Raw genomic sequence first — 72,089 nt, forward strand, 5'->3', positions numbered from 1 at the left:
TATATTTGTTCTGTTGTAATAATGTTCATTTATGTAATTATAAATGTTCATTTATATATATACTTGTGTTTATGGAATTATATGTTGTACATGTGACTTTTTTTAATGATTATCACTATTTTGTAGTTTCAGAAATAATGTTCAGTTATATGACGATAGATGATCATTTATGTTTTACATTTGGTAATTCAACTGTAATTGACCAAATGCATCATTATAATTGAACATTATTGCTAATGTAATTTATTACATGTTACATTATTGCAGTGGGAAAAAAGGATATTATTATTTTTGAAGAAGCAAGTAAGTCTGAGTTAGTGGGGAACGAAACAATTTAAAACTGCTGATGAAGTTTATGAAATGTGTTCAAATTCCAATTATATGGTCAAGCAAATAATCAAGTTGCTACTAGTGTTCAAAAGATCGAGTGCTCAACTTCCTCCCATTATCTTCCAAAAATGTAAAAATTCCTATAAATGCTCAAATGGCTCTAATATTTATAAGAATATCTTTAACCTTTTGTTATTAGGATCTTGCTAACGAGCGCCCCGGGGCGTTAGATAAGGTTAAATTATATTGGTTGAAATAGTATTAAGTTAGGAATTCATGACAAAATCATGCGTCGTTCGGTGCAATTAATGTTAATTTTACTCTAATATTTGCACTTTAATTCTCTTATCTAACGCCCCGGGGGCGCTCATTAGCTTTTGCCTTGTTATTAAGTACTATTCTTCTTATTGAATATTAATTTTTTTTTAAAATCTTCTATAAGTGAATATTTTAGTATTTGTAATTGAGCATTTAGTTTTTAAAAATGATCATTAAGTTTTTGTAAAGAATCATTTAGCTTTTGTGAATGATCAAAATTGATTAACATAATACTTTACATAAAATCCGCAATTTTCATATAAAATTGTAAGAATTATTCTATAAACAAATAATATCTACTCCGTATTAAACTTTAAACGTATAAAATTAAATAGTTAATCACATAGAGTAATTCTGTTAACAATTAATATCTACGAAGTATAAGTTTTATCAACCAGCTATGGACGTATATCTATCCATAAGTGAACATATTATATTATGCCTTTGCAAATCTTCTTGATGTTATTCTATTATTCTTAGACTCATGGTTTTTCTTCAGTAGCATTAGTTGAGAAGTGTATTGCAATTTGCATCCCCAACCTTGTGATTTAGCCTACATGTTAATGAAAATGAATTGTTATTAAAATAAACAGTACATTAAGTGTTATATAATTGAACATTATGTGCTACAAAATTGAACACTAAATACTATAACTTGTTTATTAAATTTTACTTAAAATGTTAGCTTTAAAGGCACAAACATTATGTGCTACAAAATTGAACACTAAATATTATTTTGCCAAATCGTTTATTTTTATCACATTGGTGTATCGTTTAAAAATACTTTTAGTAAAAAAATGATCACTTGTGTAATAGTAAATGTTCATTTATGTTTAATGTATGTTTCTGTAGTAAACTATAGGTTTATTGTAGTCGTATACGAAAATATATGTTGTACATGTAAATTTGAATGATTTTCATTCTTTTAAAGATGCTCATGTAAATTTTAACTAGTGAACATATTTTAATATTTATTCCCTCAAAAAAAATAGTTTAACATTTGTTATTCTGTTTTGTTGTAATAATGTCCAATTATGCAATTATAAATGTTCATTTATATATACACTTGTATTTATGGAATTATAAGTTGTACATGCAACTTTTAATGATTATCACTGTTTTGTAGTTTCATTAATAATGTTCAGTTATGTAACTATAGATGATCATATATATTTTTACATATGGTAATTTTACTGTAATTGATCAAATGCATTATTGTAATTGACCATTATTGCTACTGTATTTGTTCATTTATTACATTTTTAATTATTGCAGTGGGAATAGAGGATGCTGTTATTTTTGAAGAAGCAAGTCACTTTGATTTTCGGAGGAAACAATTTCCTTCGGTAGATGATGCTTATGAAATATATAATGAGTATGCTTTTATGAAAGGTTTGGGATCAGAGTTAGGAGGAGTAAGAGGCGAAAGGATGACTCATTTTTTATGAAAGGATTTATTTGTTCTAATAAGGGGTTATAAAGATAATAAGTGTAGAAATATTAGATCCTATGAGTGACTTGATACAAGAACTGAATGTTTAACTTTTGTACAGTTTCCTATTGATCGTTAAGGTGTGTTTATGAACATATTCTAATATAGTTAGTGAATGATGGTTCAAAGTCGTAAAAAAATATTAGTATTATATATATACTATTTAAATGTTTGCTTTTGAACGATGTGATTTGTAATAATACTTTGGAAAACAAAAAGTTTATATCCTTCTTATTAAAATCAAATAGAAATTGTATATCACCAAAAATTAAACTATTGAATATTAAATATACAATTCAATTCTACACATATTGATGTTGCGCGAATCCATGCATTCTTGCTTTCCTTATTTTTGTCGTCTGATCTTTCTTTTTTTTCCTTGCTAAATATCCACGACTCTTTGTTTAACTAATCGACAAAAACAAGATTTTTTTAGTTAGATTTGAGCAAGAATAAGTGTTGAAATGAACCAATTTTCATATGAATATGAAAATATAACAATTGAAATGATCGATATGGATGAACATATATTAATATATAAATGAACATATATATTTGTAGAACTGATCATCTATTAATATGGAATGAACAACTATTAACACAATAATGAACATATTTACATAATTGAATATGAAAATGTACATCTATTAATATATAAATGAACATGCATTAGTTTAAAAATGCCTATGAAAGATATCAATTGATGAACATGAAATATATACGTAAATAATACTTGAAGCTATCAATATGTGATTTATCATACATCCATCTAAAAAAAGACATATGTTGAAACTCAAAATTTAACCGAGCATGAAATATTTGAAGAAGATGACCAAAATATAAATATTTATCAAAATTCTAGTAATCGTATATTAATATGTGAAAACCATATACTTTTATGCGATTGAACATCTACCAAAATACAACCGAATATTCATCTAAAATCACTTTCCACTCCAAACTATGAAAAAGAATGACATTTATATATACAATGACTATGTAGTAATAATTTTCCACTCCAAACTATGAAAAAGAATTAACATTAATACAATGACTATGTTGTGATATATAAATGTAGTAATATATTTATATTAATCATCTATTAACATGTGAATGATTGTATACTAGTATATAAATGAACATTTATTGAAACGGAAATGAACATTCAGTAAAAAAGAAACGCTACAAACTAATTCAATTAATGTTTACTTTTCTCCAGATTCTTTGATGTTCTTCTCTGAAACTATTTCCTTCAACTGCCCAAAAAAAAAAGAGAATACTTCATAGTTCATACCCAAAAATGAAAAGCTACTTGTTCAGATTACTAGTTTTTAAACGAAAATTAGTAAAAATTACTAAAATGCAATAGTTCATAATCTTTTTCTATGTTTTATACTTCGACGATGATCCTGTAACACAATTGCAACAAAAAATTACTAAAACTAGGGTTCGTTTATATTCTTTTTTGAACTAAATATGAACAAAATCACTTACTCCTTTGAATTTCGACCTTGATTAGTTGAATTATGTAGTAACTGAACAATTTTTTTTGATAATTTGTCACAAATTTTGTAGAAATTTCATATTTGAAAATGCAAAAAATAGATGTAGAGAGAGAAAATATAGAAAATGGGTGAGGAGAGAGAAAGTGAAATGATAATGGTTTTTTTTTCTTATGTATATATGGGGTGGGGGAAATAGTACGGATATTACTATGTAGTTACTGTAAAAGTGAGTATTTGGGGAAGGGGTGTTAAACGATGAGTTTAGGGAGGGGTGTAGGCTAAGATGCCTAGACTAGAGTCTATCCATATATAACCCGCCCTATTTTCGGGCCGGATCAGGTCGGGCTAGCGGGCCGGGCTAATGTGATCACCTTTTGCATTGAAACCAGTGAAAGGCACCCTACTTTTTCCATTGACGTGACTTCTGAAATCTCTGTCCTCCATTGAAGCACCTGTTTTTTTTCATTTTGTATTAATCGAATATCAATTTCACAATTTAGGGTTTATTTTTAGGGTTTTCCATTGTGAATTTTCCCGCCGTTGTTGAAACTTGAACATTTCAGAAATGGAGAAGAATCCCGCAGAAGAAGCTCTAATTCTACTCAGAAGCAGACTATGTGACCCTCATGCATTTTTCTCTCTCCTCCCTTCTTCTTCAGATACCAACTTTAGGTAATTCTTCTACTCCCCTAATTTCCCATTCATCTCTATTAATATTAAATCTATGAAAGTCATACTTGTTTCTTTCAATTATAATTGTCTTAAAATTTGTTTCGACCGCTTTTCCATTTTACAGTAAATTGAAGTTTTTGATATCTAGTTCAATCACGGAAGCATGTAATAATTCGGTGTTGCTTCTTGGTCCCCGTGGTTGTGGCAAAACTGCGGTTTGTTCTTAGTTACTCTTCCATTGTTTTTAATTTAATTATGGATTTATATGATTTTGCGGATTTTGATGATGTCTAAATTTTGTGGGTGTGTAGGTTTTGGAGTTAGTCCTTAGAGATTTATTGGTGGAATATCCTGATATGATATCTGTGGTAATGCTCTATATCTCGAATTCCCAATTCCTATTACTATGTGAAAAAAAATCTAATAATTGGTGCTTCCAGTCGAAACTCATTTTGCTTGTGGCAAAGCAATACTTAGAAAATTTTGATATTATGTACTTCATTTGTCTTTTGCACAAGTTTTAAGAAGGTAAAGGAAATAACTAGATGTGGGGTTCGGTTGATTAAAAATGAATATACAAAAAAAAAAAAAAACAAGATGGTGGGGGTTTAGTTGATTAAAGTTTGGGGTGAAAGGAGAATTATATGGGGACAGAGGTAGTAATATTAGTAATATGGGTACTATGTATATTACAAAGTAATAAAGTATCAGTGTTCAGAATTTGCACATAAGAGTTGAAAATCTTGGTGTTTTAAACAGAATGATCTCATATTGGACTAATCACTTTTAAAAAAAATCTATAACTTTACTTGGTTTTGGTGGATGAATGAAGTACCTTGAATTAATTTGTAAGTGAAATTGTAATGTTTTGAAAGAAATCACTAGACGTAAGCTATTATTTGTATGATAAAATGCCCTTTGTATAATGAAATTTATTTGAAGAAAACATTTCTTTGGTAGTTCAATTTACTGGAAGTGGGCAGACTGAAGAAAATTTAGTTCATTCCCTTTGTATTTTCTTAATTTTCCAAACAATCCTTAAATGTGCTATGTGGGGTTAACATATTCGGCTTAGTCAAATTAAATTTTGGGTAGTAGTAAGGTTGATGTTCGCTGATTCTCTGTGGTAGACCAAAATATCTCCCATTTTTCTCTCATATAGATTAATGTCCTTATGTTGCCTTGGTGTGTGGATCTTTTGAATACGATCCTAACAGGTATCAACCCGTAGAACAACGGTTTCTTTCAGTCCTTAAAACTATTTGATAGGTGCTTTGGCTAAAACCCGAGTAGTTTCATGCTCCTGAAAACTGGCATGTGTATGAAACAAGTGATGGATAGAGTTACTAGAAATGGGGTAGGGTTGACGCTACAATTTAGACATGATACATTACTTGTCCTTGCTTTATCATTTGTGCGATTAACTAATTTGGTATGATACATTTCTTCTTATTATTTGTATTCAACTAATACTCCTTTCTATGTATGAGAATTTGGATTTGTTTAAGTAGCGTCATCAACTGTACCAGTGTTCGAATAAAAAAAAGGTCTTGTTTTTCCGCAATTCACTAGTGCACTATTTCAAGTTTTCCTAATATAAATTAATTATTGATATTGTATTCTCTATTATGAGAAAATGGTTGTTGGTTCTTCCTTCCTTTTGGTGGGCTGAATATGGCATTGGGTGTTAAAGTATGTTACTTTTTGCAGATAAAATTAAACGGGCTTTTGCATAGTGATGATAATTGTGCCCTCAAGGTACGGCTTAAAAGTCTTCTCATAATTAAAAGTTCCAGTACTCTGCAACAAATGGCTGCTTTTGAGTTTAATTTCTTTTCATTTTTGTTAGATGGTATATTATAAGCTACATATTTTTCACATTATTGCTCTTAATGTTTGTAAATAACATGAGCTTGAGTATATTACATTATTATGCTATGAAGTGATGAGGCTTAATACAAAAACTTTTCAGTCTCTTGGTATCGGTGTTAGGTGAGTGTGCTTTTGGCTTTATTCTCCTCAACTTGGTAATTTAAGTTTCAGCAAAAATAAACAAAGTTCAATATTTTAGCAGAAATGTGAATGGTTCTGCAAAATTATGTTTTCTTTCAGCAACAATAAGTTGAGGACTGAGCCTTAGTCATTGGTTTGTTTGAGCACCTTTACGTTTACTTTAATGTTGGATGACTTGGGTGCATTTTCCCACTACATCAGATAGGAAGTTGTGTAATGTATAAATATGTAATAATTATAATGATATGTTTCCATTTAATTTTATGATATATTAGATTATTAAAGCTTAAGATTATCCAACGATACACAACTTATATAACTTGACATTATCTAGCTTTAGTGACTATGTAGTGGCATTGGTCCTTCTTGGGTAACTCTCGGTGTGCAGTTCCACCAGCTAAGAAATGTAATCAAGATCATTTTAGCTACCGAGTTAATGTCTTATATTGTTACTGCTTCTCTGATTTGCACTTCCATCTTCTGTAGATGATGTTCTCTGAGTTTTATAAATTTCTTCTATGTTTGTCTCTGCATAGAGATTCTCCTTATATTGATATTATTTAACCATGATTTACTATGTAGGAAATCGCCCGACAATTATGTGTGGAGCATCAGTTGTCGTTCTCGAAAATGGTAAACTGCATACATCTATACAATTTGTTTTTGATTTGATTTCCATATGAGATTACAGAACAATTATTAAAAAGATTGACTGTGCTCAGGCTTCTTTTGATGACAATACTCAATTTGTGATTAGTATGTTGCGGTGAGTGGCTTATATTTTTAATTTACTTTCGATAACTTTCATATGTAATCAAATTACATCATTTGGTTGTTGGTCAATGGATTCCTATAAAATTGATATTAAATCAATCTTTTTACCTTTTGTTCTTTCTTTTAGAGAGTGTGGGTTGGCACATAAGACAATTGTTATTGTTCTGGACGAATTTGATATATTTGCTCAGGTATGCATTTGTCTTCTTCTAACTTCACTGTAACCTTGAAGCATTCTTCTAATTCTGCAATGGCATTGGTCATTCTTGGGTACACATTAGCCCTGCAATGTCTTCCCTAATTCCTTATATATATTTTTTTACTCATTTTTTATGAAATTTCAAGTGATGTGTATTGAAATTTTTCATCATCACCTTTTGTTTTTCACTTTCCAGGGTAAACAACGGTTACTCTATAGCTTGTTAGATGCAATGCAATCTGTGACGTCACAAGCTGTTGTGATTGGCATTAGCTGTAGATTGGTATGTTTTATTAAGAATTTTCTTTTTCTCTGCACATGATCTTGTCCATGTTGAGCAAGATGGAAGTGTTTCAATTGGAGATTTTTTATTGGAGGTTTATATTGATGTTTAAAGCTGTGTTTGTTAAAAATTTCGCCCCTGTTCACTTCACCTTAAAAAAAAATATTCAATTAAAAAAATAATATTCAATTAAAATAATTTTAGTTTAGTAAAAATAATTTTACTAAAGTAAAATTAAATAAAGTTCAGTTAGTAAAAATCAGTAATTATAAAGAAGAAATATAATAGAGAATCAATAAAAATAATTCAGTTTAGCAAAAATAATTTCAGTTCAGCAAAAATTAGATGAAATGAACGGGGTCTTAGTTATTTAGCTATATCGCCTTTTTCAATGATGATTTTTTTTAGTGTGTCTTGTACATGAAAGTAAACTTGGCAAAATGATATTCCTAAGTATGATTATAAGAGTCAAGCATTGGTTATTTTTGGAGAAAGTCATCTTGTGTAAAGTTGAATTTCTCTCTAAACACTTAAGTATGATTATATGGTAATACTACAACCCATCAATACTAGTAAAATCAACTTTTATTTTTATTTGGAAATAATTAGAATGGGATTAGTATGTTTAGTAATTGAATTGGCTATGGTTACCTTGAGATATGGTGTAAGTCTTATTTTTATTCAAGTATTTCATAAAGTTAATTTTTTTTTCTTTTTTTTGCAAATAATTTGTGCAATATAAGTGTTTTTAATTTTTTTATTTTTTATTTTAAATGTAAAATAAGATTTTATCATATATATAAAGAATTGTATTCAAGCTTTATCATACAATTCTTGGTTGCTTATATGTAGTAAATAGCTTTGTGTTGTAGAAAGGACAAATTTGCCATATTTTCTAGTTTTATGGTGGCTATTAGAACCCATGAACTAGCATTCTTATCTTTATTTTGATTTCTGGATATAGTCTAGAGAAGAGAGAAAAAGGATGATCTAACAACAATGGTAGATCAAATGCTCCACACTTTTTACTTTTTGTAAAAATTAGAAATATAAAAAAATTAATGAACCTCAATAGTAGTGTGCGATTACTAGTAAAAATGATTGGAGTAGGAAAGTTCTAGAGAAAATTTGTGATGATCTCATCAGACGTCATGTTTGAGCTCCACAGCTCCATTCAGGAGAGAGAAAGAGGCAAGGGGGAGAGGAGAGAGATATTGAATGATTTTTTTTTTTGGGTACAATCACATGAGTAATACTCCGTAAGGAAATTATATAGAGTGACCGGTATTTAGATTAAATTGATTGACGGTAATAAGCGCTTTTCACGCTTCTCGCACTAAGAATACTTCTCATGTGAGTCCAAATCTTCTCACACTAAGGATGATGTATATATTTTGAAAAACCCATTAACTTCTACATGAAAATAAAACCCCCTATCTCCTTTCCCATCTACTTTTTTTTAGTAAATCACAAATGATGGCCAATCAACTTATCACTTACACCTGTGTTAAAACTAAGGAGTAACAATTAGGCATATAATAAAGTTGCTCACTTACTCCTAATGTCACCATATGTTAAGCATTTGTACACAATGGTACGAGTATAGATTGGTGATACATTTTTTTAATATTTTGGACAACTTAAATATCAAAATTGCAATGAAATAAAGAAGAGGAAAAAAAATAATACCTTTGAAATCCTTCCCTTCTCATGATTCTCCATCAATCACCTACTTAGTACTCACTACCACTCCTCATCACGATCAAGTTCGCATCTCTCCACCACCATTGATCTATAGCTATTATTATATAGTACATAACCATCACCCACCAAGCTACTACTTTGTCTACTTCTTGCTAAGGTGAATGAATTCAAGAAAATAGATGTGGCTGACTACCCTTAGGGAAGGACAAGGAAGCTATAAGGGGTTAGTGAAATAGGTGTTTGACTTGGAGTAGTACTATAGAGTATTAATGTTGGATAAAGGGGAAAGAGAAGATGGAAAGAAAGGAGTTAGAATGATATATGGTGGCCTTGGTAAATACTTGGTGTCAAAATCTCTAATGCCTCTAAACCTTTGAAAAGGTTGAGTAAGAGCATAGGTGAAGAGGGAAAAGGAATGGACAAGAGAGGGAAAGGTTGGCAATAAGGGTAAGCCAATTGTAAAAGGAGGGTGGAAGCAAGTTTGGTGGCGATGGATGATAGACTGATGGTACTTGTGGTGGTGATGGTGGTGGGGGTAGTAAAGTTAGTGACTTAGTAGTGTAAATTGGAGAGGGAGTGTAGTTTTGCTTAATTTCTTTTTCTTTCTTTTTAAATCATTCTGGTACTTGAGCTCATAAGAAATTCCACTTATCACTAATTCTTTGTATGGTTTCTAGCTAGTTATTTAAAATGTATAACCTTTAAAAAGTCACGACATGGCAATTAAAAAGCTTATGAATAGTGCCTTTCCTTTTTTACCCTTGAAAAAGTTTATTGATTATTTTGCCCTTGTTGTAGCAATTGATTTCCTTCTCTTTGTAGGACGGTTGACCTTTTTGCCCCTTTGCTTTTCCTCGGTCTTCCCCGAGGTTGTTTAGCCTGCAATACATCTTTGTCTCCCTTTTTTTACTTTTCATGGTTTTACTCTCTACCACTCATTTCACTTTCTTTCTCTTTGTTCCCCTCTCTCTCCCTTCACCTCAATCCTCTCTCCTAATTCATGCAATGAACTCATTGCACACTCTCTCTCCTCTAAAGGTATTTGAACAACAATTAAAGCTTATTTTGATAATATTGACATATCCTAAGGGAGATTGGAATATTACCTTGGGCTTCCTCTGATCCTATGGTAAAGAATTTAAGCTTAGTACTATGCTAAAGAAAAAAAATGATATGGTTTCATCTTATTTTTAATAATTATAAAATTTTAGTTGGTTTTTTTTTTTTTTTGGTAATATTTTTGCTTCAATTATAATGCTGAACAAACCATCATCATATGGGGCTCCTCCTTCCATGTCTGGTTATCCAACTACATCTTATGTGCAGTGAAACCCAACACGAAGTTTCTACAACATTTCCCAAGGCTTTGGATTTGGTATGACAGAAGTTTGGGTGTTAAATTTTAATTTGCTTTCATTTCACTAAGCAAGTCTCTACTCAATTTTGATTTTTAGGAGTGTTCTATATGGTTTTGATAGGAATATTAATTAAAAACTTATTATTCAGAGAGATGATGATCCAATTTTTTAATATGTACTTGTAGTTTATACAACTTTTTCAAAATTACATAAAGACCCAAAAATTCTTTGGAAACATAATAAGATCCAATGTCTCTATATGTAGTTGATATAATTTTTACAAATTACATTTCATTAGAATGGACATTGTCCATCATGTAATTGCAGCACATTCAATTTTCAAATTTCTATAGATGCTCATTCAGACCATCGCATGTAGTAATATCAGGCTGCATGGCCTACTCAAATTCGCTCTTGCTGAAATGTAACGCTTGGTTCACATATATATAGAATATGTTTACTGTTTTGTGGGATTCATGGTTATAATTTTTGGTTTAATATTTCCGAAACATAATCAAACGCAATTTCTCATCATTAAAATTTAAATACACATCCTACTATCTTTTGAAACATTATCAAATCATATGCAACATTACTTAATACTTAATTACAATACATCTTATTCCAATTTTTGAGAAAACTACATGACCAATTCAAATTGCTATTGAGAGGATAACTTCTATAAAACCCGATTCACAATCATCACAAGTATATTACCAATAGGACATTATAACTAGTAAATTGATAGTACCAAGAATAAGTTACATTAAAAATGCTTTCCTAGGTCACCTATATAGATTTTTTAAATGTGAGGGTACCTGAAAATGTCAAATTGTGAGAAATGGTATTTATGCATGATTGGAATTTTGGATTATTATGGGCAAATTTTAACTGTTGAAATTATTTTCAACGTATCAACTAAACATGAGATTAATTTATGGAATAAGTTTTAGGGAGGTTGCAATTCAAAATTTAAGGGTTTTTTTTTTTTTTTTTTTTTTTTTTTTTTTTTTTTTGTGAATCTGAATTTGCGATATACTTGTATAAAAATTTAAGGAAGAAGTTTTAGGGAAGTTGCAATGTATTTCAAAATTTTTATTTTACAAGTACATCTCATATGAAAAGAGATAAAAAACACAGAAAAATAATCATTTATTGTATCACTATTATAGTGCCCTGAAAGGCTGAAATTGCATTTCTTCAAAAAAAAAAAAAAAAAAAAAAATGAGGCTGAAATTGCATATTTTCTCCAATTCCACCTGCAGGATGCTGACCAACTTTTAGAGAAAAGAGTTAGATCCCGTTTATCACAGAGAAAACTTTTGTTTTGTCCTCCCTCAAAAGATGAGTTAGAAAGGTAATTCTAGCCAAGTTTAGAGATTAGAATGACAATTTTTTTGTGCAGTTTGTGTTACATGCATGTTCTGAAGTGATTCTTTGATTAAGTGGCTGTTCACAGGTTGCTGGAGTTTCTATTATCCTTGCCGGTAAATTCGAGCCTTCCTCAGAGTTACGTAGTTGAATTCAACAAAGAGCTTCGTGTATCCTTTCTCTTTAGATATATCATTTTGGTCTGTGAACTACATATCATGCAAACATTTGTTGTGGATTGACTGTTACTTTGTCTGTGCTTCTTATTGTAATGGTTATTTTTCATATGTTTTCTCTGTGACTATACCATTTTGAAGTTGTATGTATCACTTGGATTCCATCTACTCTCAAGCTACTCAGTACCCTTGACAATGCATTTTCAAAATTTTGGTCGCAGTATATTCACCTTCTATGAAATGTAACTAGAATTACTTGCTACTGTGAACAATATGTTGCTAATCTTTGGTATTAACTCCATGCAAATGCTATAGAGCTCTATATTATCATGTGTAGGATCGATGTTGATATTCAGTAAAGAGCGGAATATGACTATACGTATTATTTGTTTTTTAGTTTTTACCCTCAAGTTACAGAACGAGCATTCTGGATTAGCCTCAGCTTTGATGCCCTGTTCAGTGCTGTCCTCTCAAAGTTCAAATAGTAATATTATGGTGTGCTATAGACTTCCGTTTTGGTGAGGAGACCTGAGTACTGGAGGTTGACACATTTATTTATGTAGGGTTGGAATGTATGATTGAGAGGTGGATTTATTAAGTAGCAGCAAATAGCCATATAGCAGGCATTGATTGCATACAAGGATCCTTTGGTTTCACCTTGTAATAGAATTATACATACTTGGGCTCTTACTGTCTTGATTCCTGAATCCAAACTTATAATGCAAAGGGTTTTGGTGCTTTTTCTGAAGTTTCGGGAATTAATAATCTTTCTATCTGTTCTTATTGTTTTTGAAGGTACGTGTCGCTTTTTGCCTATTTTGTTAGAATATATTTTGAACCTCAACCTCATCCTCATGAGACTAGAGCTGAATTTATAGTACATTTCTTTAGTTAGTGTAAGGCTTAACATGGTGGGAAAAGCCTAGAAGAGGAAGTGGAAGCCTGGGAGGTCAACTATAGAGAGAGAAAGAGAGAGAGAGAGAGAGAGAGGGAGAGAGAGAGAGAGAGATGGAATCGACCAGAGAGAGAGAGAGAGAGAGAGAGAGGTCGAGGGAGAGGGAGAGAGGGAGAGGGAGAGAGAGAGGGAGAGGGAGAGATTGAGGGGGAGAGAGAGAGAGAAGAGAGAGAGAGAGAGAGAGAGAGAGAGGGAGATGGTATCGACCAATGAATGATATTAACTATCCATCATGTAACACATTGTTATGCCGAATCAACAATTTGCAAAGTTTTAGATACGGGCAAATCAGTTTAATTTGAAAGCTATATTAATGCTCATACTCCAGCTATCTCTTTATCTACTCTGTATTTTCTTCCTTGATTTTACGTAGAAGATATTGGCTGACAAGAAATTCAAAGACACTATGAACACATTGTTGAGTTCAGATTCAACAGTTGACCAGATTATGAGATTCTTGTAAGTAATTTCTTCTTTAAGTGAAACAATTGAGTTGTACCCTATGTTTTTAGATTTTACACATAGTAATCCTAACGTCCAATTAGTAAGTCAACAGTAACCTTGTTGTTAGTATTCTGTTATGGGAGTTTTGTGACTCTATAACCCCAATTTTTCATTTTGGTGAAGAATTTCCTCCAAATGAACAGGGGTAGCCTCTTAGCCTCCCTCTTCTTTGTACATAACACCCCCTTTTCTATATTTTATCCATAGGCATCCATTGTTATATTCATTATATTGACACTTTTATAGCTATTTATGAGGGTTGCATTGCTCTTGGGAAAATACCATTGTAAAAGTTGTCAATCTCAATTAAATTCTTATTTTTAGGGATTTTAATCCCAATTAATTAATTAGTTGATTGGAGAGTAACCTTCCACATAGTAGAATAAATGACATGTGCATCAAGAAGACCCATAGATGCTTTTACTCATGTTTATCACCTTCTTCAACATCTATTAGGTTTGAAATTTTTTGGTTAGGTTTGAAATTACTAATAAAAAATAGAGAGAAACCTTTCGTGTGAGTTGAGCTTGGTAAGAGATCTCCTCGGGAAGGATAGGCATAGGAATTGGAAATGCCAATGGACTCGGCAACTGAATAAGATGGTGGAGGTAGCGGAGGAGCTGTGGTGGTGATACTGGCGACGGAGGAATTTAGAGAGGAAAGGGAATAAGCAAAATTGGCCCACTCTGAACTGTGGCTTGAGTGTACCCTGTACTTTGCTTAGTAGCCAAAACACCACAAACTAATGACTTGGGTGCAAAACGCACCTTTAGTGAGTTTTCTGGCCACCATTCTCACCGGAGCCGATGAATTTTTTCGATTTGCATGTTGAAAAATATCACGTAAAGGTTTCGGGGGTCATTTTGACCATTAAAGGTCCAAATTGAGTTCGAAACAAGCAAAAAAACAGCTAAATGACTCAATTTGGCTTAAAAAACAATGACACGCAAAACGAATCATGTACGATATTGATTTACTTGTTTCGAGCTCAATTTGGACCTCCGAAACCTTTACTGGATGCAAATAAAAAAATAATAAAAAAAAATCTCAGACTGGTGAGAATGGTGGTCGAAAAACTCACTAAAGGTGCGCTTTGCACCTAAGTCATTAGTTTGTTGTGTTTTGGCCACTAAGCAAAGTAAAGGGTGCTGGTGCACCCAAGCCATAGTTCATAGTGTTGAGACCAATTTTGCCAAGAATTTAACTAACTTGGTATTTTCTTTTTCCGCTTCTTTGTCACTTTCTCATTCTCCATCTTTCAGAAAGAGAGAAAAACTTCCGGAGAAAGAACCTAGAGTAAGCATCTAACTTTGGTCTAACGTCCTTGAATTTTGCTAACATAGTTAGGTTACTGTTGACTTACTAATTGCACCTAAAAGTTATTGTGTGGAAATACTCAAAAAAAAAATTTGCCTGCATCATTGCATTTTATGGTTCCTCATGAGCCTCCCTTCTGCGCATCCATCTCCTCTCGTGGGGTCTAGCAATACAAAAAATGAACAAAAACAAAACTTGTTTTCTCATGTTATTACCTCCCATGTTTTCAGGTTTTTATCTGTTTCCACCATGGACATGAAGACGGGCATCCTTTCAATTGAGAACTTCAAGAGGGCTGTTGTGAGATTAAATAGACAGCCAAAGTTGGAGTATCTAAAAGGTGAAGTAGCCTCTTCAATTTTATGTGCTTCATTTTGTTCCATTTCAATTTGATAGTTATAGACTCAATAATCTGATAGTATGTATTTTTCTCATTCAGTATGTAGTATGCACCGCTGTTCCTACTCTCTCCCCATATTAGCACCATTTATAAAACATAACTATATACTCTGGAGAACCATGATCTTGGTCCCTAATATCCGTTGTCCATTCTATTGATTATCAGTGTAGTAATTTCGTGGAAAGAAGGCTGAAGGTTTATCGAGTCTTTTGGGTTTTAACAAATTTAATAGGACAATCTGAATGTCAAAAAGGACCTTTTAAAGTAGACATTTTGTGAGAAAAGGTCCTTTTATAAATAAAGTGGTAAATTAGGACCTTATATAAATATTTTTAATTTTGCATTCTTAATTTTTTTTTTTGTGTGAAAAGGGACCTAGCTTTGACTTGATTTTTCCAATGTTGACCCTCGTATGCAGAGCATGTGCCTTGTTTTCATCCCTTTCACCTTCCCAACCACCATGCCCAACACCTTTGGTTGCACATAGAGATAGGTGCACCCAAGTTATTTATTTTATTTATTTTTTTTATTTTTTTGGCTCATTTTAAGATTTTAAAATGTGCAAAAAATATTTAATGAGTAGAAAATACCTTTGGGTGCAGCTTACAATCGGATGTATATAATTTTTTTTAAACCATGCCCACCATCATCCCACTACTAGCCCACCACGACACTAAAATCCTACACCACCACATGCCCTACCTCTTCACTCCCTTTTCCTTTGCTTCATTCTCTCCTCTCCTCGTCTGAACCCAACGCCAGCTACCCCTTCACACTACCTACTACAAATTGCCACTACCTCAAGCGCCACTCATGTCACCTATCAGCGTATTGCCGTTGCCAAGCCGCTACCCATGCAACTCATTCCATCTTATTATCCCCATTTGGATGTTATTTATAGCTTTCACGTAGTATTCATAAGAGGGGGATTTTATTTGATTCAATTGATTTCATATGTTTTATGCGGGGTTTTAATGGCATATTAAAGGCAAAAGGTAAGAAAATGGAAGGGATGACGATGAGAGGCAAAAATTATGGAGGGATGGTGGTATGGTAGTGGTGGGGATAATGTTCAGCAAAATTAGAGGAAAAAATCAAGTCATTTGCTTAGCATGTGAGGGTCAAGTCCGAATAAGGACAATCAAAGGTCGGGATCCTGTTTAGGGTCCTTGTTCAAAACAAAATTTTCGGTTTGCTTTAAATGGTCCTTTTTGACTAATTTTGAATGTGAGGAGTTGGAGCAGAAGAAAGGGTTAGGTGTGTGTGTGGGAGGGAGGGGGGGAGGGAATGATGGATATAACAAGGTGGCTGAAATCTTTTTTTCTTTTTCTTTCGTGGGGACAAGCTATGCTTTTTGCAGTGTTGAATAGTGTAGATTTATGCTTTTGTTCCCAATTCCAGTGATTGACACTGGGATCATAATTTTTTGTAAGAAGCCCTGTTTCATATCCTATTTAGTTATATATGCATGGTGTAAATTTTTTTATAAGATAAATAGCTGAAGGTGTAGAAGGGGAGTTCCCCAGATTCAAGTCTGTTCTTTTGAACTAATGTTTATTTGGCTAATGCTGCATTCCAAGCTCTCACTTCCTTAATCGCTTTCCCCTCCTAAAATTGTTATTGACTTCTCTGACATATATAAATTTGTTCTCACAGATTGCTCTGTCTTAGAACTTTATATACTGGTCTGTATGAAAAGGCTAGAAGTTAAAGAGCAGAACTCATATAACTTCAACTCTGTCATGAAAGGTACATATAAAAGATCTACGAGTTGCATTATATTTTAAAATTCCCATGTACTTACTGTCGTTTATGTGGCAGAATACAAAGCTATACATGATTCATTCCAGACTCCTGACTATTATGCACGGAATGTTTGCTTAAGGGTGAGCATGGTTTAGCCTTTATCAATATTACTTGCACAATCTAAACTAATTTGATGATCTACTGGTCAATGATTTCAGGCTTTGGAGCATCTTATCCAATGTGAATTAGTTTGCTTCATGGACAATAAGGGGTACAACCAATCCAATGAATTTCGTCCAGTGAAGTTACTAATCTCACCATATGAGCTCCAATTGGGTTTGAAGGAAAATCAAAGTTGCCCAGTAAGTTGAATGTTTCAATTGTGTTTGCTGTGTTAATTTCTGAATAAGTTAATGCTGCAAAGTAGTTAAGTACCTTCTGCTTCTCTAATCTATGGTGTAGAAACATATTCAATGGTTCTTTTCTTTTTGATGCCCTGTTTCTGAATGTTTTGACATCAAGGTTATATCTGACAAATGATAGCTGTATAAAACACCTGATATATAAAAATGCTGTTCATGCGCGCAGAGCATTCTTCAAAAATTGATGGATCAGACAGGGCAAAAAAGTTAAAAGGACCAAATAAATGTTGAAGTAGCTTGAGAAGATCTGCTGCAAACTTCTTGGTTCAAGTATGAGTTAATTAACCTTTTTAACCTCATTAGAAATTTGATTAATCCTTTTTGTGAAGATATGGGGAACAATCAAATATTGTAGCAGCAAATCTCTAAAGCATCCATAGTGATGGTACAACCATTTGTAGCATTCACACGATACTTCTCAGGTTTTTGCTGTGCATTGTATAAAACCTTTTTGTATAAACTTATCTTGCTCTGTTTTTTCAATATTCAAATTTTTTGCAGTCTATTGATATGTGTGTGTTATTGTGCTACTACACCATGCTCCAAGTGATGCATAGCATGTTACCTTGACCAACTGAAGCTTTGTAGCAAATTTTAACTTTTTGTAGGCATAGCAAATTTTTTTTGACGGGACTTACGTTGCTTTTAAATTAAACATAATAGAGAAAATGATTTATGTAACAACGTTGATTTAGAATGATTTATGATTCATTGGTCACAATGAAATTACTCTGTATGTTACCTGGTTGTTTTAACTGAATATAATTTCTATATTTACAATTTTCTGGCTGAAGTGAAAATTTTAATACTATTTTATTAGAGTCGGTTTGGTTATTTATGTTAATATTGTATTTATGTTAAGTTTATCTTGTTAGGAGTTTTAGGCAAGTTAGGTTTCGTAATATATATATATATATATATATATATATATATATATATATATATATATATATATATATATATATATTATCATTGCAAAGGCGAAACTGTTTTCTCCATATTTCCTTAAGTTTAACATATTTCACTTTTCGATCATTGATGTATCTTTAATTCTTGTAACACACAATTGTGTCATGAAATTACAATTTCAATTACATATAATTTATCATTGTCTCTAATTACTTGAATGGAATCAATCTCTGCCCCTTCTTCATTTACAATTGTTATGTTGTCTGCATTAACTTCGAACTTTTGCCCTGTCAATCGTACAGCAAAATCAAATCACTAAATACAATCAATAATGTAAAAAAAACTTGTATCAAAAGAAGGAAGTCACACAATGATCAAAGACCAATAAGTATTATTTGATCCAATGAAGAACTGAATAAATTACACACATCTTTTTCATATTTAAATCATCTTTTTCATATATCAGATTAAAGGAAATACAAGAATTGCAAAGGTACCCTTTTTGTTACGCTACACTACTTTAATTTCAATATTTAAAAAAAAAAAAAAAAACTTATTTATCCAATTTCGCTTAGTTACCTCTATTATATGTGCATTTCTTGATTTTTCATTAATTTTCTCTGGACCTTATATAGGCGCTAACATTAAATTTTGCAACTATTATTATTTTTTCTACTATATAATTACTCTATGTAAATAAAGTACTCCCTCCGTTCTTAAATTACATTCCTACTTCTCTCTATTATGTGAGGAATAAATGATAGAAATAGGAATGTAATAATACCGCCATCCAAAATTATCAAAATCGACAACATTTAGTGTGAATGGACAATCATGTCCTTAGTACTTCACTACTATCTTCCCTCTTGCCATCAATCACTAACACCTTGACACCACCACCCTAATTGACGACTAACACCACCACCACTCACACCACACTGACCGGCGACTGTCACCACCGCACTAGCGATCCACCACCTTCCCTCTTTTTTTTTTTTTTTTTTTTAAAATTTCAGATTTTCAGGCAATCGCGGTAACCAAAGCCCAAAATCAATTACCGTGTATGGTAAACGGAGCCCAAAATCGGTTACCGTGCATGGTAACCGGAGCCCAAAATCGGTTACCGTGCGTGGTAACCGGTTTTGGGCTCCGGTTACCACGGTTGCCTAAAATTAAAAAAAAAAAAGCCACCACCTTCACGCCGACCAGGGAAGGTGGTGGATTGTCATAGAGGGGGGTGTGGTGGGTCGTCGGTCAAAAGGGGTTGTGATCGCGGGTTGGAAGGGGTTGTGGGTTGCCGGAAGGATGAAGGGATGGTGAAGTAGTGAGGGTATGATTGTCCATTCACACCAAATGTTGACGGTGATGATCATTTTTGTTGGCGGTGTTTAGCAATCCATTTTTGTTCACGGAGGGAGTATCATAAAGACAATGATATAGACATGATTTAATTTCATGTCTTGAATACCACCTACAAGACTTTAACCAGGTAGTTGGCATTTACATTATTTGGTATAATTTTAGCTTTATTACTAACTAGAATTCAAATATATTAATAAGTTAATGGTGAAAATAACCAATTAATAATATTTTTCTAACAAAAGGGAATAGAATATTAAACTAGAAACCATACCTGCAATTCTTTTGAGTTCCTCAAAAGAACTTGGCAATTTAATAAGCCTTCCAGTTGCAAATCTGTCAAATGTGCTGCTTATAATTGGATGCCCCTTGTATAAATTTATCCTTGCACAAAACTGGTCATTCTGCCTATTCACTAAGTTTACTTCTTTATATTCAGGATTAATTTTTTGCATCTTGTTATGTAGCACATATTGATCACCAGCGGCGAAAATCGAAGAAAATGTGTGACCATTAAGGTCACTAGTTTTTGCACCATGGGCTATTAGTACCTTAGCTACTTCAAGATGATTAGTTGCTAAGGAAACCTGAAGAGCTTTTAAGCCATGAAGATTCTTTGAGTCCGGGTTTAATCCACATTGTAACATATCCTTGATCACTTCGATTTCGTTGCGTTCAGTTGCTGCGGTGAGAAGATCGCCTGCTACATGTGGATCAGAAATAGTAGCGTAATTGTATAGCAGTTGGAATATCTTGTAGTGTTTGGAAGTTATAGCATCCCATAAAGCTGTGTTGCCATTGACATCTGTAAAAATTCATGATATGTTAGATGATACCAACTTGGTTCCAAGTAATAAATCGTGTGATACGAAATTAATAAAGCCAGTCGGATCCAAAATTTTAAATTAACAGCCGACACCATATCTAATGTACACGTATATCTGTAACTTTTTTTTTCCAAGGGGTAAGAAAAAAAAAACACTAGGATACCTCCTTACGAGAGAACTTTTAATGCGTAATATCTGTCCATGTAACTAAACAGTCCAAAGTACTTGTATATACCTTGTAAAAGTACATTGCATCCATGGTTTAGAAGCACAACAACACATTCTTCATGTCCCCTTGAAGCTGCTTCATGCTAAGTAAATCAAAGTGATGACAAGTTAAAATCAAAATAAATTTACCACTAATCAACATAAAAGGAAAGAGTAAGTTTATAATTAAACTTATTCAAATTAATTTGTTCGTTTATTTTCTTTAATCATTTCATCAAATAACATGTCAAAGTGTTGTTTTATACCTACTTTAAAAAAATAGAGGAAACAATCTCTTTACTTTGAACTTCAAAAAGATGAAATGAAACCAAATGTTTGAAGCCTAAAAATGAAAGACTTAAACAATACCAATGGGGTTCTTCCATGAGAGTCGCAAACGTTTGGATCAAAGTTTGCATTGAGAAGCTTGTCAAGAAAAATGTTATTTCCAGCAGCAGAAACATTCAATAAAATCAATGCTTTGACTAATTCACCATCTCTTTCTGCATTCTCAATCAACCATTCTCCCACTCTCAAAATGTTAAGCTTCCTATTATGCTGTCAAGATTACGGAATCAAGCACAAACGTACATGTTAATAAACTCACCATACTGCGTAAGCTAACTAAAGACTAAGCCTGATCAAGTTGAGCCTGGTCCGATTATAAGCGGGTTTTGGGCAGTTTTTTCCAGCCCAAAATTGGCCCAGTCACGATTTTAAAAAAAAAGTTGGATGGACTTTGAAAATCAATTTTCTACAATTTTAGTTAATTTTTTTTTACCCGGCCCGAAAAGCCCTCATTGCCCAGCTATTTTGGGCAAGTATGGGCACATATAGTTCGTCCCAAAGCTTGGTTCAGCCTGAGGATTGGGCTGAATTTTTTTTTACCTCGGCTGACCCTGCCCGCCCATTCACTTCTACTAAAAACAATGGATGGAGTACAAGTACGGAAGTGATACTAACCTGAAGAAAGTTGTTAACCATAACAATATTATCTTCCTGCCTAATCTTCATTGCTTCAATAAGATTAGAAGTTTTTAATCTGAGAAGTTGTGCAAGTGTTTTCGTACGAAAAGTGAAGGCTTGTGGAGTAGAGCAAATAGCAGCAACCTCTCCAAACATATCTCCGGCTTGTAAACTTCCAACGACAATCTCTTTCTGATCACTTTCATAATCTATCATCTCCACTTCTCCAGATACTATAATGTATATGTCATCTGCTGCTTCGTTTTGTATTATTATGTCTTCTCTTGGAGGTAAGTACTCTGCCTTTGTTCTTGCTACCTTGTTTTTTGAAGCATACATATGGTCAAATTTTTAGATTATTTGGACTATGAATTAAGTCTTTAAAAGTATACTTAACATACTGTAGATACAACAACAGCAATAACAATAACAACAAAACCTTAGTCCCAAAATGATTTAATGATATGAATTGGCTAACATGAATTGTCATGAGAAGCTGCTCGTAAAGGAAAAAGAGCATAGCAATATATAGATCTTGTATATTCTATAGTCTTCTCTTGGAGGCAAGTACTCTGCCTTTGTTCTTGCTACCTTATTTGAAGCATACATATGGTCAAATTTTTTAGATTATTATCAAAAAGTATATATATATATATATATATATATATATATATATATATATATATATATATATATATATATATATATATATATTGTGTTTTGAGAAGAATCAAAAAAGTATATTTTGTTAATATGGATCTTGTATATACTCACCCAAATTCAAATAAAAAAACGGCCAATTTAAGAAAGTGATGCATTTAAAAAAACGAAGGGAATACCAAGTAAAGGTTTATCATTGATACTATCTACACCCTTAAAAATGATAAAGAAGAACAAAAGAGAAAAAGCGGAGTTTTCCTTAGGACACTGCGAAACAAGTATACATATAGAACAACAACAAAGTCCTAGTCCCAAAATAATTTGAGTTCGGCTAATGTGAATTTATAAGGAGCTATCCGCAATGTTACAAGAAGAGAATAACATACAAGATATAGATCTTGTGTATAGTATATACTAAACCCAAATTCAAATGCGAAAATTTATGCCAAATACATATTTGCACACATCCTTTTTTTTTTTTTTTTTTTTTTTATAATTTTTAATTTTTTTATTTAAATACCAAGATTAAGGATGAGCTTTGCTAAACTTGGTGCTAATGGTTCAATGTAAAGTAACTCAAGAAACATTGTAAATTACCAAATAAATGTCTATACTTAATACTCTACCGTTTAAAAGATGAAAATGAAAAACAAAAATGCAAGAGTTCAACAAGGCCTCTATACATACCAGTTGTAGGAGAGTTTTCCTTGAGACACCACGAAACAGGTAGACATTTTCAACAGTTGGGAGGAACAAATGCTGGCAAATGCTCTTATAGATGGAGTTTGGGAGTTGTTCAATTAGTTGGAATTGATTCAAATTTTCAGCCTTGAATCTCAAGCACATATACCCTAATATTTGTTCCTTCAACCTTGTTGTTAGCCGGTTTCTTCCTACGAAGCTTGATGCTGCTTCTATGCTACTTCTCTGCACGCAGTTACAAAACACTAACACCAAGTTACAAGTCATTCACAAACTATATTATGTACTCGTATTACTCGATATGATCGATAGTACGGTTAAATAAAGTGATGGACTTACGAATTCCATGGTACGACGTGTTCCTTCAACAACTAAGTTGGTCATATTACCAATGAGATAGGCAGTGAGGCTTAAGTTAAAGAGCATATAAAAGATGATAAAAATCATTTCAATGGTGTTATTGGCATGCAAGTCACCGTACCCAACTGTGGTCATAGTGGTGATTGACCAGTAAATGGCGGAAATGTAACGAACCCAAAGGCTTGTTTCCCTGAAGTTTGGATTCATTGCTCCTATCCATGTCTTCCCCTCGTGAGGGTATCGATCTGCTAGCAAGTAGTATAGACATCCGGCGCAGTGTACTAAAAACAACGTCACCTACACAAACATGTATATATTAGGAAAAAAAAAATAAAAATTTGAATGTTTTTTTTTTTTTTTTTGTTTTTTTTCTAAAAATTAAATATGTTTTCTTTCAAAACAAATATGAACCAGCATTGACATGATGTAGCTAGGATGCTTTTACTTACAAATAGAAGCCTAGCACATCGGACCCAAAAGTAGCTGAATCTGATATCTTTCTCAAGCCTACAATAATAATTTAAAGCCAGTTAAAATAATTGGAAAAAAAATTTACTTGCAAATTAGTTATTTTATTGTTATAAAAAAAATTATTATTTTATTGTAATTAGAGAAAAAAATAATAATACTTGGTCTATTGTTAGAAGGTATTATAAGAAGTATACATTCCTTGGGATAAAAAAAAAACATGAATACGGTGTACTTTGTATTATTTATTTATAAAAAACATGAGGTTATTTTAGCATCTATGGAGTACATCTTAAGAATATTACTTCCTCATATTGTTCTTCGTACTTAAAATCATTTTGTGATATCGATAGTGTCATCCTCAATTTAGGAGATTTTGGCCATTGATATTTGGCTTAATTCTAGTACTGATATAAAACAGAGGAATATGATTCAAATCCAACTTATATGCACATCAATCAAGTTAGTTGCTCGTCATTTCTTCCAGCTCCTTCATATTCTGCAATGGCGGACCTATTAAGCCCACACAGGGAGCACCTGCATCCCCATTTTGTGAAAAAAAAAAACAAATCCTTAGGCCCAAGTTAGTTTTCAAAAATAAAAAACCAAAACTTTGGACATCCATTCCAAATATCTTTACCTCATAAGCTAACAAACACACCTACTTCTTTACTTCCTGCTACCTACTTCTTTACTTCCTGCTTCTTCACGTGAAGATATGACAACTATTTATTTATTTATTTTCAAATCTTGATCACTCACATGATATGTGAGCAATTAGGGGAAAGAAATGAATTTTTTTTAATTTCACAAAACCTATTTTACCACTTTCTAATTTTCTTTCTCCAACTTAAAGTCTCAAACATCCATATAATTTTCTAATTTCTCTTTCAACCTCAAAGTCTGAAACAAAGAAGTATCAAATATTCAAGTGCATCAACAAGTTTATTTGCTCATCAAGTTGGTGATAATTTTCTTGTGGCAACCGCAAGGTAGAAACCAGAAAGATCATTTTTATAAGTTACGAAATAATATAGATGATCATTTGCTCTTAAATAAATAAATAAATAAAATATAGATGATCATTTTTAAACGATTGTTTGGTTTCTTTCATAGAGACAAATATTGCGCTTTCAAGAAATTAAAATCGACAAGAACAATTGTAATTTCTTTTAAATTATGTGTTGTTTTGTTTTCCCTTATAAATAATCATGGATCTTTTTCATGAGTACAAACCCTATTATTTGTTTTGTGTTATTAAAAACGATTTGTAATTTTTGGTGATACGTCTTTGACAATGTATTATTTTGTACTCCGTACGTTGGGATGATTAAGTTGAAAGTTTATTTTGGACCCCTAATTATAAATTTCTAGATCTGCCACTGATATTCTGTCTTTGTTTCTTTTTCTATAATTCAAGCCTTTAAAATATAAAATGTCAACCACAGATTAAAATATAGTTCAACTCAATTCAGTTCACTAAATCAGAACAGGCCCTAAACCTTTACATTAACCATCAGCAACTCTCAACTTATCTAGTACAAGTAGTTCTCTATGTCATTGTCAATTTGTCAAAAACCAGCTTTTAAAAAATCGATCTAGCATAAGTTTGGCCAATTAGCCAAATTGGTATAAAAGTTAGCACCCTTGTGACATATTGGATAAAAGTTATCGCTGGTGACATATTGGTATAAAAGTTAGCAATTTGTGACAAATTGGTATAAAAGTTAGCCACCGGCGACATATTAGTATAAAAGTTATCAAATTGCGACAAACTGGTATAAAAATTAACAAGATGTGACATTTCACCCTTCTTTTCTTGCCGAATGAGTTTTTTTTTTTTAAAAAAAAAATAATAAATTTGTTGTTAATCCTCATTTTATAACAAAAAAATCGTGAGTTCAAATAAAATCTCAAAAATGAATGGAAAGAGAAATTTTTATAATTTAGTGTCTCAAAAGTGAAAATTGTCATGTAATAAGTTGTGATACTTATGAAGTTGGGAGAAAATATATATTATATAAAATTGAATATTTGGAACAAAAAAGCTCGATATAATCTTAAAGTATTTAATCAAAGAGTTTGATCTTGTGTGGTTCTTATTCCGAATTGTGATGACCCTAAACGCATTACGAAATTCAGACCTATTAGTTGTTGCAACGTTGTTTACAAAATAATCTCAAAAGTCATGTCAAATAAGCTAAAACCTTTTTTGGAAAATATTATTTCAATCCATCAGAGTGCTTTTATTCCGAAAAGGTAAATCACGAATAATGCTTTAGTTGCTTTTGAAATTTTCCACGCCATGAAGAGAGGGGGTGAAGGAAAGAATGGCACAGTTGCTCTGAAGCTTGATATGAGCAAAGCTTATGATAGGATGGAATGGAGCTTTCTGGAAAGAGTTATGATGAAGACGGGATTTTGTGATGGGTGGGTTCGGAGAATTTTGGATTGCCTTTCAAGTGTCTCGTTTGCTTTCAAAATAAATGGGAAAATTTCTGGGTCGGTTGTACCTTCTGTAGGACATTATAGGTACTACGCAGCGGAAATAAACATGAATCATATTCATACAATACCTAATCCCAAGATCTAATGCATAGCACATACAGAACATATAATTGTACCTTTGAAGCGTGATTCCACGTGCGATCGAGCAAGAACAATGGAAGATAAAGAACCTCAAGCGTGATTTCTCTACTTGGTCCACGGGCACAGATTAAGACCTCCACTAATGCTAGTTAGTTGCAATTGAACCCTTCAATTGACCTTCTACGGAGAAGAGCGAGCAACAAACCACCACACGCACCACCAAGGGTGGCCGGCCGTATGGACGAGGGGAAGAGAGAGATATCCGTGAGTTAGAGAGAGGAATTAGGGTCTTTGGGATTGGTTGCCTTGATGTCAAAATCTACTATGTGTGAATTATGACTGCTTGCTAGCAACCCTAGGCATGGATCTTATTTATAGATCTCATCTCTAAATAAGAGCCCATGTCAAAAGCCCAAAACCTAATTCCAATTTAACTATGCTAGCCCAATTCATTTCATGATTAGTTAAATGCTCATGAGGCCCATTAATGGGCCTCTAACTTGCTTAACCCAATACCCTTGTGTGTGGCCTCATAGGATCCATTCTAGCGGGCTTTGGACTATTTGACTAGTTTAAAGATCATCTCTCATAGTCTAGCAACAGATGATGATGCCCCAAGAGAACGAACTTATTATCTCCAACTTATTATCTCCATAATAGTGATCCTTGATATATCCAGTAATTGCACTTATCGAAGACACAACTCCTTCACCTTCTAGGGGCCTTTGCCAGGGGGATGCGATATCTCCGTACCTTTTTCTCATTGTGGCTGACGCCTTTTCGACTCTATTGTCGAAAGCGGCTAATGATAGACTGATTCATAGAGCGAGAATTTGTAGGGATGCCCCCAGAGTGTCACATTTATTTTTTTGCCAATGATAGCCTTCTTTTTGCTAAAGCTACTGTTAGTGAGTGCTCAGTGATAGCTGACATTATCAGCAGATATGAAAGAGCATCCGGTCAAAGTGTCAATCTAACAAAAGCAGATGTCGTATTTAGCAAAAATGCGAGTGATTCTCGTCGGGTTGAGATTGTTGGTATTTTGGGGTGAGGGAAGTAGAGAGACATGAAAAATATTTAGGTTTACCAACGATTATTGGTAAATCTAAGAAAGCTATTTTTGCCAGCTTAAAAGAGAGAATTTGGTGGAAAATGCAAGGGTGGAAGGAAAAGCTTCTATCTAGACCAGGGTAGAAAATTCTAATCAAGATCGTTGCTTAGGAGATCCCGACTTATATGATTCCGGAGACTTTTATTGATGAGATCCATGCTCTATTAGCCCGGTTTTGGTGGGGTTCCTCGGAAACTTCTAGGAAGATGCATTGGCATAGTTGGGACTCTATGTGTAAACCGAAATCCCATGGAGGTCTTGGTTTCCGTGATCTCAAGGTTTTAAATCTAGCTTTGTTAGCCAAACAAATGTGGAGATTGTATCCTCCCCAAATCCTTTGCTCCATGCTATTCTCAAGGCTCGATACTTCAAACATAGCTCTATCCTTGAAGCATACCGAGGGTATGACCCTAGTTATTCTTGGAGGAGTTTATGGGGGGGGGGGAATTCTCTGCTAATTGAGGGGCTAAAGTGGAAAATAGGGAATGGAAAAGATATTCGTGTGTGGCTTGATTCGTGGATCCCTGGCGATATTATCCCTGCTCATGGTGTTGATTTCGATCCTGATCTTCGTGTTGCAGATTTGATAGACCAGCAATGTGGTGAATGGAAGAGGGATGTAATCAAGCAGATTTTTCCCAATGAGGTTTGATTAGGGGATTTTGCTCCCACCAATCGGAATGCGCCACGTGGGCCAATCAGGTCCTGCCAAGTGTCCCCGAGTTGGAACTGTCAGGGCTTGCCACGTGGCACACGCTTATTCGTCCACCCTGGACCTATTATGTCATGACACGTGGCATACTCCATGTCTAATGGAGAAACCGACCACCTAGGCCCAACTTCCGAGGGAAGCCCAATCAGCCCAAGGTTAACCTAAACCTAGGATTGGCACGTTTCCCGAGGTTATAAATACCTCCCTTAATCCTCATTAAGGGGGATTACGCACATTAAACACTCTCACCTAGAGAGACCCAATCACTTTAATTTCCGCATTAATTACTCCTTAAGCAAGTACTAACTTGACCATCGGAGGCGGATCTCCAATCATCCGGAGCATCCGTTTGTTTTGCAGGTACAGGCGTCCGGTTCCAGTCTCGGAATTGTAACTCTCCCACAGGACATCAGAAAACCCCGAAACATTTTAGCGCCGTCTGTGGGGAGAGTACTTCTGAGATGGCATCCATGTCTGTACCGACTCCAGAGGAGAGGCGTCCCCTAGACGACCCTCAAGTTCAGTCGGACCATGATACTGAGAATGAATTTGAAGTTGAAGCTCACACAGCGTCAGACGGGACCCTAAAGGCCCGACGCACCCGTCATACCGAAAGGAGGGAACGGGAACATCTTCAAACTGGACGTGAGCCAGCAGGCGCACCGCCTGTTTGGCAGCAGCCGACTGATGGGTCTGCTCCCATCACAAGGAACGAACTCATGACCTTCATGAGGGACTTCAAGGGAGAGATTCAAGAGCTGCTCAACAAGAAGCCTGCTCTGGCCAAGGAACCGTCGGCTAAGAAACCCTCCACTTCAGGGAAGAGGAAGCCAGTTCAAGGGCGAGAGGCGACCCCTCATCCTAAATCTAGGAAGTGGGAGCCGCCTGCCCTTGATTTCACAAAATACCGTTTTCCTACTCCAGGAAAGAGGAAACCTGTTCGTCATATTCAGGCGGACGGGTCGAAGAAAACATACACAGATGCTCGGTTATTGCTAGAACAGAAGAAGAGTGACCGATTGTCAGAGTCGGCCTCTACTTCAAACTTCCAAGACAGTCTGCGCAATACCTCGATGAGACATACTCAGTCGCATCATGAGAGTCAGTCAGGCGGTACCTCCCGTCAGTCCGGCTTTCACAGTGACCAGGCGGTACCAAACTTACCATTTGTACCGCAACAACAATATTTTTTGCAGCCACCTCTGTTTGGTGGGCATGCAGCAAAGAATGTCCAACCTATGGACTGGCAGCTACGGTTGCTTAGACTTGGGGAACAGCCGTCGGCCTTCTCCAAGGAAATTGCTGAAGCCGCTCAGCCGGCCAAAGTGAAAAATGTATTAGTAAGCGCCTATGACGGCACTACTAACCCAGAAGACCATTTGATGGCATTCACCAACCTAATGTACCTTCAAGGGTTGGACGATCCCACTTGGTGCAAGTGTTTCCCAGCGACTCTCAAAGGAATCGCACAACAATGGTTCGGCAACCTGCCGACTGGTTGTGTGAATAACTTCAGGACGCTTTCTTACTTATTCACCTCCAACTTTGCCATGAACATCCCTGCGAAGAAGACAACCCTTGATTTAGGAACGATTCAGCAGGGCGAGAAGGAGGGGCTTCGTTCTTACATTAGGCGGTTTAACCTGATGAGAATAAAAATTCAAGGGTTACCGGATGAGGTAGCCTATACTGACTTTTTCAGAGGCCTCAAAGACGGATCGACATTCAAATTTGATTTTGTCCGAAAGAGGGTGGCGACTCTTAAAGAGGCCTTGATTGAAGTAGAAGCCTATATACAGGCGACTGATCTTTGCAGTACAAAACAGTCGGACGGGAAAAGGTTCGACAAAAAAGAAGGGCGACCAAAACAGTTGTCGAACAAAGATGAGAAGAAAATAAAAGAGGTCTGGGCGGCTGATTCCTCTAAACAGCCGACCCAGAAGAAGAAAAAAGAATTCAAACCATACTCCCCAAAGTATGCGTTTAGCAAGGACAGCCAAGCTATCCTAAAGGAAATCAAGGGACGGATCTCAATTGAGAAGTCGGTCCCCATGAAGGGTTCTGCAAGCAACAGGAACCAAGAAAAATTCTGTGATTATCATGAAGATGTTGGTCATCACACCAACGAATGCATCAGTCTTATGCGGTATCTGGACCGCCTGGCTGAGCAAGGTGATCTTGACTCTTATGTCAAGAAATCCACGGGGAATACTTCCTCGAAAAAGCAGTCGGCCAAAAAGAGTCAACAGGCCGACAACTCTGATACAGATGATGCAGTCGTCTACACCATTGCAGGCGGCTTCGCAGGAGGCGGTCCCACTATTAGGGGCAACAAAGACAATATCAGGCGGCTAGATGTAAATTTCGTTCACCAAGAACGGCCCTCCAAATATTCATTTCCTGAGATTGTCATCACCGAAGAAGATCTAGGAGGGGTAAGGGGGCCGTATGACGACCCTATCGTTATTGAGTGTAAAGTGGACAACCAAAGAGTTGGCCGAATCCTTATAGATACTGGAAGCTCCTCAGATCTTATCAGTAGCAAATATCTGTCAAAATTAAAATATCAGACTGATTGCATACATCCGGCATCCCACCCTTTGGTAGGGTTTGGAGGAGGAGTCGTCCACCCAGTGGGACAAGTGGATTTACCCATCCGCCTGGGTGAAAAAGGGGAAGGACGACACATGGTAGTCCGGTTCCTGGTAGTAGAAGAACTCTCGGCCTACAATATGATTCTGGGACGACCAACCCTGAATAATTCCAAGGCTGTTATAATCCCATCTCTTATGTTGCTCAAGTTTGAGAGGGATAATGGAACAGTCGGGTCCCTAAGGGGAGATCAGAGGATGGCCCGAGAGTGCTATCTCTCGGATATCAAGCCCACTGTTATGACCGCTGGGTCAAGTGGTGGAAAAACAGACCTTGACAATGTCAAGGAAAGTGCGCCTGTTCAAGAAGCAGGCGGCAAGAAGAGAAAGGCAGCCTAGACAGGGGCTGCAAAAAAAGACAGAAAATAGCAATCATTGGCAGAGGAGCGGTCGGACGAATTCCGCCCTCAGCCGGCTGGTGAGCATACGGATCTGATCTTAGACGACTCACGTCCTAACCGAACAGTCAAAGTTGGGACGACTGCTCTGAAGATCCTGGGTTACGATTTGCACAAACTATTGAAAGAGTACAAGAACATCTTTGCATTCGAAGTCCACGAAATGCCAGGCATTAGTTCTGACCTGGCGGTACATAAACTGGCTGTGGATCCGAAAAAGAAGCCAGTAAGGCAGAAAAAGCGGAACCATGGCAAAGAAAGAAGCCAGGCGGCAGCCGCCGAAGTCAAAAAACTACTTGATGCAGGGTTCATTCGGCAATGTTACTTCCTAGACTGGGTTGCAAATGTAGTGCTTGTTAAAAAGCCGAATGGCACCTGGCGAATGTGTGTAGACTACACAGACTTAAACAAGGCGTGCCCCAAAGACAGTTACCCTCTGCCTAAAATTGATAACCTGGTCGACTCAACAGCCGGCCATGCTTTGATGAGCTTTATGGACGCATACTCTGGTTTCCATCAAATTCCTTTATGGAAGAAAGATCAGGAGAAGACGACCTTCGTCACTGATCAAGGGTTATACTGTTACACGGTTATGCCGTTCGGTCTTAAGAATGCCCCGGCCACCTTCCAGCGAACGATAAACACTGTGTTCTTTGATCAAATAGGGAGAAACGTCAAGGCATATATTGATGATATGATTGTCAAGTCTAAGCTTCAGACAAATCATCTGTCGGACCTCCGAGAAACTTTCGCCACACTCAGGCGGCACCATGTCATGCTCAATCCCAAGAAATGTGTATTTGGAGTTGAGTCTGGGAAATTTCTCGGATTCCTTATCAATCAAAGAGGAATAGAGGCGAACCCTGAGAAGGTGCAGGCGGTCATCGATATGCAGTCGCCTCGTACCGTCCGAGAGGTTCAGAAGTTAACAGGTTGTCTGGCGGCCTTGGGAAGATTTCTAAGCCGATCAGGCGACAAATGCTTATACTTCTTCCAGGCCATTAAGAAGAAGGAAAGGTTTGAATGGGGGCCGGATGCTGAGGCGGCCTTCCAGAAATTGAAAGTTCACTTGCATTCCTTGCCATGGCTGGTCAGCCCTTTGCTCAAAGAAGTACTCTACATGTACCTGGCCGTCTCTGATCATGCGTTAAGCGCTGTTCTCCTTGCTGAAAGGGACGGCTGTCAGCTCCCGGTCTACTTTGTCAGTCATGTATTTAAAAATGCCGAGTTGAGGTATCCCTTAGTGGAGAAATTTGGTCTTGCACTCTTCATGGCTGTTAAAAAACTAAAGCCCTACTTTTTGGCACATGCAGTCGTCGTGTATACAGATCAACTTATCAAGCGGCCACTGACCACCATGGAGTCGTCAGGCCGGATGATCAAATGGGCCATAGAAATTCAGAGCCTCGAAGTTAATTTCGAGCCTAGAAAAGTAGTGAAAGGGCAAGCCTTTGCTGACTTTATTGTTGAGATGACTCGCCCCCCTGATTCTCGAGATCCAGACCAAGTCTGGAAGGTATATGTGGATGGAAGCTCTACTTCAAATGGTTGTGGGGCAGGCGTCATATGTCGTCCTCCGGGTCTTGGAGTCCGGCTGTTGGGAAGAAGAAGCTCTTGGAGCTCCCGTCTAAAAAAAAAAAAAGAGTGAAGGGTTCGAAGCTCACCAAGGGTGCTCCCTTGTTGGGGGAGTCGGTTGAAGACTGTTGCATGATGGAGGCCCGCAACATGGCCGCCGCAGTCTTGGAGGCAGTAATTTTGCTCATGGTGTCCGCTGCAAAAACAAATAGCAAAGTCAATAAAAAGTCATCACAGAAATGCATGGAAAAACAGAGTATTCGACAGGCCGGCTACCTCTTGAGCACCGACTGCTGAGGCCACAGGCGGCCAAAAAGTACTCGTCATAGAGCCATTTGAAGCTCAGGACGCAGTGCAGGGGTACGTGCTCTCGTACCCCTGAAGTAGAGTTCACCCTCGACTCTACTTTGAAGAGTCCTCTATCTAGGATCTCTTTCTTAGCCTTGGGGGGAACAGGCGGCATGCTGCGGCCGCCTGCAAGAAGGGGCGGATTCCTGTTCCACCTGTTGAAGCGTTTGTTCAGCTCTGTGTCTGAACTCTCAATGATAAGGAAGGTGCTCCGCCAGTCCTTCCATTTGTTTGCTTTACCTCTTGTCATGAGGTAGCCCCTGTGGCTCGTCAATTGATACCAGCCGGTACCGCCTGCCTTAGGGGTCCGGCTGAGGTAGTTCATGTGGGCGAAAGCCTCGAAGTTTGGCTCCACCCCGTGCAGTTCGCACCCTGCTACATAGCCGAGTACGTTGACCCAGGAGTTCGGGGCTAACTGCCATAACCCCAACTCATAACCATCCAAGATCCGCTGAACAGCCGGATGTAATGGGAAGCGCAGCCCAGCCTTGATGGCCGCCTCGTAGCAGCCAAAGCAGGCGCCATCATAGCTAGTACCAGCCGGCCAGACGACTGTGTCCTCTGGATCCGGCACGAACACTAAAAAGCCGGGGCCCATTGTGTGGTTCGCAATAAAGCTCCCCACTTTCTCTTGCATGGCCGTTATCCGGCCCCGTGGAACAGTGCAGTAGTAGGGGGTATTTTGCTCTCGGTAAGAGGCGGATGGCTCCGCCCAATTGTCCCCCTTCTCAACTGCATGAGAAAGCCTCGCCTCTTGTAGGCGACTGTTTTTCTCTTCTGTGTCCAGAGAAGCATGGTCAGAAGAGCTAGACTCAGATTCGTCCTCTGACGAGTCCGAAGAGGACGACTCCTCCCCTCTCCCAGAGGGGCCTGCCTCCTCTCCTTTAAAAGGAGCAGGAGAAAATGTAGACTTGTCAACTGTAAAATTGGAAGGGGTCACTTTGACTCCTCCCTCAGAACTGCCGGCTTTCAAGCCGCTTTGGTTCACTTCCACATCTGGCGCCTGGTCAGATGTTTCACTAATCGGCACCCTGTGAGAGGAGCCGTCTGAGTTCGACATCCTAGCAGTTCTTTTTGTTCTGGCCATCATGTTCTGCATAGACACAGAGACAGTCGGACTTTGTATAAAGGACAAAGATGGGTCCGGAAAAGGGCAGGCGGCACTCCTAGTCCTAGATTCAGCCGTCCCAGGTGACCGGCTGATCACTAACCTAGGTCGTGTCGTGTACTTCCGTGGTGCCATTTCAAAAAAGAATAAAATAAAGAGAAAATTAAGAGTAAGAGAACCGACGGTTACCTGAACGAGTGACGTTGATGAAGTTCTGAAAATCCTTTGCAGTCGGCTTGTCAGAGCAGGCGGTAGGCAAAAAGGGTCCAAAATGTCAGAGCAAGTTCAGGGGTCCGAATGTTCTCTCACAAAGTTCTCAAGTGTGAAAATGACCGAATTCAACACTCCATAATATAGGCGAAGTGAGAAGGCGAAGGGTCACTTCCGGAATTCAAATTTTGGCGGGAGAATCTCTCGGCCTTTCGTCGAGTGACACCTGTAGCAGGCCGTCGCCTGTTACAGGGCGACACCTGTCACAGGTAACACGTGACCAGTCACGTGCCACCTGTGAGGGGCAAATGATTAGGGGATTTTGCTCTGGACCTATTATGTCATGACACGTGGCATACTCCATGCCTAATGGAGAAACCGGCCACCTAGGCCCAACTTCCGAGAGAAGCCCAATCAGCCCAAGGTTAACCTAAACCTAGGATTGACACGTTTCCCGAGGTTATAAATACCTCCCTTAATCCTCATTAAGGGGGATTACGCACATTAAACACTCTCACCTAGAGAGACCCAATCACTTTAATTTCCGCATTAATTACTCCTTAAGCAAGTACTAACTTGACCGTCGGAGGCGGATCTCCAATCATCCGGAGCATCCGTTTGTTTTGCAGGTACAGGCGTCCGGTTCCAGTCTCGGAATTGTAACTCTCCCGCATGACATCAGAAAACCCCGAAACAAGGTTAGTGCACTCATTCTTCAGATTCCTCTATCAACTAATTTGCCAAATGATATGAGGTATTGGGGTCATACAAAGAATGGTATATTTAGTGTTAGAACGACTTATTGGCTTGGGAAATTGGGCGTGGCTCTTTCTGGTAACATAGCAGGTAACTACATTGATCAAAGGGTTTGGCGTATTGCTTGGAATGTTGGTGGTCCACCCAAACTAGGACACTTTGTTTGGAACGCTTGCAAAGAGAGTATGGCAGTCAAGAAAGAATTGCATAGAAGGCACATGGCTCCTGATGAGGTGTGTGGGGGATGCGGATTAGAGGTCGAGTCTATAGGCCATGTTATTTTTTATTGTAGGGTGATACACAAATTATGGAGAAAGTATGAGCTTGACTCTATAATTGCAGATTCGCCAAGACAAGCCCCTTTCCCTGAGTGGCTGCTTTGGATATCTGAAAAGGTGGACAGGAGGAAGCTACTGACCATATTAACAATTGCGTGGGCTATGTGGTTCTGCAGGAATAAGAGGATACATGACAATGCTACGCTTGATGCTGCCTTTATTGCTGCAGGCTTCCTTCCTTTTTTTTTTTTTTTTTTTTTTAATTTTCTTTTAATTTTTTTTTTTTATTTCCTTAAAGATTTTTATAGTTCACAAAACTATGAAGAACATAAACAGTTGCAGACTCACAGAACCCTAATTTCAATAAAATAAAATAAAATAAAAAAAAGCCCTAATTTTTCATCTTGATCATGTCAATCAAATTTTTTTTTGGAATTTCAAGTAGTATTGTTCTATCAAGACTACTGCAAATTTATACGACGATAAGAGATTTTAAAGCATTGTTCATCATTTTCATGTCTATTAATTGTATACTCTTTGTTAATGTCGGCTAACATGGATATTTTGAGTGGTTATTTATTTTGTGTAACTTTTTTAAAAATTGAGAATTGCAACATGTATATTATGTTGATTGTTATTGTTCAAATTAATGAGATATTTTAAACTATGACATTAAAATTTAAATAAAACCAAAATTTAAATAAAAAAATTAATTCTTTTTAAATAAAAAAAAAAACATAAAGTGAACTGAATCGGTTCAAAGGAATATAAAAAATAATAATATCTTTTCAAATTAATAAAATTAGCTAGTTTGGGAATTAAAATTTTAAATTAGCCGTTTTGGTGAATATTTTTGTCAAATTAGGCATTTTTGTAAAAGATCCCCAATTTGGCTAATTAGCCGCATAAGTTTGGTTAAATAAAAGTTGTCGTATTTGATCGGGTGCATTACACCAAGGTCCGTTATATATAAGTAAAGGTAAGTTTGGTTTAAATAAAAGTTGTCGTATTTGATCAGGTGCATTTACACCAAGGTCCGCCATATAAATAAAGGTACACAGAGTGACTAAGATACCTGGTGAAGAATTGCTTAACTCGTCGGAGTCGCCAAAAACGAAACAATCCTAAGAGAGAATAAGAAAGGCTGAATTTGTATTTGCCAGTAAACATCAAAGCTAATGCTTCATATGGTATTGTTGATGCCACGTCCATTATCAACCATGTCGATACATACCTACATACATTCAATTAAACTTTTTCTTTAGGCCTTTTCTTGTAATACTTTTCTCATAAAAAATATATAAATTGTAGACAAATTTTTCAAAAAAAATCGAATTCAAAGTTACCATTAAAATTTAGCGTATAATGAATGAAAATTACCCTGATATAATAAAAGTTATTTAATCTTTAAGGATAAAAGTTACCCTAAATTCAACAAAAATGACCCTTGATATACAATAAATTACTGTATATCAGATATATACAAAAAAATTTCTAAATTGTATTATAAATATATCTAAGCGTTCACCTTGATTTTCTATAATCTATACAAACTCTTATATGGACATGTACCATTAATATTAGAGACACTATTATTGTTATAATAAAAAATAATAAGATTAAAATTAAGATTTTAATGTTGGAATAAAAGACATATTGTGATATTATAAGGTTATAAGAGGGTTTTTTATTTTTTATTTTTTATTTTTTTTAATGATTAATTCTTTTATATTCAGGTCAATATAAATAGTAAAGGTTGCTACTCTTAATTATTCTTACAAAAAAAGTATATAATTATTGATATACCAAAAAAAAAAGTAAAATAATTATTGAAAAATAACATATTTTGTCTTGATTTGTTTCATACAATTCGACAAGTCGGGCATTATTGCACACGCCAAAATCTAGCTTAGTTTTGATATATACGGAAATTAGTCAATTACCATTTCATAAACTCTTTTCATTACACTTTTTCACTTTTTGTAAGCCTCCATATCTCCAATTTCAAAGTATCAAAAATAATAATAAAAAAAATACTATTTAAGAAATATAAGTCAAGATGATCACTTTTTTTTTATTATTTTTTTTTATTACATGTTAGCATGAATTCATGATTAAATTTAATCATTTTAATTGACACTATAATAAATGATTACATCATTTGAAAATGGATGTCGTACAGACCATGTTCCCTTCATCTTAGTTTCAGTTCAGTTCAGTTCCTAATTTTTTTTCTCTCATAAATAATTCAATATAGCTCATTTATATTCAGTTCAGTGAATCAAAACAGGTCCGTAGTAATGAAAATCACCTTCATCTTTAAGCAATGAGTCCCCTTTTATTCAATATCAATCGCATTTATTACTCTTTATTATTTCAATTTAATTAATATATTAATCAAGTTTTGGGAGTGTATAAAAGAAGGTAGTTTGAGAAGACACGTAATAATAAGTTCTGCCGACCTTCATGTTTATCTGCCCCACCCTATATGTGCAAAATCAATCATTTTCATCCCATGCAAAAGACAATCTTACGCCAATTATTGAAAATGTATTTTCATTATATAGGCCATAATTCTAGATAATCTTATTTTTTTTTAGGCAAAATAATGTTAGATAAAGTAAATTAAATGAAAATAACTTCTATTCGACGTAGAAAAATCGAATAGAAGAGCTAGATCCTTACAAAGTTAGGTATGTATTTGGTCTTATACAAGAGACGTACAAATTAAATATAGTAGCATTCAAACTTAAAACTGTTTAGAAGGAGATGAATCACATTTTTGCGTGGCATAATTTTAACAAATTTGTTTTTATTTATGTCGTGACACTGTGACAGGTAACAAACATGGTAATTTTAATACATACGTAGAGTTAACGTCAATAATATTAGTGATAATTTTTCGTTAATTTATTTAATCAAGTAGTACCTTACCTCCAATTCTACTTATATTTGTATCTTACTCCGTAATATTTATTAGTTGCAAAAAACAATTACGAGAATGGGAGATCGAGAGTGTGTTTAAGTGGTGAGTTGATGTAAAAGTGGTCAAATTAAGATAAAGAATAAAAAAATGTAACTAAAAGAATAAAGTGAGAGTATATAGTGTTACACAAAGTCTTATATGTAGCTGACCACATGACTTGTGATACAAAGTTTTATATGTGGCTGACCACACAGTGTGGTCAGTCGTGTGGCCAGCCATTATAGGGGTGACTTGGTAAGTGTTAAAGGGGCTACTTTCATTACAACAAAATAAAGTAAAGGTAACAGTGCAAAACCATTGTCTAATATAAAAAAAGTGTTGTTTTGTATCTAAGGCAAGACATATGAGGCGTAGTATATGCCCCCGCTGTCTGTTCATAAGGCAACACATTTCTATTCAAAGGCAACAATTTTGAAAGCCAAGGTAAAATGATACATAAGGCAACACTTTTACAAAGACAACAAATAAAAAATGTTACCATTTAAAGAGACAACTTAAAAATGATTCTAAATGTTGCTACTCCAAAACATTTAGTAGTTGGTAGGACTCAAACATGTTACCTCAAAGTCACAATGTGAGTTCCCCACCAACTCCACCAAACTTGCTTGTTTATAGATGACAACATAGATCGATATTAATGTTACATTTTCAAATAATATTTTTGTTATTGTTATCTTTTCATGGAACAATTCTTATGTTTGTTGTCTTAGACAAGGAAAGGGTAACACTTTAAGCAACTGTTTATTGTTATCTTTTCATGGAACAATTATTATGTTTATCGTCTTAGACAAAAAAAAAATAATACTTTGAGCGACTGTTGCCTTATATAGTCTAGAGCAACACTTATTTATTTATTTATTTTTTCTGTATTTTAAATTCAAGGTAACAAATAAATATTATTGCGCTAGATTATTAAGAGTAACATTTCTGTAAGTGTTGCATGCAATCTTAAGTGTTGCCTATCCTCATTTTTTTCGCAGTGTTGTATAGTGTAATAGGGGTTACTCGGTCAATATTTCATGGGTTACTTAGTCAGTGTTATAGGGGATACTTTGTTTTTTTTAATAAGTGGTTACACGTTGTGGTCAGCTACACACAAAACGAGCTGATAATGTGAATGAAAGGTTGTATATATTGCGGGATAAAAGGTTAGAGTAGTAAATTAGATTTGCCAACGATAAAACAAAGACAAGGTGTTTTAATTGTCACTAATTTTTTTATATGATGTGGCTGGCTACATTGTGTGATTAGATCAGTTATAAAAAGAGGTTACTTCGTTAATATTATAAGGGTTACTCAATCAATATTATAAACTTGGTCATTAAGGGTTAATTTGTTCTTTTACAACCAGCACATGATTTGGTCAATCACACACAACACATGTTAAAAAAAAAACTTTAAAACAAACCAAAATGGAATGAAAGTGTTACGAACATTTAGCAACTTAACCTTAATTAAAAATTAGAAAATTTGTAGAACTGATATGTTAATTATAAAGTGGAAAGTAGTATTTACTTTATTTTATTTGACAATATCTTTTTAACTTATCCCTTTAGGCTCATACGTACGGCCATACCCAACGACATTCACACATTTCCAATTGTACTGTCTTTATCTTTATTCATTATTTTTTTTTCTTACATTTACCTTACACGTATTTTTTCTTATTTTATTCATTTTTTTTACATACTTAATTTGTCCATTTTACCTTAATTCTTACAAGTATATATACCATATATGTTAAGAATATTATGAAACAAAGGGAGTGTACACTTGTAATTCTTTCTACATACATTTGTGCAAATAAAAAATTGGCTGAGTGTAAAAAAATAAGGCAGAGATTAAGTAGAGGAAAAGTAGAAATATAAATAAATTGTAGGCAAAATTGATATAAACCAACTTTTTGTCCAACTATTTTGAAAAAAACCACCTTTTATGCTTTTTTATTTACTAAACCACCTTTAAAGTACTAAAATTATTGATTGCACCACTCCTATTTCAAATTTTGACGAAAAATTTAATTGAGACTTCAAAGGGGCCCACAACTTGGGCCTTTCGCTCCTAAGATCATGTATTTTTTCACCCCCAAAAACATTTGACGACCCTTCCCTCTATATAAATGCATGACTAAATTGAGTAAAGCTCTAAAAAACCAAACCTAATTTTGCTACAAAAATTAAATTGTAGTATTTGTTTATTCTCAAACCCTAAATTGTGGTAATTGAAGTGATGGTTGAGATGGAAGGGAAGGTTTTGCCGTGGTTGATGATTTGGAAGTGGATGGTTGAAATGCAATCTGTTAGATTTGAAATAGGGGTGGTGCAATAAAAAATTTAGGTACTTAAAAGTGGTTTAGTAAATAAAAAAAACATAAAAGGTGTTTTTTTAAAAAAAAAGTTAAAAAAAGTTAGACAAAAAAGGTGGTTTATACCAATTTTACCTAAATTGTAGGATAACAGAGGTGAATTAAGACAGAACTATGTGTGTGTAACAAATTAAAATCTGTAAACTTAAAAAAACGAAGGAAAAAAAAATAGAAAGATAAGAAAGTAGACAAACCTTTTAGCAATCTTTTTGGAGTTATAAACAAGAAGCTGAGTTCTAGAATCAAAATAAGCAACAAAGAATGTCAAAATAATGTCGATGGCGAAAAACACATTGACGATGTTGTCAGTAACAAAAAGTTCTCTCTTTGGATACGCCTTCATGAATGCTACCTCAAACGGGTATACCCATGCTGAGTATGCTACTAATCCAACCATCAATGTCTCCCAACATCTGCATTCATCAATTTACGGAAAATATTATACTAGATAAACAGAAAATTTAATTAAAACAAGTTGCAGATTATGTGGAATTCATCTTTAAAATGACTACTATTATACTAACATTTTATTGGCTTATTTTGATTTACTTTTAAGGTCAAAATTAATTATAAATCATGTATCTAATTTTCAAAATTCATTTATAAATTTTTGAATTCGTTTATAATTTTCCTAAATAATTAACAAAATTCAGCTTTTATTGTTACTGAAATTAAAAAATAATTTATAAATTAATTATGAAAATATAGAAAAAAAATTAATTTAAAAAATAAGAAAATACATTTACAATTAATTTTGACATAATAAACTAAAAATTAGCCAATAAAAAATTAGTATAATGACTATCTTTGCTATTGTCAAAAAAAAAAAAAAAAAAAAAAAGAGAAAGAATGACTATCATAGAATTTTCTGCTTGTTATGGGTTAAATTGTATAGGTTAATTAAACCATATACCTTTTTTAATCAGTGTAACAAAGGTTGTTGTAAGTATATAAAAACAACAAAAGTATATAATTTTTTGCTAATTTTTTAAAAAAAAAAAAAAAAAAAAAAACTTCCTTTTACAGAATAAAGTGATACTTGCAACATTGATTATATGGATGCAATGAAAAGGTAGATTATTGTGGGCGCACAATATGTGAGTTCTGAGTTGAGGTGAGTATTAAGTAGGAGTTATATTGTGGTCTAGCTAAGCTAGCTACCTAGTATGGGTGGTGGGATATGGTATTGTTGTAATTTTGAATCAATAGGGTAAAAAAATAGTGCATGCAAAACTATTTAAATTTGCACTATAGCTTTCAAATAATCGCATGAAATATTTATCTAGATTAAGATTCTAGGATTTGGAAGCTACATTATTGTTATTTAGTGCGTTAGAACTCAAAGTAGTAAAAATTAGATCACCAAAAATAGGTCTAAAGCAAGGAAACCATGTGATATGATTAGGGAAGTCACACATCTTAAATGACTCAAAAATTTTCGTTTCTAAGTTAATGATTAATATGTTTCGTTACATAAAATATCATCGTAAGAAATTAGACAAAAAATGCTTCAAAATTGTATCCAAAAAATGAACTTCAAAAAATTAATTCATACCATTTTATTATCTTTTATAATGCCAAAAGATGGAATAAAAATATTTGTAACGTGACAAATCTAAAGCGACGTATACATAAAAATGCAAAGAAGAATAATAAAAGTTAAGTAATGGACAAACAAAAGTGGGTTGGTACTTAAGATAAGTATCATCTTCTATACCAGCGGATGTGGGGAAACTAAGTACCTAGCTAGGGACGTCCCTTTGATTCAGATTATTATTCATACTTTAGGGACCATTATGTTTTCTGTGGTCGTTATACTTTTTTAATTTTTTTTGGTGCAAATAAATTATGTGGAGACGCAGGATCGAACCCTGTGCCTCTCGCATGCAAACGAGCACTCTAAGTGGTAATAATTACATTGTATATAGTTTTGTCAAAAAAAATAACATTTTTTTTAGAATAGACAAAAAAAAAAAAAAATTACATTGTATATAGAATATTTTCAATTATTTTTATTGAATTTTTTTTACTCTATAGTAAAAGTTAATACGATAATATGGAGTACATAAATATGTAATCAAACCTCGAATTTTTCTCCATTAAGATCCACAATCATGAATTATGAATATTTTTTTTTGAGGGGAAATGTTAGCAGGAATTAAAGTAAAAAAAAAAGTAAATTGATTACAATAATCATTAAATTTCCAAATTTTTGTTTGGTTGAAAGTTTGAATTTGCATTGATGGAAAAGAAAATCATTTTCCCATATTAAATTTATTATTTATGTGTCAACAATATAAAAACTATTAGTAGTCAAATAACATGGATCGGGTAAAAAATAAATAAATAAATAAAATCATACTCCGTTTTTTTAATGTAAAAGTACCAATGTAGTTTGGGAATTTAAAAATAATACATTCCACTATTTGACAATAATGAATACAAAAAGACAATAGTGAATATGTCTAATGTCGACTCAAAAGAATTTATATTTTTAATAGAATTTTTTTAATATTCTTACTCCACTTTTAGATTATTTACATCAATATTCATAATCAGATCATGAGATGCGTTTTACATAAAATTCTTGTACATTAATTAATAAACGCAAATTTTAACCATATGAGTTGACACCCCACCCTAAAATTTTATAGTTAATGAAAAATACACGATAACAATCAAGCCCGTCTACTCTCAAGACTTAGACCTATATACACGACACATAGGATAAATAACGCAGTGCTTGATGATTCTATCACGGCCCAAAAAGTTAAGTCAATTATTCATTGTACCACTGAAAAATTAGGGAGGTTTTGGGCGTCAAGTATTCAGATATATCAACTAATGAACTAATCATTAGTTTGATGTTATATTGTAAATGGCTATGATACGAACACCGAATATTTCAAATGAGAAGAAGAAACAGGGTCGGAGAGAGTAATAAATTTACCTGTACTTGGAATTAGTTGGAGAAAGGATCCAACCTTTAGAGACAACATCATTGTGGTTATAACCAGAAACACCCAAAGGTGGAAGAACCATTTTTGATAAGCTTCTCAAGGTGTTTGAAGATAAAGATGATGTATTATTAGATTCATTATTTTCTAGAATTTGATCAGCTGATTTTGATGTGTTGGAAGTTGAAGTGCAAAGAAAACATGAGAAAACCTCTGAATCCATTCTAGGTTGGATGAAGGGGAGCGAAGTAGAGGGAGAGAAAAAAAGAATGGGCTATTTAAATGAGGAATAATGTTTTTTTTTTTTTTTAATTATTTTTTTATGTTTTTTTTTTTTTTTTTTTTGGCAAGAGCTAGTTGAATCATTTGAGAGGTTGGCAAAACTCTAGAGTAAATTAGACATTTTTTTTACATCAAGAAATTTCAATTATATAATTAAATATGTTAAAATGAAATTTATGGAAAATTTCCCTAAAAATTGTTGAATTGTAAATTAATTCCCTATTTACGTTGGTTTAAAAACTTATTCCCACAATATTGTCCACGTAGGTTTGGTAGATTTTATTTATTTATTTATTTATTTATTTACGAAGAACTGTAACGGTGATATCGGTTCTATACTTATAAAACCGCTAATGTCGTTAGCGGTTCATGTATAAGAAAACTTCACAATTTAAAACTTAATATAGGAACCGCTAACGACGTTAGCGGTTTTATAACAAGTATAGAACCGCTATAACCGTTAGCGGTTCTTTGGGAAAAAAAAAAACTTTTTTTCCAATCCTAAGTGGACAATATTATGGGAATAAGTTTTTAAACCGACGTAAATAGGGAATTAATTTACAATTCAACAATTTTTATAGAAATCGTTTTGAAATTTATAAATTAGGGGCATATTTTATACATTTATTCAAATAAATATGTAGTCCTGGCTTTTAAAATGTTGGAATGATATGACTCATAAGAGACAGAAGTAATTGGGTCAAATATGCTATATGTAAAACTAAAATTATAATTTTTATCATAAAAAATAATATATATATATACATATATATATATAATAAAATAAAATAAAATAAATTTTCCAATAATATGATTAATGGCCTTTAATGGTTTAAAAAAAATAAAAAAAATAATGGCCTTTAATTTCATATGTGCATAAGTACATATTCCATCTACATTATTGTCATTATGCACAAACTTTAATGTTACGGATCTTGTTACACTTGCAAGCTAATCTACTAGTATATTCGATTGAGAATTAATAGCCACGTATAATTGTAAGCATGATGGAGGTTTCTAATATACCCCACTACATTTGAAAAATAGTTTTAAAAATTATGTCATGTATTTTGTCAAATACTACCTCTGGAACGTATTATATGCAATTTTGGGGTATTATTTGTGAGATATAAAAAATTCCAAAGTTGCATATAATATGATCCGGAGGTAGTATGCAACATTTCTTCTCTTAATCAGTTTAATGAGCTTACATTTATATTTCCACTAAGAGTGAGGGATAACTCAAGTGGTTAGAGTTTTTTTTCCCGATTTTGAGAGATTTTGAGATTGATTTCATCACTTGTCCTTGTGGGTCTTTAGCATCGATTCTCGTAACTTGCCCTTGTGACTCAAAAAAAAAAAAAAAATTATAAACGAGTCGTTCCAAAATAAATGTCCCGTCTCCATTTCTGAATATCTTACACTATTCATTATTGTGTGTATATATTCCCTAATAGCCTCCACTCTCATATCTTATTATTTTGTTCAATTCTCTCGCAATTTACAAAAAATTTAAATTGATAATAATACTCCACTTGCATTTTTTTAATATTAAAATACCCTGAATATATTATGAAGTACTTCCTCCGTTCTATTAATATTGCAACAATGAACTTTTTGCACTATTCATCACTCTTGTTTGACCATATTATATGATTTATACGTTAAGCAAAATATAGTCAAGTGGGATCTTGTTGGATTTGTCTCATAAAATACTTTCACAATATCAACTTTTTATAATTTTTACCTTTACACAATTATACATATTTAGCATATAAAATGTGTTTTGGGATGCGTAATTTCGTCATTATTGCAATATTAACAGAACGGAGGAAGTACTAGATAAGCCTCGTGCCATACACAACATAATATTTTTTTTCTGAAATAAATATATTTTATAAATTCTTCCCTTTTATCATGTCTTTTCTTTTGAGGAAGTTCAAAAACTTTTTCAAAATTTTTTATCGAGGAAAGTTCGAAAACAAGACTTCATTTTTCATGTCTTTCTTTTTCGGGAGAAAGTCGGTACCCTCCACTCATGACAAAAATTGACGGAAAATTTTTGCTTTTGCATCTTCGTTTGCTTGTGTCTGCACACTCACATATACACACATACACTCACAAGTCATACACATGTCATGTCACATCAAGTCAAACTTGGTCAAGTCAGTGGTCAAGTCAATCACAATATATACGAGTCCGTTGATAAATTTATTTTTGCAGGTCTCATCTACAACCCACGTTCGGGGACAAACGAACCAACTACAACCCACGTCCCGGGACAAGCGGACTATCTACATCCCACGTCAAGGGACAAGCGGACCATCTACAACCCACGTCCGGGGACAAGCGGACCATCTACAACCCACGTCCGGGGACAAGCGAACGTTCGGGGACAAACAAACCATTTACAGCCCACGTTCGGGGACAAGCGAACCAACTACAGCCCACGTCCGGGGACAAGCGGACCATCTACAACCCATGTTCGGGGACAATCGAACCATCATCATTTCATGACGCAAGGTTCTCGATATACAGAGACTTGCAATCTCATCATCTGTCGACTTTCCTCAAGCATGGAAAGTATTATCCGGTGGATTTCTTCAAGCACAGAAAACCGCCAAATTCCTTTGTCGGCTTTCCTCAAGCATGGAAAGCATTATCGGTGGATTTCTTCAAGCATAGAAAAACGCCAAAATCATATGTCGACTTTCCTCAAGTATGGAAAGTGTCATCCGGTAGGTTTCTTCAGGCTTAGAAAGCTACCAAACTCATCTGTCGGCTTTCCTCAAGGATGGAAAGCATTTCAACAAACGTCATCCGGTGGATTCCTTCAAGCATAGGAAAATACCAATCTCATTTGTCACTGATACACTGGTGTCAGATAAGCTTTCTATCCCTTTACTCTTTTATCTGTGGAACTACCATTGTTGCAGGTATCGGCGTATACAGAGTGATTTAGGATCGCAGAACGTCTTAAATCATTCTTCGTCCCTATCGACTACTTTGACTATCGTTTCCGAAACTGACGTTTCTACAAACTCAGTCAAAGTGGGGCTTCTGTAGACACCTAAAAATGTCTCCCCAAAACCAATTAAACCCGATGATGAACAACCTTTCACCGCCATTATTGGTCGGATTGAGTATTTAATCTTGGAGTGCTTAAATCCATATTTCCATTTCATAAAACCAACGCAACTCCTACCCCATTTCCCCAAACCATAACTTATTTTCCTCTTTTCGTGCCTTTAAACCCAAAATAATTCATTTCGTGTCCTTTTTATAAAAACGTTCAATCCAGTTTATTTTGGTCCATAATTTGAGGTCCAATGATTGAATAGTTGGATGGGGCTTTAAAAGAGCTTTCCAACGATATATTATAAGCCCAAATCCGAGTTATAACGAATAAGTTATGGCCAAAATATTAAAGTGAGCCCAAACCGAACCTAAGCCCACCTTACCTACGGCCCAATGATCATGTGGAGGGTCCAAATGATATAATCCAATTCCTAAACCAATTAGGATTAATTAGAAACTTCTATAAGTTTCTAAAAGATCCTAATTATCCTTTTTGAAAAGATAAGATTAAAGAGTTTGAAATTGAATAAAACTCCTTTTTTTGAAGGGGGTTACTAAATGCCACAATAGAATTACTTATGTTGCGGTATTGAATGACGCATCTGCCCTTACTTGTTTTTTTTGGCAAATTTGTTATTTGTTTAAGCCCATAAATTTACTAATTTTCGTTGTAAAAAAAAAATTTACTAATTTTTTTAATCAATAAATTTTACTAATTAAATTAAGTGTATTTTGTTATTTTTAATAATTATTAAAATTTAATTAGTATAAATTAAACGGTTTGCTTAAAAAAAAATTTAAATGGTACCCGGTCGCATGCTACATGCGACTACACGGTGTAGTCGCATGCTACATGCGACTTTACCGTAGTCGCATGCTACATGCGACTATACCGCAGTGTAGTCGCATGTAGCATGCGACCGGGTACAACGGAAATTAAAAAAAAAAAGTCCGACATATACTTGACTCGACGGCGTCAAAGGTTTGTCGTCCCCACCAAGTGCCTCCGATATGAACGCAGACAATCGTCAACTCATTTTATTGGACGGAAAGTACAATGTTAGTGATCAACCGTTGTAGGATCGGTCAAATTTGTTGTTAAGGTGGAGTCGTGGTGGTGGACAGTCAAGGTGGGTGGTGGTATGGGTGGTGGAGCAGATAGTCAATATCGAGCTAAGGCTTGAGTATGGTCAAGGTAGGACAAAGTTAGTAGTTAGTAATGGTTGGATTGTTATGTTATTTTCAAAATAATAAGGGGCATAAAAGTCTTTTAATACTATAGCTTGAGTAATTTCATTGTGGCAAATAGCAATTCACTTTTTGAAAGTCTTAATTTTATTCGAATTGAAAGACATTCAAAGATAGACAGATATTATTTTCGTGATGTAGGCGTCGTTCGAAGTGCGCCGTTAAAAGCATGTGTGAATATGCTTGACACTCATAGGAAGTGGGAATCGACATTACGATTAGGGACAACGGTTAGGGACAAAGCAAAGTAGGGAGCCGCCAACAAGTTTTTAAGGAACTTGTAAACCGTTCACGGATCATAAAAGGCAACCACGAATAAAGGGACAACGAAAGGAAACAACGATTGGCCCGTGAAGGTTACACCCCATTCATAATCCATGAGATTACTAACTCCATATGGTTCGGAACCACGAAAGGAGGAGCGGGGATGATGGTACGAAGTGAGTCATGGAGTCACATTCGCCTGTATTGGCCTCTACTCGATTCTCATAGTGAAAAGTGATTCCTACGATCTCAAAGGCATGCAAACAGAGATTCAATTTGCTCCAAACTATTATTATGCTAAATTGGTTTAATATTAATACAACACATAATTCTAAAATATTGTGACCACTTGAATTAATAACAAGATTAAAAAGGAACCTAAGCCGGTTGTCCAAATTATCTTATTATGCGTGATTTTCAATTACATATCCCCTTTAACATGCAATATGGTGATAAATAAATATAATAAAATAAACATTAATATTGGAAGCAATTTAACAATAATAGCGTTAACCAAATCAAATATAAAATTAACCTAATCATGATACTAGCAATATTAAAAAAAAAAGAGTAATTAAATTAATTACTCACATTCCGTGCGTTCCTTTAAATTGCTACATCATGAATAAATTGTTAGTAACTTCAATAAAAAATTTAAAGCAAATGAAAATTAAATTAAATAAATGTAGATTTGATTTGGTCCAAACCCTCAGTTATTTGTACCTTTCACGCCTTGGTTTATGGAGGGAACCTCGGGTTAAGTATGGACTCCTTGGAGTGCTTAGGGGAAGAATAGCGTAATTAGGAATATAGGTTTAAGGCTTAAAATATGAGAGAGATAGAGAAGAGAATGATTTTTGGTGTAAAAGAGAGAAAGAGATAAGGATTTGATGCCCCCGAACTGCAGAAAGGAGGGGGGTATTTATAGGGAAAATGAGTAGAGGGAACACACGGAACCCTAAAAAGATAAAAACCCTAAAAAATAACACCGTGACACGGTCCCAGGCACCGTCAGATGGGGGAAGGCACCGTCAGACGGGGGAAAATCCCGTGACGCGGTGGAAAACCGGAGTGACGCGGGAAATATTTGACCTATGGGAAGTGAAAACGCGTGAAGGGTTTACGCGTAAAAGACACGAGAAAATTCCGTGACACGGCACATGTACCGTGACACGGCAGTGTCCACCGTGGCACGGTACAGTACACCGTGTCACGGTATGGAAAAACGCGGAAATTACACTAAAAAAGCACCGTGACACGGTGAGAAATACAATATAGGCAGAAATCTGCGATGTGAAGATTGGGATCTTCACCCTTAGCTCCACTGAACTTCTTCCTCTCTATCATAGTGATAAATTGGGGCTTGATCTCAAATTGAACTCCATCTAGAGCCGGTGTGGGAGTAAGGTGCGGGAAATCTGTGAGCTTCAGGGGGAGGATCTCTTCGATCATTTTCCTCCTCAGAACCCGCCAGAATTTGTCTATAGAGTCTCCTTTTCCTATGAAAAGAACGCTCGATCTCAGGATCAAAAGGGATGTCACCTGATCTGGAACACCTGGGCATAAACAAAGAACTAAAGACAAATATGAGATTTGCCTCAAAGAACTAATGTTCTCTGAGGCAAAAAGGGGGGATAATCTAGACTACAAAAATATAATTAGAAAATAAAAATAAAACCGTTTCCCCGATAACGGCGCCAAATTTTGACAGGGTAAAGTCGTATCCCCTAATCAAAAATAATTACCTAAATCTCTAACTAAAGTAGATAGGGAAGTAGGAACGAACTCCACAGGAAAACAGGTCTTTTTAATTCTAATTAATTAATTATAATCTAAATTATCTAAGTAACCAATAATTTTAGGTAAGAATTCTATACTACGAAGAATAAGTTTAGGGAGAAAAGAATCAATAATAAGGAAACCTAGGGTCACAGGTTCACCAATAATTAATATTTCGGGATAGAACAAAGTAATTAATAATTAACAATGCATAGATAACATGATTAACAGGCTCTCGCAATTTATTAATCAACATAAATCTAACAGGCTCTCGCAATTTACTAGACCTAAGTTCCTATTAAAAATAGCCTTTAATATTAAATTAACATCTGCTCGATTCATCAATTCAATATTGCTAAACATTCACAATCAAATTACATCTGCTCGATTCATAATCTAATTGCAAAGAATTAAAACAATTCAATAGGCGATTATCATGCAATATTAATAATCAATAATAACAAACTATCCCTTTATATTAATTATGGATCCCCATAAACCCTAGAATGGAACTACTCAATAATCATCATAACTAAACCAATCAAGTTATTAATTAAAAGCATAATCAAGAAAACAATTAAAATAGCTGAAATTAAAAAGGGAAGAAATTGTACCAAAAATAATCTGGAATTAAAGGGAGTATTAAGAACAAAAGTTTAGAGAGAATTTTAGAGAGAGAAAAATACTAAGTAGAGAGAGAAAGTCTAAGGAAAGAATTAAGTAATAATTCCGTACAAAACGTAATTTAAACCTCTCCTAAAACAAGAATTAAAACTAAACTAATCAGCTTCTAAGAAAACACGCGCCCGATCGGGCGAAGGGCCGCCCGATCGGGCCCGCCTTTTTTACAATGCCTTTATTGATGTGCCGCGCCCGATCGAGCTTAGCTCACCCGATCGGGCGCGCCTCTTCCTTGAGGGCCCTTATGCGCGCAGCCGCCCGATTGGGCGTATGCTTGCCCGATCGGGCCCGGTCTTCTGCTTCGAGGCTTGAACTTCGATTGGGCTATATTTCTCAGCCCAATCCATATTTCCTCTCGGGTCTCGAATACTTGGTCCAAATGCCTCGTGATCCCAATTACCGAGCCCTTAATCACCGGCTCTCACCGATCTTGGGCTCCAAAAGTGGTCGTGTCCTTCTAGCTTCTGTAGTCGATCCAATAAAGCCCGGGAAAATGCTCCAAGAGTACAATTTCCTGTAAAATACAACTAAAACTACGAAAACACTAGAACACACAAATTAGTAATAAAAGTGGCCCGAAAGAGCCAAAAACACTACTAATAACGACCAGGGGACGGGGATAAAACACTATATAAAATAGACATATCAAACTCCCCCAAGCCAAACCTTTGCTTGTCCCTAAGCAAAGAGCTCATCAATGAACATATAAAACATACTTCACCCCAATAATCAAATCAAAACCAACGATTCAAGGCAAAACTAGTGAGCACGCTTCAACATCAATCAATCTTATTCATCTAATCACCCTTCCTCCCCAACAATTGTCAAGTAGAGCAAACCACAAGAGCATATAGAATTCAAGACTAGTGCTCACACACTCAACTCTCATTTATGTGGCGAGTAAAGAATGTACTCGATCGCTCTCCAACCAACCCCTTTAATGTGAACAATGCCCTCCCAACTCACACTCTCGTGTGTATAAAAACATTGAACGCTCATCCTACTAGTCGACTCGAAATATGCCAAGTCATAACTTGCATTGACAAATAACACTTTCGCATTTACATAACTTCTATGCACAAGGTCGGAAGGTCTTTTAAGCTTGTACTGTAAGGCTAGGGTAAAGGTAGGATAAATTTGGGAGTATGTGAGAGAAAAGCTATGCATTAAGGGAGCCAAAACCTAATAAACCCATGATAAAAAATAATGATCATACACATCTCCAACATAACCAACTCCAAACAACAATCCACCAAATATACTCCAAACAAAATAAACAATCCCAACACTTACAATTTCACTCATAAGAATATGATAATGTAGAACTTTGAGTGAAAAACAAACTTTGAACTCATTCTTTTTTTCTTTTTTTTTTCTTTAGAACAACCTTCAAATAGAACATTTGAGCATTAATTTTTTCTTTTTCTCTTTTTTTTTTCTTTTTAACTCATATTGGAAATTTCAACTTTGAAACACAACATCAATATTTTCCAATCAAAAATCAAAGAACAATAACTCTTCTTTTATTCCCACATTGTGCAAATAATATGCACACCACAACTCCCTCACCTCACCAACTAATAGCTCCCCCAAGCCAAGCTTGGGACTAGTAACCAATGGGGCTCATATAGGCTTGTAATGTGGCTAAATAAACAATAAAGGGGCACAAGAAACAACATAGGTAACAAGAAGGGAACAAATGTATCTAATACTCTGAAGGCTGCCTAAAAGAATGAACGCCTTCGTCCTCCTCATGTGCATAATAATAAGTCATGAAACACTACTCATAGTTGCAAATCAATACTCAAATTCATTGACATACCAGGAATTATGGAACTATCACACATTTCCTAACCAAATCAACTAGTCAAGCACTATATTCACAAGTAGTTGGACAAAATTGACGCATGTTAAGGAATCCAAGCAATCAAACTTCAAATCATAACCAACAAATCCACAATATTCATCATCGAATACCAAGAATCAAAACAATTTTTCTCAAGTACGGGGCACAGGGAAGCATAATTTACAATTCATTGGAACGTATTTTTGAATTTTTTTATTTTTCAATTTTTTTTTGTATTTTTCATATAAGAAAGCAATAAAAACTACACTAGGAAAGCAAATAAAACTATACTAGAAAGCAAATAAAGAGAGAAAAGGAAGAGAATTACCAAGTGAAAGAACACCCCCCAAGCCAAATCAAGCAATGCCCTCATTGACTTGGGAGAGTAGCCTACTCCTCATCCTCATCCATCCTCGAATAGCCCCCGCTGTGGCTAGAACCGGCTCCTCCATGGCTAGAGCCACCACCTCCATACCCCGAACCACCTGCATAGTAGTTAGGGTCCACATTCCCACCCATACCCCCAAAAGGAGCATCACCCCCATATCCGTGGACCGAAGAGTAGTCCACGTAAGTACCATACGCACCGGGGTGAGAATACCCTCCTTGGGGGTATTGGAACCAATCGGGAGTAAGTAAATCGGGAGGAATAGCCCCCCGACGGGCATAATCATCATACATGGGATAAAGGCCCCTCCCTAGGTTTCTCTCTATATGACCAACCCGCCCATCTAAGGTGCTTAACCTAGAGTCTAGGTTTTGCATCATACCCTCAACTCTCCCTTACCTCGTCTCGATGCGGTCTAATTGGCTCCTAAAAGCCGAAAAGTCATATGGGGCTCGACGTTGTAATCGACCGAGGAAGTGGGCATGCCATAGGTGAAGGGTGGAGGTGGTTGGTAGTGTGGTGAGTGGTGAGTGGTGAATGGGGGAATGGTGGGGTTGTGGTGAGGGGTGAGGTGGTTGAACCTCACCTTGACCATTTATCTCGAAAGTATAAGAGGGTTTCCCCCTCTCAAATTTGGTCAAGGCGGGGTTGGGTAAGGTAAAGGTTTGGTCTCTCCTACCCGATTGTCGGTGGACTATCCACCAAGTATCACTCCCCACAGGTTGCACCCAGTTCAAACTCCCTAAAAAGGGTAGGTCCATGAGGTTCGATCCCACAACTTTCCTATGCCCATCCGGGTTCCAACCTAGGTGTTTCCTAGCAATGTGGGTCACTAACCCCCCAAAGTAAATAGGTGCCCTAGACCTACTAGCCTCGGCCGTATTGGCCGCCCTTTGGAAATGATTGGCTATCCTATGGGGTATGTTTAATTTTTCAGCAGTGGGAATTATATAGGATGCCAATAGTTCCAATTCATCTCTCCTAACATTTGCCGGTTCATGCCTCCCAAAAATAGTGAGGCCGGCAAATCTTTGCCAAAGTTTTGGGACGGGATGTTGAATCCACGTCCCTTTGGCATGCGGGAGGTTCACTAAATCCTCCCCAGTTAGCCTCTTATAGACCACGGCGGTGGGGTCTTGAGAGGACTCAATAGGTTTATCCGATTTTAAATCAAACAAATTTCTAAATTCTTTAAGAGTTAGTCTCACATCGTTGTTTAATAATCGAAATTGTACATGAGTGATTAGTGCATTCATTTTAATAACATTAAAACTTGAGATAAATTCCAATGTTAAGTAATCATATGTATCATGGCACATTTGAAAAAAACCACTCATGCCTATACCTTTGAATAATTTTTCCACATATTTATCTAGGCCTAACCTAACTAATGTGGGATGATGAATAAAACGGGTAGAGATTACCTGACGATCGATGAGGTTGACCATCCTAACCCGTTGCTCCTCCGAGGTAATGACAACCTCCTCCCATCCGGAATTTGAAGATCCGGGTTGATTGTTGGTTGTGGTGCCCTCGAGCTCTCACCCCTTTGGTTCCTTGAACGCTTTGAGGCCATTTTCTTGTAAAATAGTGGCAAATTGGAGGTTTCTCTCTCTTAGGGTTTGAGAAAATTTGAGACAAAATAGGGAAAAATTAGTGTAGATTGTATAGGAGGATGAGGGGAGATGGAATATGTAAGAATTTTTGAGTTTGGATGGAAGAATTGGAGGAGATCTTGGATTGAAGTGAAGCTTTTTGGTTTGAAAATGGAGGTTTTAGAGAGAGATAGTGAAATGAAGAAGATGAAATAAGAAGAAAGTGAGGAAAGAAAGAAGAGAAAAGAAAGTAAAAGGGGGACGGGCTGATGGCGCGCCCGATCGGGCGAAGGTGGGATTTTCCAGAACTCAAGTTGCGCGCCCTATCGGGCGAGCTCTGCCCAATCGGGCGCGAATGCGAAGAAAATTTCCGCCCTTTGCTCGCGCGATCGGGCGAGCTTCGCCCGACATATCTTTTCCTTCTCACTCGATTTTCCGCAAAAAGCGCCCGATCGGGCAAGCTTCGCCCGATCGGGCGAAAATAGCCTCTGAATTCAACCTTGCTTGCGCGCTCGATCGGGCTGTTTCGCCCGATCGGGCGAAAATAGGTCCGATTTCAGGCTTGCTAATAAAAAATAATTACCTAAATCTCTAACTAAAGTAGATAGGGAAGTAGGGTCGAACTCCACAGGGAAACAAGTCTTTTTAATTCTAATTAATTATTATAATCTAAATTATCTAAGTAACCAATAATTTTAGATAAGAATTCTATACTATGAAGAATAAGTTTAGGGAGAAAAGAATCAATAATAAGGAAACCTAGGGTCACAGGTTCACCAATAATTAATATTCCGGGATAGAACGAAGTAATTAATAATTAACAATGCATAGATAACATGATTAACAGGCTCTCGCAATTTATTAATCAACATAGATCTAACAGGCTCTCGCAATTTACTAGACCTAAGTTCCTATGAAAAATAGCCTTTAATATTAAATCAACATCTGCTTGCGCGCCCGATCGGGCGAAAATAGGTCCGATTTCAGGCTTGGTTGCGCGCCCGATCGGGCGAATTTGCTGCTGAAATCTGGGTTGCTTGCGCACCCGATCGGGCCCGAGCAGCCCTTTTTTCTCCGATTTCTTTTCTTCTTCAAATTTTTCTAAGTCTTTATACCTGTCAAATTCATACCTGTACAACAACACTTAAAACTTGTGAAATATCACTCTCCTCACCTCTCTAAAAAAAACAAAAGTAAGGAAAAGAAAAACTAGCCTAGAAAGCATGAAATACGGGTTGCCTCCCGCAAAGCGCTGGTTTATCTAGGTCCCGCACGACCTTCTTACCACCTTGAAGCTCATGTTGGAAGTGGAGTTAGGAGAGTCTCCTCCACATCTCTAATGGTAGCACCTTCATGATACACTTTCAACCTTTGGCCATTTACTTTGAACTCTTCACCTTTGTCATTCACCAACTTCACCGAACCAAATTTGTTCACCGTTGTGACAGTGAAGGGACCGGGCCACCTAGACTTCAACTTTCCTGGGAAAATCTTCAATCTAGAATTAAAGAGAAGAACCTTATCACCCGGTGCAAACTCCAGCTCTCTTGGTAAGATCCTCTTGTCATGCCACTTCTTGGTCTTCTCCTTGTAGATCCGCGCATTATCATATGCCGACAATCTAAACTCATCCAACTCATTGAGTTGAAGAAGTCTCTTCTTGCCCGCAGCCTTAGAATCCATATTAAGCTCTTTGATCGCCCAAAAGGCTTTGTACTCCAATTCTACGGGAAGATGACATGCCTTACCATAAACCAATCTATAAGGTGAAGTACCAATCGGTGTCTTAAAAGCTGTTCGGTATGCCCAAAGTGTGTCATCAAGCTTCATGCTCCAATCTTTCCTTGACTTGGCTACTACCTTTTCTAGGATCGCCTTGATTTCCCTATTAGAGACCTCAACTTGACCACTAGTTTGAGGGTGGTAACTAAGCCCTATTCTGTGATATACGCCATACTTCTTAAGGAGGTTATCCAATTGTTTTTCATGGAAGTGGGTACCCCCATCACTAATAATAGCTCGTGGAACACCAAACCTGGGAAATATGATCTTCTTGAAGAGCTTGATGACTACCTTAGAATCGTTTGTTGGTGAAGCTATGGCTTCTACCCACTTGGACACATAATCTACGGCTACAAGTATGTAACAATTCCCATTGGAAGATGGGAACGGCCCCATATAATCGATACCCCAAACATCAAATATTTCAACTTCGAGAATCCAAGTTTGGGGCATCTCATGCCTCCGCAAAATGTTGCCAGTCCTCTGGAAAGAGTCACAAGCCTGCACAAAAGTGTTATCATCTTTAAACATAGTAGGCCAAAAGAAACCTGACTCATTAATCTTAGCCACCGTTTTAGTGGGGCCATGATGTCCACCGTAGGGTGAGGTATGACAACTGGTAAGGACGCCGTGAACCTCCCATTCGGGAACACACCTGCGAAATAATCTATCTGCACACTCACGAAACAAAAAAGGGTCATCCCAAAAGTAATGTTTAACATCATAAAGGAATTTCTTTTTCTGTTGGTAGGACACGTTAGGAGGTAGAGTACCACCTACTATATAATTAGCAAAATCAGCATACCAAGGGTGATGCTCTACAACTGCATACAGGTAGTCATCAGGGAAAGAATCATCTATAGGTAAAGAATCCTTACCCTCATCATACCTGATACTTGACAAGTGGTCTGCCACTACGTTCTCCTCTCCCTTTTTATCGTTTATTTCTATGTTGAAATCTTGGAGCAAGAGAACCCACCGGAGTAGCCTTGGCTTTGATTCCGCCTTGGATATCAAATATTTTAGTGCTGCATGATCAGTAAAAACAATAACTTTAGAACCAATTAGATATGATCTAAATTTTTCTAAAGCATAAATAACAGCAAGAAACTCCTTTTCTGTGGTGGCATAGTTGACTTGGGCTTCATCCAAGGTTTTGCTAGCATAATAAATAGCATGCAAAACCTTGTCCTTCCTCTGTCCGAGCACGGCTCCTAGTGCAAAGTCACTTGCATCAAACATGATCTCGAAAGGAAGGTTCCAATCGGGAGCACATATGATGGGTGCTGATATCAAAGCCTGCTTAATCCTGTTAAAACACTAGTAGAAAATATCAAAAAGGCACCCCCTAATTGGCACCGGTTCAGTCCAAACCGGTGCCAAAAATGGCCTACAAAATTGGTGGGAAGCTGAACCAGAGTAAAAGGCACCGGTTCACTTCAAACCGGTGCCAAAATCATAAAGGCCACCGGTTTGAACCGGTGTCTTTGTGAACCGGGCCTTTAATTATTAAAAAAAAAAAACCGGCCTCTTCTTTTAACCCGGCCTCTTATAAGCCTAACCCTAAAATCAGTTGTCCTCTTCTCTCTCCTCTCACTCCGCCTCTTCTTTCTCCTCTAATCTCCCTTCTCCTCTGCTCTCCCTTCTCTCTCCTCTAGCTCTCCTTCATTCCCAATCTCTTTTCTTTCTCTTCGAACATCTCCGCAACAACAACAACAACACCACCGCAACAACAACAACAACACCACCGCAAAGCCGCCGCCACCACCATCTCTTCTCTTTAATTTTTTATGGGTTTCATCAAAAAAAATTTGGTTTAATCCACCACGAACACATGCATGAGCAAGGTTAGGGTATATTTTCTTGATTTTAATTCGATTTTTTTGTTTTCGATTTCTGGGTTATTTTGTTTCCGAATTCAATTTTGATTTTTTTTTTTCTGATTTTTGTTTCTTGTTATTTCAATTTTAATACATTGTGTTTTAGATTTTGATTTTTTGTTTTTCGATTTCTTGGTTATTTTTTTTCTGATTTCAATTTTGATTTTTTTTCGATTTTTGTTTATTCGATTTTAATATATTTTGTTTTCGTTTTTGATTTTTTAATTTTCGATTTCTGGATTATATTTTTTCTTATTTTTGATTTTGAATTTTTTTTCGATTTTTGCTTTTGTTTATTCGATTTTAATATATTTTGTTTTCGATTTTAATATGTTCTTTTTCTGATTTTTGTTTCTTGTTTATTCGATTTTAATACATTTTTTTCGATTTTGATTTTTTGTTTTTTTGATTTTTTGTTTTTCGATTTCTGTGTTTTTTTAATTTATATTTTTTATCTGGGTTTTTTTCGATTTCAATTTATTTCCATTTCAATTTTGATATTTTTTTTCGATTTCAATTTATTTCCCTTTCTGGGTATTTTTTATCTGGGTTTTTTTGATTTCTGGGTATTTTTAGATTTAATTTTTTTGGCGATTTCAAATTTTTTTTCGGGGTTTAATTTTTTTGGAAGCTTAATTATATTAATCATTTTTTTTGCTTTAATTGGTGCAGGTATCTTGAGTTAGATATTTAATGGAAGAATCAAGACTGAAGAATATTGAGTTTATTTTTTTTATTTATATTGTAATTTTTTTATACGTTGTAATTGAACTACTATTGTATTGATCTATATTGTAAAATTGTTTTGATTATATATTGTAAATTTTTGTTTATGTTGATTGAAATTCGATCTATATTTTGATGTTCTAAAAAAAAGAAAAAAAAATTATAATATTTGGCACTTTTGGCACCGGTTAACCGGTGCCAAAAACAATTCCAAAATTTTTTAAACCCATTTTTGGCACCGGTTAACCGGTGCCTATTTCAAGTTATGGCACCGGTTTGAACCGGTGCCTTTTTAAACCCCTTTTTGGCACCCCCCACATTGGCACCAGTTCAAACCGGTGCCTTAGGCCGGGTTTGAACCGGTGCCAAATTCATTTTTTCACGTAGTGAAAGCCTCAAGACACTCGTCAGTAAAAATAAATGGGGCATCCTTGAGCAAAAGCTGTGTCAGTGGTTTAGCAATTTTAGAAAAATCTTTGATAAAGCGCCGATATAACACCGCATGACCCAAGAAGCTTCTAACTCCCTTAACATTAACTGGGGGAGGTAATTGCTCAATCATTGATATTTTAGCCTTGTCTACTTGTATGCCCTTATCAGATACAATATGGCCAAGGACTACTCCCTCTGTCACCATAAAGTGACATTTTTCCCAATTAGGACTAAGTTGCACTCTTCACATCTTTTCAAAATTTTAGCGAGATTAATTAAACATGAATCAAATGAAGAACCATATACGCTAAAATCATCCATAAAGACCTCCATGATAGACTCTATGAAATCAGAAAAAATACTCATCATGCAATGTTGAAAGGTAGCGGGTGCATTACATAAACCAAAGGGCATTCTACGATATGCAAAAGTGCCATAAGGGCATGTAAAGGTAGTCTTTTCCCGATCTTCAGGGTGAATAGGAATTTGGAAAAATCCCGAATACCCGTCCAAATAGCAAAAGAATTTGTGATTGGCTAACCTCTCAAGCATTTGATCTATAAAGGGAAGAGGGAAGTGATCCTTTTTAGTGGCGGTATTTAATCTACGATAGTCTATGCACATACGCCACCCTGTTACAGTTCTAGTGGGAATTAATTCATTTTTTTCATTTGTTATCACAGTCATCCCACCCTTCTTCGGTACTACCTGGACAAGACTTACCCACTTGGAGTTTGAAATAGGATAGATAATACCTGCATCAAGTAATTTCATCACCTCCTTCTTGACTACTTCCTGCATGTTGGGATTTAATCTTCGTTGGGGTTGAATGCAAGGCTTGTAATTTTCCTCTAGATGAATCCTGTGCATGCAAAAATCAGGGCTAATACCCTTGAGATCATCAATACTGTACCCTATAGCCTTCTTATGGGTTTTGAGGACCCCTAGAAGTTGGGAAGATTGTAGGTCAGTGAGTGCAGTACTGATGATCACGGGGTGTAATTTCTGTTCATCTAGAAAAACATATTTTAAATGAGAAGGGAGAGGTTTTAGCTCAGGTTTCTTGACCTCTGCAAGTTTTGATTCCTGAACTAAATTTACTACCTTCATTGTCTCCTTGGGGCTTAACTCTTCTAAGGAAAGAGCCTTTTCAATATCCTGTACCTCATTACCCCAAACGCTTGCATTGTCGCTAGATAAATTCCCGCAGAGAACTTCCTCTAAGGGATCTTTCGCAAGAACCTTTGGCAAGCTATCATCACAAATATCGTCCATTATATCAATTGTATCAATGTAGCAACAATTTTCCTCTAACATAGGCCCTTTCAAAACCTTCCCTAAATTAAAGGTAACATTATCGTCACCTACAGAAAGGGTTAGTTTACCATTTTTCACATCAATAATCGCTCCTGCAGTGTGGAGGAAAGGCCTACCTAATATAATGGGTATTTGTGTGTCCTCTTCCATATCTAAAACAACAAAATCAACCGGAATAAAAAATTTACCAACTCTGACAGGTACGTCCTCTAAAATACCTAAGGGGTATTTTACCGAACGATCTTCCATTTGCAAAGTTTTATTAGTAATTTTTAATTCTCTCATATTTAATTTAGCGCAGATAGATGATGGCATGACACTGACACTAGCACCCAAATCACACAAAGCTTTATCAATAAAAACATTTCCTATGTGACAAGGGATAGAAAAACTACCGGGATCCTTTAATTTAGGAGGGGATTTATTTTGCAAATAAGCGCTACACTCCTCTGTGAAAGCTACAGTTTCTACTTCATTAAAGGCCCTTTTCCTAGTCAGAATATCTTTCATGAATTTAGAATAAGCAGGTACTTGAGTGATTAAATCAGTGAAAGGAACTGTTACCTGCAGGTTTTTCACAACCTCTAAAAACTTACCGAATTGTTTATCACGCTTACTCTTCAGTTGTCGATTAGGGAATGGGATCTTGATAACTGGGTGACAAGGGTTAAATCGGTCGCTACAATCTAACTCTCAATCAAACAATACTTATACGAACACCCTATAACCAAGTACAATGGCAAATAAAGGTTCGGTCCACGAGGAACGAGAGTAATTGCAAATCAATCTTAAACCTAAGCTAGTTCGAAATCAATGGAAAATGGTGTTCTAATACTACTAATAAGATGGAATAAATCAATAAACTAAGACACTAGGGAGAACGGGAATCCGCCTAACCATTGGTAACTAAGCAACAAGGAATCACAGAGACAAACGGGATATGCGAAGACTATAAGTCTGATCAATATCATGTGATAGGAAGACAACAGGCAATACTAAGCTTGGATTTCTCATGCACTTAACATTACTCGATACATAATCAAACCACATTCAATAATGAAATACTCAATTCACAATCTCTTGTTCAAATCAAGAATATCATGCAATCAAATTCAAGATTCTAGGTTAGCTACTCCTATTATAATGAATTAACATGCAATCGCATATAATCAATTTAATCACAATCCGTTTATCAAAATCAATCCTCAATTACATAGATTACCTAGGCCGGGTTTCATCCCGAAACCCTAGCTAGGAGACTACTCACACATATTCATAATCAAAGCAATAATGAATTCCAAAAGCATAATAGATATAAACATGAATTCTTATTAAGGAATAATAAAGCTTGATTAATAAACAAGAATGAATAATACCAATTGTATTGATGCGAATCAATGGAAAAGTTCAGAACTTTGATATCCGTCGTCAATGAATAATACAAAGAATCTTCGCAAATCTTGCTTCAAATCAATCCAAGAAAACTAAAATCTCTAAAAATATCTCTAAGAAAACTAATGAATCTCTAATACTAAGAACGTTCTCCAATAACTCTCTACAAAGGCTCTCAAAACTATCTCTAAAACTGTCTCTGGAATCCTCTTAAAGTTCGGCCTTATATACGTCTTCTAATGCGGAGAAGTCAAGCGCGCAGTTAACCCTGGATCAGCACGGCCGTGCTGTATTTGGCACGGCCGTGCTAGCTTGTCAGTAAGTAAACCGGATTTCTTCTTCAAATTGGCACGGCCGTGCTATATATGGCACGGCCGTGCAGCTTCCTGGCACGGCCGTGCTAAAAATGACACGGCCGTGCTGAATATGCTCTAGCACGGGGCTCATACTGAAGCTTACACGGGCACGGGCAACATCTGGCACGGCCGTGCTAATGGCCTGCACGGCCGTGCTGGTGCGTGGATACTGACACGGCCGTGCTATAGGCTTGCACGGCCGTGCTGCCTTGCCTGGGGTTGCTTGCTTATAGGCCAGCACCGGTGTGCCTATGGTAACACGGTCGTGCTGCCTGTGCTATGTAATCAATGCACGGCACTTGAACTTCCTTAACTCCTCGGACTCCGGTCAAGGCTAGCTCGGTTACGCATCAAGGGCTCGGGATCCGATTAAACTCGGTTGATATTACCTGAAAACACATCAAAAACAAACTGAAAACCCGTGAAGCACGTAATATGGGGAACGTAAGCATAACAAGGTAATAATCGGCCAAAGCGGCCCCAAATACATCCAAAATCATCCTAAAATATGCTCTAAAGCACGCCCTAAAGTGCGCTTGTCAAAACCCCCCAAGCTACACTTTTGCTAGTCCTCGAGCAAAAACCAAGGGAAACACACACAAGATCAAATAAACTATGCCATTGCTAACAAATCAAATTAAGCACGGAATGAAATCAATGGATCCTACTTAGAACAACCATGCACGGAAGGAAAACTCACTCAAACAAGCAACGAGACACACAATCCAAGATATCGTTGATCAAATGCGAACAAGACCTAAACCAAGCATAGAGAACAAAGAAATCATGCTTCCCTCTAAACCCGACCAAACCGGCCACGTCCTCCCCTTTTGCTTCAAATCACCACCCTAATTGGCCCCTCGTGATTCCTCGAAGGAACCGGAAGAAGTGATGTTTTGAGGAAATAACAAAGGTATCCCGACATCTCGATTACGCATAATCTTTCCATAGGGTTGAAAGGTATCTCCCTCCACCGTTTGAGAACCGAACACCTCTAAAGTCTAAGGGTATTAAAAGGGTTGTAATGTATTGGCAATGGGTAAGGTAGGTGAAAACAATTTAAAAAAGTGGGGTTAATTCCTAAATGAAGCGCAAGAATCACAATTCGCAAAAACAATAGTTCAAAAGATGTAATTCACTTTCCACAATCTCATTGATTAACATTCTTACACATCCCAAATTATCCATATAATACACACTCAAACGACCTCTTTCAAACTTCAAAACTTTATTTATGTGTCCTTGCCTTTTTCACAATTCGGACGGCTTTTCTCTTCTTCTTTTTTTCCTTTTTTTTTATTGATGGCAAAATGACTTTCACATTACATATTTACAATTAGGCTCACTTTCACACCTGCTCAAACCAACTATCAAACTTTATTTCTTGATTAGTAAACAATAAGCTCAACAAACCTATCTAGGTAAACGCTTCACAACTAAGGGTTGGTAAAACATTGGCCATCGGGTTTGTAACACGGTTAACCAAGAATGGAATTAAAGCTCAACATGGTTAGCAAGTAAGATGATGTAAAAAGAAAATCAATTTGTAACAAAACAAAAGGAACAAAATAAGAAAAATGAAAAAGGTGCCCTCTTCCTCCCTTAAAAGTGTCAAGTCGGTCTCGGGAGCTACTAGTCAACACAAAGATCGAAAAATGCATAATCAAGGATCCAAATATGCCACTCAACAAGAATGATGAAGGCTAGAACAAATAAACCTCACGGGATCTAACAAATAAAGCAACTACCAATCAAGGGGGTCAAATCCACAACCGGGAAGCGACTCCATCTTACCACAGCCCAAAGGCATAGAGTTTCACATGACAAAAGTGTTCTATTTCTACCCTTCGCCTAGACTCGTCCACATTGATCAACAATAGAGTCGAACTGTGTATTCATCACTGGCTTAAGTGGAAATAGACATTCCATACACATTCATTCACATTTCGAATCCAACATGAACAATATTCCAAAATTTTGCAATTAGACAAGTTTATTATGATCCAAAAACATAGGAAAAGACTACGAGGCATATCATATAAGCTAAACCACACATCCTCATAGCAGAAGCTTTTCCTATCTAACACAAACATATGTACAACTAAGCCAACTGAATAAGTTGAAAGGAACATAACGAGGCATAAAAATCACATAAAATCCCAATCGACAAACAAGTGATCGAATGATATCAACATCAACGATCCCAGGTTCCTTAGAACCGATCAAACATCCTCGAACCATTCAACTTCTTCCTAAACTAAACTATCCTAAGCACACAAAAAAAGAAAAGATCTCACCAAATTTGCTTCCCGGGAGCTCCAATTAACGGCCATAGCATCGTTCTTCAAACTCATGCCGCGTCTCGAATGTTCCCAATCTGCAAAAAGGAAAGACATACTAGCAAACAAGTTAAGGTTAGTCTAGGAAAGCAGTAAATACAAGTAAGACCCCCCCAAGCTAGAATCAAACATTATCCTCAATGTTTATACATCAAGGACTTACAATAGTAATGAGAGGGAGGTAACTAAAGGGAAAGGGAAAGGGATCACGAGCTAGGCCCGCCCGGGCCATAAGGGAAACGGGAGGCCATATCATCAACACTCCTCTTCAAGTCTCTGAAGGCGGAGGTCATATCCTCGTTCGACCGGCGCAAATCCGCTACCTCGAGCTTCAAATCTTCCATTCCTTGGCGGAGCCAGGCGAAGTCTTGCGCCGGGATCTGCTGGGCCGCATCCGGGCCACCCTCCTCGTCATCATCATCATCATCAGCATCGTCACCTCCTTGGCTCCCGTGGGCCTGCTCATCCCCCTAGTGAGGCTGGGGACTGCGGTCTACATACTCCGTGCCTCCGTCCTCGTGCCAGGCGAAGTCGGGGTCGAAGATCCAGTTGTCTTTGTTGTAAACCACCGTCCTCTCCGGATCGGGCAAGTAGGCGTATGGCTTGCCTGCTACGAGCCACAAATAGCAATCCGGCTGGGATGTCCCTTCAAGCCACTGCATGGCTCTCAAGGTGCGCATATCAAGCCTCGTAGTGCCTGGGATAGCCTGCAATTCAGAAAAATCAATCCCATTGTATTGCGCAAGAATGGTGATCATGCCACCGATAGTAATATCACCCCTACCCCGGGCTACACCGTCGAGGTGGTCTAGTAACCACGCTCCCATGTCTAGACGTCCGTCCCCACGGGTGAGGTGCCAAATAAACTGTAACTCGCTAATGGAGACTAGACCCGAACTATCTCCTCTAGCAAAGATAGTAGAGGAGAAGGTCCTGTGGGACAACCGAAAGGCGGGATTGACGATGGAAGTCGCCTTATCCCTACGGGGATCTCTATCCATTTTCCCCGTGATTTGCCGCCAAAACAACCCAGAGTTGTAGTGTTTTGAGTGGCCATCCTTAGGACCATATTTCAGGTCGGATGTCCACCCAAAGGCGGCATTAACTTGGGCCACCGACATTTGAATGGTGCCCGAGTTCATTAGTTGAAAGGACAAGTACCGGGGTGAGTTATTCTCATCCCGATGCATGTACAAAGAAGACAAAAATTCGAGGGTAAGCCTCTTGTAAGTGAGAGCATGCATGGTAAGGAAAGAATCAAAGTTGGTAAATGAAAATAGTTGAACCATGTCGCTTTCGATCCCTAGAGCCCTAGCGGCTAAAGGGTCGTAGAACTTGGTAGGCCGGATCGGTCGGTGGGATAATCCTACAAATTTGTCCAAAAAGGACGGGTTATTAAAAACAATACCCATGGTGTCCACCGTGGGTGGAACCATGGATGAGGATGCATCGTCCCGAACCGGTCTTCTAGTCGATGTCTTTGTTCTAGGCATGTTTGATTCAAGAAATTAAGCACAATATACCAATTAACAAGCAAGAAACTATCCTAGAATGCAATGTACTACCCTAACACTACTAGTTCACCCAAACTTGCAACAATACAGCACAATTCAACAACAAATATTCAATAAAACGAATGAAATTGGACAAAAATTGCGAAAATCAATGAGTTTAAGAACGAATTCACCGAGGACTCCACGAAGTGGAGTTGTGGCGAGCTCAAAGAGGGCCGAATTTTGCGTCCAATCACTTGAAAAATGCTCCAATGCAAGGAGGGTGCCGAGATCTTGAAAGAAGAATATGGGGAATTAGGGTTTGATTTGAGGAATTGAGGGAGGAGGTTGGGGGTTTGGGTTAGTTTAGAGAGAAAAAGGGTAGGAAAGAGTGTTAGAGAGTTGGGGAATAATGAGAGAGTTTGAGTGAAATCGTGTTTAAAAAACACGAAAAACTATCCGGAACCCGCGCTGCACGGCCGTGCTATAACTGGCACGGCCGTGCTGAGGTTTGGCACGGCCGTGCCGAATTTGGCACGGCCGTGTTGGCTTGGCAGGCTTTTTGCGAAATTGAATTTCAGATGGCACGGCCGTGCTAAAATTAGCACGGCCGTGCTATTACTTGACACGGCCGTGCTGAAAATGGCACGGCCGTGCTAGAATGTCAGTGGGCTTTTGAGGTTTGGCACGGCAGTGCATATTTTGGCACGGCCGTGCTGGATTCTGGCACGGCCGTGCTGTCTGATGGCACGGCCGTGCTGTCTACTGCAGTCTGCAGGTTTTCTTTTCCTTCAAGGCACGCATCACTCTCTTCATTCCGACTTCTAACCAATCTTCTACCTGCACAAAAACACACAAGAGCACACAAAACTCACACAAATTAGGAGCTAAACCAAACAAAACAAAAGAAACTACTCTAGTAAAAGTAAGAAAATCGGGTTGTAGTATAGTGGTAAGTATTCCCGCCTGTCACGCGGGTGACCCGGGTTCGGTCCCCGGCAACGGCGCCATTTTGACAAGGGTTAAATCGGTCGCTACAATCTAACTCTCAATCAAACAATACTTATACGAACACCCTATAACCAAGTACAATGGCAAATAAAGGTTCGGTCCACGAGGAACGAGAGTAATTGCAAATCAATCTTAAACCTAAGCTAGTTCGAAATCAATGGAAAATGGTGTTCTAATACTACTAATAAGATGGAATAAATCAATAAACTAAGATACTAGGGAGAACGGGAATCCGCCTAACCATTGGTAACTAAGCAACAAGGAATCACAGAGACAAACGGGATATGCGAAGACTATAAGTCTGATCAATATCATGTGATAGGAAGACAACGGGCAATATTAAGCTTGGATTTCTCATGCACTTAACATTACTCGATACATAATCAAACCACATTCAATAATGAAATACTCAATTCACAATCTCTTGTTCAAATCAAGAATATCATGCAATCAAATTCAAGATTCTAGGTTAGCTACTCCTATTATAATGAATTAACATGCAATCGCATATAATCAATTTAATCACAATCCGTTTATCAAAATCAATCCTCAATTACATAGATTACCTAGGCCGGGTTTCATCCCGAAACCCTAGCTAGGAGACTACTCACACATATTCATAATCAAAGCAATAATGAATTCCAAAAGCATAATAGATATAAACATGAATTCTGATTAAGGAATAATAAAGCTTGATTAATAAACAAGAATGAATAATACCAATTGTATTGATGCGAATCAATGGAAAAGTTCAGAACTTTGATATCCGTCGTCAATGAATAATACAAAGAATCTTCGCAAATCTTGCTTCAAATCAATCCAAGAAAACTAAAATCTCTAAAAATATCTCTAAGAAAACTAATGAATCTCTAATACTAAGAACGTTCTCCAATAACTCTCTACAAAGGCTCTCAAAACTATCTCTAAAACTGTCTCTGGAATCCTCTTAAAGTTGGGCCTTATATACGTCTTCTAATGCGGAGAAGTCAAGCGCGCAGTTAACCCTGGATCAGCACGGCCGTGCTGTATTTGGCACGGCCGTGCTAGCTTGTCAGTAAGTAAACCGGATTTCTTCTTCAAATTGGCACGGCTGTGCTATATATGGCACGGCCGTGCAGCTTCCTGGCACGGCCGTGCTAAAAATGACACGGTCGTGCTGAATATGCTCTAGCACGGGGCTCATACTGAAGCTGACACGGGCACGGGCAACATCTGGCACGGCCGTGCTAATGGCCTGCACGGCCGTGCTGGTGCGTGGATACTGACACGGCCGTGCTATAGGCTTGCACGGCCGTGCTGCCTTGCCTGGGGTTGCTTGCTTATAGGCCAGCACCGGTGTGCCTATGGTAACACGGTCGTGCTGCTTGTGCTATGTAATCAATGCACGACACTTGAACTTCCTTAACTCCTCGGACTCCGGTCAAGGCTAGCTCGGTTACGCATCAAGGGCTCGGGATCCGATTAAACTCGGTTGATATTACCTGAAAACACATCAAAAACAAACCGAAAACCCGTGAAGCACGTAATATGGGGAACGTAAGCATAACAAGGTAATAATCGGCCAAAGCGGCCCCAAATACATCCAAAATCATCCTAAAATATGCTCTAAAGCGCGCCCTAAATTGCGCTTGTCACTGGGCTCTGCGCATCTCCTCCCTTATCCTGCGATTTACCCTGCACAGAAACATTAGTAGGGTTAGTATCTATTTGTAGCCCTGCAAGGCTAGCAGGATTACCGTTTGGTATAGAGGAATCTAGATCAGGAACTGGTCTATCTTCCTTTGGCATAGGAGGTCCATCATAATGTGAACCACTCCTTAGAGTGATTGCATTAGCATGATATGTAGGATGGATAGGTTGTGATGGTAGAGCTCCCTGCTGACGGGATTGTAGGGTAGATGAAAGTTGTGCAATTTGATTGTCCATGATTTTATTATGGGCTAGGATAGAATCAATTTGCGCATCCCTACTCTCCATATGCTTTTGCATGTTGGCAAGCATTGCTCTAATTTCTGTCATGGCAGGGCCGGAAGATGATGAGGGTGATGCTTGGCTTTTCTGGCCAGAATTAGGATGATAATATTTTTGCTGTGGTGGTGTTTGCTGTTGTGGTTGTTGTGGAGGTGGAGGATTTTGTACATTGGTACTCCGGTATGAAAGATAAGGATTATTTTTATAACCGGCATTGTAGGAATTGGAATAGGGGTTATTTTGCCTATAGGTTTGAAAGACATTAACTTGTTCCATAGAGCTCCTACAATCTTGCTCCCAATGACCTACAGTTCCACAATTTTCACAAAAAGCTTCATGGTTAGCAACAGCAGAAACATTAGCTACAGAGTAAGGAGAAGCAGTAAGATTATCTAATTTTTGACAAATAGATGTTAGTTGAGCTTGCAAAAAGGATACGAAATTGACATTATGTTTTCCTTTATTTGCAAACCCCCTCGGATTCTCATATTGGGAATTGTGTATTACCATGTCTTCGATAACCTGTCCTGCATCATCCACATTTAAATTCATAAACCTCCCACTAGCTGCCGAATCTAGTACTGATCTAGAAGAATTTCCAAGTCCATTATAAAATGCTTGGATCAATTGCCATTGTGCTAGATTGTGGTGGGGGCACTCTCTCTGTAGATCCTTGAACCTCTCCCAAGCCTCATATATGTTTCGTCGGCCTCTTGAGCGAAGTTCTGAATAGCACTCCTTAGCACCACTGTTCTCTCTGCATGACAATATTTATTATAGAAATTCAAAGCAAGAGTTTCCCAGTCAGTAATACCAAGTGCAGTTCTATTCAAACCATTAAACCATAATTTTGCTTTGCCACATAATGAAAAGGGAAAAAGAATCTCCCTGATTTGGTCTTGCGTGACCCCGGCTTGTCTAATGGTGTTACAATATTGGCAGAAATCTGCGATGTGAAGATTGGGATCTTCACCCTTAGCTCCGCTGAACTGCTTCCTCTCTATCATAGTGATAAATTGGGGCTTGATCTCAAATTGAACTCCATCTAGAGCCGGTGTGGGAGTAAGGTGCGGGAAATCTGTGAGCTTCGGTTGCGAATAATCACTGAGTTTCTTCTGGGCCGTCATCTCTGATTCTGAATCTGAAGGAATATCCGTGTCACTAGAATCAGGGGGAGGATCTCTTCGATCGTTTTCCTCCTCAGAACCCGCCAGAATTTGTCTATAGAGTCTCCTTTGCCTATGAAAAGAAAGCTCGATCTCAGGATCAAAAGGGATGTCACCTGATCCGGAACACCTGGGCATAAACAAAGAACTAAAGACAAATATGAGATTTGCTTCAAAGAACTAATGTTCTCTGAGGCAAAAAGGGGGGATAATCTAGACTACAAAAATATAATAAGAAAATAAAAATAAAACCGTTTCCCCGGCAACGGCGCCAAATTTTGACAGGGTAAAGTCGTATCCCCTAATAAAAAATAATTACCTAAATCTCTAACTAAAGTAGATAGGGAAGTAGGGCTGAACTCCACAGGGAAACATGTCTTTTTAATTCTAATTAATTATTATAATCTAAATTATCTAAGTAACCAATAACTTTAGGTAAGAATTCTATACTACGAAGAATAAGTTTAGGGAGAAAAGAATCAATAATAAGGAAACCTAGGGTCACAGGTTCACCAATAATTAATATTCCGGGATAGAACGAAGTAATTAATAATTAACAATGCATAGATAACATGATTAACAGGCTCTCGCAATTTATTAATCAACATAGATCTAACAGGCTCTCGCAATTTACTAGACCTAAGTTCCTATTAAAAATAGCCTTTAATATTAAATCAACATCTGCTCGATTCATCAATTCAATATTGCTAAACATTCACAATCAAATTACATCTGCTCGATTCATAATCTAATTGCAAAGAATTAAAACAATTCAATAGGAGATTATCATGCAATATCAATAATCAATAATAACAAACTATCCCTTCATATTAATTATGGATCCCCATAAACCCTACAATGGAACTACTCACTAATCATCATAACTAAACCAATCAAGTAATTAATTAAAAGCATAATCAAGAAAACAATTAAAATAGTTGAAATCAAAAAGGGAAGAAATTGTACCAAAAATAATCTGGAATTAAAGGGAGTATTAAGAACAAAAGTTTAGAGAGAATTTT

At 36.4% G+C, this 72,089-nt stretch overlaps 2 protein-coding genes across 3 annotated transcripts; one reads left to right on the forward strand and one right to left on the reverse strand.

Moving 5' to 3' along the window:
* Positions 1-3,756: 3,756 nt before the first annotated feature.
* On the forward strand, positions 3,757-18,072 carry LOC110737962 (origin of replication complex subunit 4-like). Of its 2 annotated transcripts, none has more exons than XM_021918307.1 (16): positions 3,757-4,317; positions 4,442-4,532; positions 4,629-4,685; positions 6,028-6,075; positions 6,913-6,963; positions 7,053-7,096; positions 7,232-7,295; positions 7,500-7,586; positions 11,914-12,005; positions 12,108-12,189; positions 13,524-13,609; positions 15,202-15,311; positions 17,028-17,120; positions 17,193-17,257; positions 17,336-17,479; positions 17,706-18,072. In XM_021918307.1, the coding sequence occupies exons 1-16, from the start codon at positions 4,211-4,213 to the stop codon at positions 17,748-17,750; spliced, it is 1,266 nt and encodes a 421-aa protein (XP_021773999.1). In that variant the 5' UTR covers positions 3,757-4,210; the 3' UTR covers positions 17,751-18,072. The 2 variants fall into 2 exon arrangements, with proteins under 2 accessions (XP_021773999.1, XP_021774000.1); XM_021918308.1 differs by having other exon boundaries at positions 13,527-13,609.
* Positions 18,073-18,518: 446 nt separating this feature from the next.
* Positions 18,519-44,353, reverse strand: LOC110737963 (potassium channel AKT2/3-like). The gene is made up of 11 exons (XM_021918309.1): positions 44,035-44,353; positions 41,279-41,497; positions 36,809-36,967; positions 23,979-24,036; positions 23,509-23,826; positions 23,155-23,394; positions 21,805-22,125; positions 21,211-21,399; positions 20,870-20,945; positions 20,082-20,612; positions 18,519-18,735 (listed from the first exon to the last, which is right to left on the reverse strand). The coding sequence occupies exons 1-11, from the start codon at positions 44,262-44,264 to the stop codon at positions 18,611-18,613; spliced, it is 2,466 nt and encodes an 821-aa protein (XP_021774001.1). The 5' UTR covers positions 44,265-44,353; the 3' UTR covers positions 18,519-18,610.
* Positions 44,354-72,089: the final 27,736 nt, after the last annotated feature.

Source organism: Chenopodium quinoa, unplaced genomic scaffold (assembly GCF_001683475.1).
Source record: "Chenopodium quinoa cultivar QQ74 unplaced genomic scaffold, ASM168347v1, whole genome shotgun sequence".
Lineage (NCBI taxonomy): Eukaryota > Viridiplantae > Streptophyta > Magnoliopsida > Caryophyllales > Amaranthaceae > Chenopodium > Chenopodium quinoa.

Coding starts and splice junctions, on each gene's coding strand:
- LOC110737962 (XM_021918307.1), top strand. CDS start 4,211: ATGGAGAAGAATCCCGCAGAAGAAGCTCTAATTCTACTCAGAAGCAGA. Junction 7,296..7,499: donor AATTTGATATATTTGCTCAG/GTATGCATTTGT, acceptor TTCACTTTCCAG/GGTAAACAACGGTTACTCTA. Junction 12,190..13,523: donor AATTCAACAAAGAGCTTCGT/GTATCCTTTCTC, acceptor GATTTTACGTAG/AAGATATTGGCTGACAAGAA.
- LOC110737963 (XM_021918309.1), bottom strand. CDS start 44,264: ATGGATTCAGAGGTTTTCTCATGTTTTCTTTGCACTTCAACTTCCAAC. Junction 24,037..36,808: donor GTTAAGCAATTCTTCACCAG/GTATCTTAGTCA, acceptor TTATTATTGTAG/GCTTGAGAAAGATATCAGAT. Junction 23,827..23,978: donor GATGTGCTAGGCTTCTATTT/GTAAGTAAAAGC, acceptor ATGTTTGTGTAG/GTGACGTTGTTTTTAGTACA.